The 72,089-nt window shown below is 39.8% G+C and overlaps 4 protein-coding genes across 4 annotated transcripts; 3 read left to right on the top strand and 1 right to left on the bottom strand.

Annotated features, from left to right (window-relative positions):
- The first annotated feature begins 17,762 nt into the window (after positions 1-17,762).
- Positions 17,763-30,426, top strand: smad3b (SMAD family member 3b). The gene is made up of 9 exons (XM_080027769.1): positions 17,763-18,148; positions 22,369-22,562; positions 22,677-22,811; positions 22,934-23,008; positions 23,105-23,155; positions 26,082-26,294; positions 26,408-26,545; positions 26,690-26,834; positions 28,354-30,426. The coding sequence occupies exons 1-9, from the start codon at positions 17,946-17,948 to the stop codon at positions 28,475-28,477; spliced, it is 1,278 nt and encodes a 425-aa protein (XP_079883895.1). The 5' UTR covers positions 17,763-17,945; the 3' UTR covers positions 28,478-30,426.
- A 445-nt stretch (positions 30,427-30,871) lies between these two features.
- aagab (alpha and gamma adaptin binding protein) lies at positions 30,872-33,363 on the bottom strand (the record flags this gene model as incomplete). Its single annotated transcript, XM_080027770.1, has 10 exons — positions 33,176-33,363; positions 32,672-32,862; positions 32,482-32,578; positions 32,292-32,381; positions 32,122-32,205; positions 31,936-32,015; positions 31,655-31,748; positions 31,392-31,496; positions 31,204-31,253; positions 30,872-30,949 (listed from the first exon to the last, which is right to left on the bottom strand). Exons 1-10 carry the CDS (start codon positions 33,270-33,272, stop codon positions 30,872-30,874), a joined length of 966 nt encoding a protein of 321 aa, XP_079883896.1. The 5' UTR covers positions 33,273-33,363.
- Positions 33,364-33,898: 535 nt separating this feature from the next.
- On the top strand, positions 33,899-58,083 carry iqch (IQ motif containing H; the record flags this gene model as incomplete). The annotated part of the gene is made up of 20 exons (XM_080027642.1): positions 33,899-33,949; positions 37,945-38,067; positions 38,177-38,274; positions 38,439-38,523; positions 38,729-38,848; positions 40,409-40,478; positions 41,102-41,289; positions 41,430-41,975; positions 43,794-43,860; positions 44,786-44,869; positions 44,962-45,134; positions 46,017-46,289; positions 46,423-46,611; positions 51,353-51,473; positions 51,723-52,009; positions 55,159-55,317; positions 56,564-56,686; positions 57,196-57,257; positions 57,741-57,849; positions 58,000-58,083. The coding sequence occupies 20 exons, from the start codon at positions 33,899-33,901 to the stop codon at positions 58,081-58,083; spliced, it is 3,012 nt and encodes a 1,003-aa protein (XP_079883768.1).
- A 1,608-nt stretch (positions 58,084-59,691) lies between these two features.
- cUnh15orf61 (chromosome Un C15orf61 homolog) lies at positions 59,692-61,444 on the top strand. The gene is made up of 3 exons (XM_080028163.1): positions 59,692-59,726; positions 60,479-60,858; positions 60,961-61,444. The coding sequence occupies exons 2-3, from the start codon at positions 60,516-60,518 to the stop codon at positions 61,086-61,088; spliced, it is 471 nt and encodes a 156-aa protein (XP_079884289.1). The 5' UTR covers positions 59,692-59,726; positions 60,479-60,515; the 3' UTR covers positions 61,089-61,444.
- The last annotated feature ends 10,645 nt before the right edge of the window (positions 61,445-72,089 follow it).

The raw sequence follows: 72,089 nt of genomic DNA, 5'->3' as shown, positions 1-72,089 counted from the left end.
TGTGCTAAACACATTCCTGTATAAGAAAAATTACGCAAATAAAGATGGGTGAGCCAGTGAGAGTAACACAGGAGAGAAAAGAAGAATCTCAAAGCAACCTTTACACGTTATAGCTGCTATTGTGACGCGGCTTTGAGCATTTGGAAAAGCGCTATATAAAACAGAAGTATTAATCATACTTTATTATTAATATAAAACTGTCTGTTTCACTGCAAACATCTTTCTCTCCAGTCAGTCAGTGCTGCATTTGGCCCACACCCCGTCTTCATGCTGTTTCCTCATACAGATTGAATACCTGAGTGTATGACATGCACTACAGTTTTTCCAGTCGCTTTGGTGCTTTTCTCACATCACTACTAACATTTGCACAGCAGTTAGTGCATTTCTCAAAACAATTAGTGCAAACTGCAAAACCTAGTGGATAACCTGCAAAAGTACGTCACTTGCTCAAAATGGATAGTCTATTCCTCAAAAGCAAGTATTCATGTCAATGAAACTGCCAGTGTCATCAAAATGAGAAGTCTTGACACCATCGTTTATTAACAAGATAGTCAAATGGCTTTGTCATGTTTTCATTATGACAGTTTATTCTCTCAGTGTTTTCCAATGCAAAAAAAGGTCAGAACTCGGTGACACTACCTGAAAATGCTCAAGACAGCACTATACACTACTTGTACAGCCATTTGAAAACTACAGTAAAGTTACACATTGCTCTGTTGTTAGGGGAGTAAGTGAGTACAAGACACTGAATACGTATGTTTCACATTTTTACTGTATGCTCTTTGCAATTCTACAGCATTGTGCAAAAGAAAAATACACTTCAGTCACTTATTTAGAACAAACATAAAAAAACACCCTTTTTGGTAGAGCTGTGCACAAATGTGAACAATATAACAGGACATATTGTAACTGAACATATGTCTGGCACATCCAGACGTTCCTGTCTGTCTGGCCACATATTTTCATCTACATCACAACAGATATTATCCCTTGCAATGCAGCAAGGAAAGTATCTATGATAAAGAAAAGGTATAAAATTTGCTTGACAGAATTTGATAACTAGTTCAACAACTTTGTATGTAATGACTCAAGCAATGAAATGAAGACTATTAGTTTTATTGGGAACGACTATTCAGCATCCATAATAAGTATAGTTAATTTTGACTGACATGACATAAGCAAATGACAATGTTATAAAACAGCAGAGAATTGTATGAAAGCAACTGATACATGTCCAAAAGCATTTGCAATTTGTTCAGAGGAAGGAGAAATTGCTACTATGATGTGCTCAAATGACTAAATGTTGCGGAGGTTGAACTAATAGTTATGAGAATTTTCATTCTGATCTGAGAAAAGCACCAAAGCAACTGAGAAAAACTGTAATTTCCTGATAACTCTGCCCTCTATGCCGCCATCTCTCCGCCTAATAAGCGTGGAGGGGTATGGACAAGCCATCCAAGCCGCTTTGCCTTGTTATCTTTGCTGCTTCTGTCAGCTTGTTGCGGTGCACGATGGCGTGGTTCTCACAGATTCCTCAGCAGATTTATGTGAATGCCCATCCCCTCGCCTCTGGCAGTAGGTACAAGTGGCGGCAGCCTGTCAGAGCTGACGAGCCTGATGATGTTCTTACAGCCATTAACATGGAAAACAATTGCTAATAGGAATGAGCCCAAAGCTACAGAAGCCAGGTCAGCTTCAGTACAGTGGGCCCCGGTGTATCAGACACCTGGGGATCTTATTGTCGTCGGGAGGACGACAATGCCCAACATAAAGCAGCACACAGATCACTGAGCTCATCTCCTCTCTCCACTACATTCCTCTAATTGCACTAGTCTTTTTTTCTTTGGCCTGTATGAACAAAATGAAGCAATCCAAGGGAATTAATATAAATGCTGTAATAACTGCCCTCAGGGCTTCTCAAAATCTGGATAATAGCAGGCGCCTACAAAGCAAGAAAAAGAAAATCCTCATTACACTTACTCCTGCATTCTTCCTGAATGGCCGACATGCTGCAGCTTGTCCTTTCTGCTTGGAAAGGTTACAGACTTTAACCGTGTTGCTGCCGTTCATTCCTCCAGCACCACCAGAACGGGCTGCAAACATGAGGAAGGAGGCCTCAATTTGGTTGAATTATGTGTAACATGAGGGATGTGATGAAATTCACATTTTTTGTGAATGTGTTTCGTGTCCTGTGGGCTCTCCGGTGAGAAACTTCTGTCCTTCACCAGGAATCCAAGATGCAGTCTTGAACTCCCATGCCAAGCTCTCACTATTGGGTGTAGGATGTAGGTTTAAACCAAGGGCATGGATTTTGGTCCTCTGCGTTGGTCTATTTTTGCTGGCACACGCACCTTTTCAGGTACAACCAGGAATCTGCTAATATTTCAGGTCCTTGGCACGGCCTCAGTCGGTGAGGTGAAGTATCAGGGGATTTCTTCCCTCTGGCGATGGCTCAAGTCCAGCCTTCACATCTAAAGAGAGTCCTCCCCTCGTGTCAATGTGATCACTGTGTGAGAATACAAGAGAATAGGCAGGTGGTTGTTATAGCGGGACAAGCTAGAGACACACTAGTGCAGGCTGATCAGACCTACTTGGAGTCAAAGAGCTGTTTTATTTTGTTTTGACTAGACAAATATTTGTGAGTCCATTATGAGGTTACACCTACAGACATGGGCTTAGGAGACAGTAGGAGTTTGTTTTCATCCTTTTCATCTTTCCCTCGCCGCTCCCCCTCTTCCCTCCCTTCTCTAACTCTCCTCCCTCCCCCCTTCAGCAGAGTTTTAATATCAAAGTGTGCTGTCTGACAGGGGTAAGTCTCAAACAAGGGCTCTTTTGTTGGGTCTCCCTCCAACCGGCCAGGAACGACAAGAACTTGTCAACCCTTGTTTGGTTAGAAAGGAAAATGAAGAGAGGGAGAGAGGGTTCAGGATAGAACTGTCTCTTCTTCGACATACAAAAGAGATTATTTAGGTGTCTGGCAATGGGTATGAAACTGAATAACTTAATTTCACCTTATTAAGGAGCAGACATGCTGCAGATATGAAAACACTATTCATTTTTCAGATTCCCCATATATTCAATATCATCTGGGATTTAGGGACACAATCTGCGTCTGTGGGAGTGGGAGAACACTGCTGTGACTTTGCCAGCTAAAAGAATGACAACCACAGCTATGGAAAATATGATATCAGTTTGCTTGGTACTTACACTATAATCTCTTGTCATGGGTTGTCATGGGAAGCTGAGGCTGTATATGTATGTCCAGCCCTGGTGGAAAGCAACCAAGTACATTTACAGAGGTAACATTTGGGGGATATTTTACATGAGCAGTACTATTTTGTGTTACTATATGCTTCTACTTTGCAACATTAAAAAAGAAGAAATTGTGCTTTTTACTTTACTGCATTTATTTACCAGTTACTTTGAGTTTACGTACAAATATACAGTAAAATCAACTTGTGAAATATCATGCCTTGTAAGGAGTTGAAGGCTTTCAAGACATTAATTATGTAATTGATTATGTAATCAAGTGAAAAATCTGAATGTTTTCTTCCACCACTGATATCCAGTGATAGTGGATATTTATCTGCCCAGCGTTGCTTTGGGTGAAAAGGGTAAAGGGTAGGGAAGATGGCCACCATCATCATAAATGGTTTGAATTCTTTCGAAAACATATTCCAGAGAACTGCAGGCTCTTACTCTTTCAATGGAAAAACAAAATGAAATGCCCTCAGCTCTTGTGACATAGAGCGGGACTTTTATGCCTGTGTTTGCGATTTGAGCAACCCTGTGCCGGCTTTGATGTGCCTCTTGTCAAAGATCGTCATGCTGATTCAAAGACTGACATGTAGTTGGTTCCCACGGAAGCCAAGGCTGAAAGGGTTGATGATTTGATCTTGAGTATCGACAATCTACGTTGTGTCTGTGCATTCTTTGAAGTTACTCTGTATCTGATCGGCACGCCACAGGTCACTATTGCCGTGTCGCAGCACCAAAATACATTGAGTTAAATCTCTGTAAAGTATTTGACCATGTTAGTGAGATGATGCCCTATGACTGTCGAGATGTGCTGGATATCGGTGCTATTCTCGCTTGAACCACCTTCAAACAAACCAGGATTTGCGCTGAGACAAGATGTTCTTTCCATGCTATTTGTAAACTTTGTTTGACCTCTGTCCACAAAGAACGTCCCTATGAGTTGTGATTCAGGCTGTAGATATGAAAATGTATGTTTACAGTGAGCTGTAATGTACACCGGGGGGGAGGGAGGGGAGTGCTTGTGGCTGGTGGCCAGCTGAGGCCCCAGATGTGCAGCGCTTGTTTGGGTCTTGTCCTGCATTGTGCAGTAAGTGGGTAGTGCAGAGCTACCGGACACACACTGAGGTATCTGGGCAGCAGATGACGGCTCACTGTTCCCAGCGTGTAAGATAAAGTGTAAGCTATTAAGGATTGACAGCATGAGAATGTTGACTTAAAGAAATCTTTTATTGGTGAGAAAGGAAGATGTGTGTGTTAGGGAAGCATACTGTTAAACCATAATGTGGGGAAATGAACCTGTATTTTGAGTAAGCATTATTATTTGTAAAATGTATGTTTGTTTCTATTTGATTTCGTCAAAGTCTAATGTTGTGTCTCATTTACAGCCTATCTGGGTCATGTTGAATGCCATGGCTATACTTACCCTACAATGTATCCTTAGGAGCAAGCATATGTCCCAGTCTACCTGCATTACTGCATCTGTGTGGCCACTAGTGGGAAGAACAACAACAAGCTTCAAACTCAACATTGGGATCATGTTATGAAGGTTAAACAACAAACCTGTTACAGCCTGAACAGTTACTTTTTTGCAAATCCAGCCGTTACGAGGCAATATTAGCGTTCATTTGGAGTCGTGTTCCTGGCCCCATCATGAAAGTAAATCCAGAATTCACCTACATTTTATCTCTGTTTTTGGTCTCCACCAACTTCTATGTCTAATAGCTGCTAATGCTCAGCCATCTTCCCATGCTCGTTGCTAACCTTGACAGCTCTATGTTGTGAGCAAAAGTAATGCGATGAGTGTTTTGAGAAATTATCAAAATAATAACTCTGTTTGGGCGAATAGGTGTAATATTGTGGGTAATACATTGTTCTATGTGTATACGCTCCTCCAGGTTTCTCTTTCTGTCTCCAAGCATGTGAATATGCGCTCTTGGAGAGTTTTTCCTCCTCTCGCTTAGTTTTTTCCCCTTTTTCCATGCTGTCATGGAGACGGCTACCTTTTCCCACACTGAATTGTGAACGGAGAGTTGAAGCAGCAGAGGTAATGCTTGTCTACCTTCCCACCAACTTTCCACCTTACACTACTCACAAAGAATGAAACCTTACTATTTTCAGACATTTGAGGGGAGGGGGGGGGGCAAGTTATGTAATTTATAAAAACATAATTTTTTTTCGAATTTTCTTTCATGGGCTTTTTACGAATGGCCAACACTCCTCGAGGGCCACGTGTGAAGGGTTTTTTGGACGGGCACGGCGAACACAGCACGGGCAGGGAGTGGAAGTGTTCTGTCATGGTTGAACATGGGCGTCTGGTGGTGATTAGAGACCATTTGTTTCTGTCAGAGCTTCAGCCTTCCCTCTGCGTGATAGATGAATTAGTGGAAGTAAACTGGGTAAAAGGATAAAAGGGGGCACAGTCATCAATGAAACACTTTGACACTGAGACGTTTGGTGATTACCTGCACTGGAATGTTTTCTCAGATCGGCCAGATCAAATTTAAGAAAAATCTCTTGCTCTGTTTTTCCTTTCCTGTGTGTGTGTGTGTCTGTGTGTTCTGTGTTCTCATGGACACAATTTTCCACTTGTATGTCAAGTCCTTGAATCCAAAGTTGTCCTCTTCTCATTCTACCCCCTTGTTGTTTTCTTCTCTCTTTCTCTCACACACACACACACACACACACACACAAACACACACACACACACACACACACACACACACACACACACACACACACACACACACACACACACACACACACACACACACACACACACACACACACACATAATAAACATACTAGTTGATGACCTGGCTAATGCTTGTTCCTTGTCTAAAGAGCAGAGATAAAGACAGAGAGGAAAGTGGCTAGTGGTGCAGTAGACACTCCCCCCCCCCCCCCCCCCCCCTCCTGTCCTCCCCAAGGGGATCGGATGTTCTCAGCCGTTATAAGCAAGCAAAGCTGGCGGCCGGCAGACCGTCTGGCTCCAGAGCAGCCCGGGCACACAGACAATGCCAGACCTTCTGTCATGAGGTTTGCTTTCACTGAGGTCAGCTAAACAAGCCTCGAGGCCCTCAACACAGCCGTGTGTACATGCACTCTTCGGTCCTCGCACACATGTACACATCTGAACACACTCAAGATAACTTGCTTTATTCCCTACCTTAGGCAACAGTGTCAGTCTCTTGTTTGTGTTGTCTATGTCTGTGTTTGCAGTAGCGCTCCGTCCTGCAGTCAATGACCCCTCTCTCCATCTCCTGGGAGAGGCTGTCGTTTGACCTGCTCACGGTGCTAGCATTGAAATATTTTGCATGCTTTAGAATTCTAATTAGAGGATCACTATACATTGTTACACTATATGTGCCACTAGCAATTATCAGGGTGAGTTGCAACATTGCATGTAAAAAGAAAGCGGTTTTCACTCAACACATATTAAGATTTTAAATGCAAAAAAAAAAAATATATGATACCTTGTTATATAATATCAGCTTCAGCTCACCAACAACATGAATAATTTGCTTACACAGCAATCCATCATAATCCAATATACATAATAACATAACATGAAGAGGGCGTCCTCATGCAAAAGAACAAAACAAAACAAAACATGATAAATGGATTGTATAATTTTTCTTCTGTCATTCAGGGTAAATAAGTATAGCGTATGCAAGAAAAATAAGTTAAAAGATGCAGGTCAGCCAAAAATGTATGTGTTGTTTTAGTGTTTAATTGTTTTCCGTGTTTGCCCAGTCTTTCTCAATAGATCCGAAGCATTCAAAGATATACAGACCTCATCTGCTTAAGTATTCAGGCCGTTTAACATGATATATGACTGATCATCCTCTGTCATAATGCATAAATGAACCACAACTTCAAATTAAATACCTGACAAATTAAGATTTTTTATCATCTTGATGCAAATACATAGCAAAATATGAGGTATCCTCCTATTGTCATTTTAAAACATTAACATTCAGTTTTATCTTATTGTTTCCCTGTAAGTAACTTTATGGTTGTTAAAATCTAATTATCTGCAGTATCAAAGATTATTTGTTTCAGCTTGTTCCAGCTCTTCTTTAAAACTATTATATTAACAGTGAGTGAAATATTTAAACCTAGGATTTCATGCTTTTTAATTTTGAATATCTGCACTGTTCCACCACATGGCCATATTAAAGAAGCGTTGGGCATAAATGTATGCATATGCAAGTTGTGCAGGTTTTTCAAACACAGGCTCACTTTCTGTCGGACCGTCTTGGTGCTCTAGAAGCATATTTATGCCTTTTGCTATTCAAATAATGCAACCCTGAAACTGTCCTCCGCTGTATGAGAACATGTTGGTTGCATCTGTGTTACTGTAATACGCTGCTTTCTGTGTGAAGGGAGAGGAGAGGCTGCAGGGATGGATCTGGTCTCCTGTGTTTGGGGATGCGCCAATCTGCCTGCACTGAGGAGAGCCCAGTAACTTGTGTGAGTGAGTTATTCCAGCTGAGGCTCCTTTGTAGCCTGTTGCAGCTGCTTTTGATTTCACAGTCCACCTCAACCCCCCCACCAACCCCCCACCCTCCTCTCTCTCCCAGCCAGCATTTCAGAATGGACCCCCCACCCTCCCTCTGTCCATTACCACCCCTATACTACACACTGATACTCGCTCACATTTACTCTCACATTTTAAAAATAGCAACACTGGACACACACAACAGGTGTTTACACTCGCCTGTCTGTCCACACAGGTTTATGGTGATTTATGAGGGACGAGAGGAAATAAGCATGACAGATTACTTTGTGTTTAAGACACCGGCAAGACCTGCAGAGTGAGCGTGCATGGTTTTCTTTGTGAGAGGCTGGCTTGCCTTTCATACGCAAGTCCTCTGATTCACCATCCATGTACAGTATATACTCATGGTGAGATGCACTTTTATAAAAGGAAGAGGCATAATACAATTGAAACACACCTACACTAAGATGTCTGTGATGTCAAGGGTAACCCTCTGATTAGGAGGAGGTTTTCTATGGAATGTATGGATTTGTCCGGCTTGCATTTCCCTCTCTATAGGTAGCCTTTTGGGGCTTCTAATGCATTAGCAAGGTTTTTCTTAGTCTGTCATAGGTACTTTGGCATCCCAGAGCAATGAAGAAATCTGTAGCACTTGCATTAAAAAAAATCAGCAGTATGTTGAGTACTGTATGGACTTGAGACAAACGATTTGGCCCAGAAGAACAAACAACCCTGCCAATTTATAAATTGAGAAGTCTACAGTGCTGTCTCCAGAGAGGCAAATAACATGCACTAAAATGTTTCCTTTTATCCTCCCTCCCCTTTGGCCTGCTCCCACTCCTTTTTCTAGTCCATCCTTCCCCTCCTTTTTCTCCTTCTCACCCACCCCTGTTTCTTTTTTTTCTAACTCAATCTACCTCTCTCTCTCTCTCTCTCTCTCTCTCTCTCTCTCTCTCTCTCTCTCTCTCTCTCTCTTTCTCTCCCTCTGAATGAGCTGCCCTGGGATTACTGGGGTTTGTGGAGGTCTATCAGAAACATGTGTGGAGGGTTGGATGCGGCTGATGGGAAGTCCTTCGTCAAGCAGCTCAACCTCATTTCTTTCCCAAAGAGCCCGAGCCAGTGGGGAAGAAAAACTCTCAGCGAGTTCAAAGAGAGAAACTTATTGGCTTTTTACAGGATATTATTTTCCAACGAATGGATAAACAGGAAAAAACTTCTCACCCTAAACCACTCTCTGTAAAATACAGGAGCCAGTTGGAAAACTGGATTGTTCCCCCGCCCTCTCTCTCTCTCTCTCTCTCTCTCTCTCTCTCTCTCTCTCTCTCTCTCTGTCTCTCTCTCTGCACTGCGATCTGTCATCACCGCTCCGGCTTTTAGCCTGTGATTCTTCTGCCCTCTGTCTTAATTCTGTATGTGTTTGACTCCATATAATCAGAGACATGACACGTCGGGATGTTTTGTATTAGCATACACGGTCATGCATGAACACAACAAAACATGCCAGTAAATGATGGAAAAAAAGCAACATAATCAAAATGTCCTCATAGCTTGTGAAGTATGTTGTTGGAAAATGCCTCTTGAAAACAAAGTCAATATGAAACAAAAGTACAAGCAGCCACTGATTTTAGCTGGGAGATCATTCTAACACGTGTTATACTACCACCTTGTGGACTCTGGTTGTATTGTTCTGACATATACTTGCAAAAAGATCTAGTTTGCTCTTTTAAAAATGTCATTTATGTATTTGATTCTAAAATGACATAATGTGTCAAAATATAGTGAGCAACATAACGTGGTCAATAAACAAGTCCCAACAAGCACACAGGAATGTTTAGAGATGTTGTAAAGTTTATATTTTGATTTGTTCCCAATAGTGTTATGCTAACCTGGATGAGCAACCTTTGCCCATTTCTATATAAAAAATGCAAGCACTGTTACAGGAACAGTTTCTGTCGCCTTTTCTTGAGCCGGAGAGTTAGGCAAAAAGCTAAAAATTCTAAATGTTGAACTATTCCTTTAAGTCTGCTGATATGGCACTGCATATTAAACATGTATAACTCAGCATAATTGCACGTGTATTTCTTTCTGGTGCAAACAAGGAGGGGGCTTTGCAATGAAGAGCAAAGGTATTCAGCATATCACTCCATCACTTCCAGTCTACGTGGTGTAAATTCACCAGTTACTGTAGTAAGGGCATTACAAAGCTTGAAAATCAAGTATTTCTGCCCATTAAGAAGCAATCACTGCAGAGGAATGCTGCTGAAACGAGAAAATGTCTTCCCGGTCTCTCTTTCAAGCAGAGACGCCTCCTGAGAATGGGTCAGAGAGGGAATGGAAAAATCCACGGCATTTAGGTAAAGCCATGTCATAAAGGCAACACTAATGAGCCGGAGGTTTTAAGAGGGGGAGAGTAGGAGGAGGCGGAGGAAATGGTTTACATATGGATTTGAAAGAGCACAGGCATCACAGCTATGTTGTGTAATTAATGAAGCAAAGTAGTCCTGGTGCACATGTCTCTCCCCAACTGCTGCTGCAGTTCTACCACTCCTCTTTCACACTCACTTTTTGTTTGGCCTTTTGTAACACTTTTATACACATTCATTTGTGGCAAAAGAGTAGATTACTTAATGTAACAGGATGGTAATACACTTTGAAGAGGATTGTATCAAGGTAAAGTATCACTATGGTTGCGGTTTTGTCATTTTGTTAGCACTAAAAATGTTTGTCTTTCTAACCCCCAATCTTTTATTAACTGTATGTATGTGTCGTGAAAATGCTTCTTCGTACGGATTGACCAGGGGCTGTGAAAATGCTAAATATCTCAATGAAGCTGGATTGCTTTCCTCACAAGAAGCCACATTAAATCATGTTCAAAGCCACAATGAACTCCATTCCCATTATAAAAAAAAAGATAATTTGATTGTAGTTTTAATTAGCAATAGTTGGCATCTGGAAGAGGACCAAACCTCACAACAGATGTCTCAGGCTCCATCTGAATATACAATAAAGCAAACTTAATGGGGAAAAGGGAAAATCAAGATCATGTTGGTGACATTGATAATCTCCTAAAATCAGAAATTACGTTCATTATATTCATCGTTCAGCCCATTTATGACAAGTCCTATGAACTTTAAATCACAGCAAAACCTGTTACATTTCAGATTTTTAGATATACTTTTGTCACCGTTCCAGGCAGCCATTGTTTTTTTCATTAATTTAGTCATTTTGTTTCTATCACAGTGAACATCAAGTCCATATAAAAGTTGTCAGTGTGGGGGTGCTCATGATGTAGTGGTCGCAGCAGACACAGTTCAAATCTGACCAGTGGTCGATCTCTGCATGTCCTCCCCTCTTTGCCCCTGTTCAACTCTGTCTCTCCAAATCTGTCTAATAAAGGTGAAAAACGCCAAAAAAATAGTACATGTACATTCTTCACTTCAACCACTGAATTAAAAGAGCAGAGGTGATTTATTAGTTGTGTGTGTGTGTGTGTGTGTGTGTGTGTGTGTGTGTGTGTGTGTAAGTATTTTAAAGAGATTATGCAATGTGCCACATAGTGAAAAAAGGGATAGTTTGGAATTTTGGACGTAGGGCCTGATTCCCAAATTAGCCTTGTTTTTATTTCTAACATTATTATATCAACACAGACATTTACATCTGTAGCCTGGCGTTATTATTGATTAGCCTCGGGTGTACTGTGGAGTGGGTAAGACTGTTTTAGTAGCAGCTCTGCTTGACCCCAATCCCGTGCGCTTGCCTAGCACGAGCAAACTCTGCAACTAGAAGGACTGAATGAAATGTGTTGAAAACTGTCTCCAATGATAAATAACACTCAGGCTAACTTGGGAATCAGGTCCTATGTCCAAAATTCCAAACTATCCCTTTAACATCATATATTTGATAAAGATCTTAAGTAATACATTCAACTAAAGCAAAAGCACAAACATGCCACTGTTACCTAAACACAGTGTCTTATGCTACAACACATCGGCTGCTGCTCTTGAACACACTCTCCCTAATGAACAGTGTGACTGTCTCTTACATTGCAACATGTCGCTCAAGGCCCAATGGTCCAAGCTTGCAGGTATACACTGTCATGTTCTTGCATTATTAACCCCCTGTGGATTCATTGGATGATGGGTACACACTATAGGGGATGGCTGCAGCGAGAGAATAACGTTTAAACACAACAGCTGAGGGGGCGGACCGATGTGTCCTGTCATCGCCCAAGCCTGAGGAATGTGTTTATTTACTTGCCTGAAACATGCCCTCCTGCAGCTGATGCAGGTCATTCAGCTCAGAATTGACTGCCTGAAGGTCTGTCACAATAACAGGACTATGGGGTGGAAGGGTAAAATACATATCTGCGACACAGCTATTAATGCATTATTATAATTACATTTATGTCTTAATATGCATTTTATTTCTAAAAATATCAAAAATCCGTATGTGACGCTATAAAAAGATACATAATGTGTCACAAATAGTTCTTGCACTATTGGGATCTTAATAAATCAATCCTTTTATCTGAGGTTTCCAACTACGTATATTGGTGAATGATTATGAAATGTATATTTTAAAAAAAAGTTTACGAAGATTATCATTGTTAATGTACTCTAATGAAACCCAATTTTCACTTCACAGTATAGGAGAGAATGAAAAGTTTACACTTGCTGACATACTGATACTAATGAGAACACATTATAGGGAAGCACCAAAAATAGTGATGAGTCTCCACTGCCTGTGGCTCTCTGAAATAAGCAAGTTTTAATGTTCAAGTGTAATGCTTAATTATCCATACATGGCCATTTACAAGCATATTGCCACAGGGCTTCAGCTTCACAACAGTCCCCAATCTAATAGAAGATAGCATTATTGCATGCAGTCAGAATTATTCACTGCATTACCCACGATTCATAGCTTGTATTAACACAAGCAATTTCATGCATATGGATACAGTGGGTCTTAGCGGGGGAGCTCCTGATTGCTCTGAAACTAATTTCACAATCATTAGTTTTGGTGGTGGTGTGAGTGACAGAGTGTATTTACCAGATCTCAGAAAATGACAAGTTCCACATGCTTCTGTGGAGGATGTTGTGACAAGGAAAGTCTATTCCGCATGAAGCTCTGTGTTTTGGACAATGACTGCACCGTTATCAGTAAGAGAAAATCTGCTTTGTAAATCTACAAAATCATTTTTATAATCATCTCTGAGTCCTGGATATATCAATGTCCACTCCATAAAATGGAGTCACAGGAGATTGTTTGTAAATACAGGGCTCAAGTCCTTGAGGTGCAGGCCAAACAGGAAGCCATTTCAGCCTGGAGGTGAAATTAATGAATCATGGCCAAGTGCTCCATTCCATCCATATGTAAGATGAGGAGATATTTTTCAAAAGCCTCTGAATCAACTTAATGCTGTTATGGGCCATTGTTCCCAATAAACATGTAAATTGTGTTTATGGAATAGCATATAAATCAATGGCACTGATTCACAAATAGATTATAATCACAGTGAATCGTGAGCGTGGTTGGGCATAGGCAAAAAAGAAATAAAAACATACACACTCAAGGGGAATGTCCTATTGTACATAGATCCAAACTAACACAATATATTTTCAAATGTTGACTTGTCATAGTATAAAAAATGGCTCTGTTCTATTCCCTTCTATATGTGCATATGCTCAGATAGGGTCATTTTAAGGAACTTGTACTTTACTATAGGGGAAAATTCACAAGCTACTCTGCAGCATGTATGGTCAATTAGCCTTTTTTGTTTTGTTTTTATTATAATGCTTTTGTACTTTTACTTATTTTTTTAATTCTGGCCTTTAAACTGTGGTATTACTACTTCTACTAAAATATCTGAGTATTTACCATTCCTACTTCTGCATTATGGCATGACAGCGTGACACTGAGGCATTATCCAAGACCCTGAAACTGAAGCAGCTAAATTAAACCAGTGATTTTATAATTCAAATCTGTACTTTTTCTACTGTCACATACATATCTAAATGTGTTCAGAGATTATTTTCCTTTGGCTATTTAAAATGAGATTTAAGATTTAAGTTGAGAGCTAAATGGGATAGAACATTTTGCACCATTTCAACAAAATATCCGCTTGTATTAATGAACAATATACAATGCTGTAGTAATAGTTCAAAGCCACTAGGTGGTGATATGTTATCTATATTGTTAACCAGTTTATCAACTTGTGAATGTCATCATTATATGTGATAAATTCAAACCTTGAAAAATATGTCAAGATATTAATTTAGATAATAATGTAATGTATCAGTGCAGAGGGCATGACTCACTCTTTGTACCTCACATTAGTGTTAATGGCCAGTTGGACTCTGTACCCCTTCCTAAAAAATTTAATAAACAGTTTTAAGTCACAACTAATTACATTGTTATTGATTAACAAATAATTTGCATGTGTTTTATAGATCCCTTAGAAAACAATGTTTTGTGTTGTCAATTATTTCTAGTAATAGATTCAAGATTCAAGATTCAAGATGGTTTATTTTGTCATTGTACCAAAACAACGATAATCTGTTTACAGTTATACAAGAGACATAGAGTGACAATAACTAAACATGGGAGACAGGAGGGGTACACTGATACCCCTCCTGATAATAATAATAACATCTAAATTATTAAGAGATTTTCACTAATAATCTATCATGTCCTCACATGTAAATGTTGCTGCTTATGTTATAATGTAAATAAACGTGTGTTTTTTGTTCCAGATGTGGTCTAACAGCCGTTGTAATTGAAAACTCACTAAACTAGCCAAAGAAAGTGTCTTGCTGGATGAGGACAGGTAATATTGGCAACCTATAAGCTGTTCTAATGGTGTTATAACTGATACAAATAACATGTGAAGTAGTTATTTACAAGATATAAAGCCATGGAAAACCCTCTATGAAGGATGCCTTATTAGAAAGTGGTAGCGCAAAATATGCACACATAAAGGCACCTGTGAGACAAACACAAGGGGAAAAAATAAATGTATAAAAAGAGAAAATAATTATAGTGAGGAGGAGTAGAGACAGAGAGGAGAGTGTGACAGTGTGTCACCTCTGTAGGTCTGATGAGGATTTAAGGGGGGGACTACGGTCCCCCCCTTAAATTGCGGGATGTCACCATACTGCCCCAGATTTGGAGGTGCAACTGTCTGGAGAGAGATTGATGGCTGCAAGCAACAGATAAAAGCTTGTAGTGTGAAAGGAGATTAAAAAAAGGGCAGAGATTGTAGGCAGAACTGGACCCCACCCGTTTGGGTATGTGCTGAACAGCCAGATCTGATTCAAACACACTGCTATTAGCTGCTGGGGCAATTGCAGGTTTGTGGAGGGTAAACCTGAGATGTGATACAATATGCTGGAGGCTATCATTCATCTTAAAGCATTTTTATTTATAGCACAACTGTCATTGCAAATAGAAAAAAATTGTTTTAAAAGTAATTTATTTTAAAGCTTTACAATAATTCAATGGCATTTAGGGTACCTCAAATGTCACTACAATTTCTTCATGGACACACAAAAGGCAAATTTACTCTAATTGCTACTCCAATTGCTTGTCCAAGTATTGTTGTGACAGCCGCCCAGCTGATCAGACCCCTACAACACATCCTGCATTTTTCCCACGTAGCCCACGAGTGCTCCATCACAATGCCATTGTTATCCATCAGATTGTCTGCAGTCATTACTTATTCAACCAGCCGTCGTGCCTTTTGTCCCAAATCACCCTTCACTCCGTCCCTAAGACCTTCTCCTGCCTGCGGTCCATCTGCCCCCCTGTTCTACACGAGCCCCTCATTTCTCTCTTTCCCGCCCCCAACACACACACACACACACACACACACACACACACACACACACACACACACACACACACACACACACACACACACACACACACACACACACACACACACACACACACACACACACACACACACACACACAACTCTCCACACCAGCTGTCCAGCTTGTGTCCCCTGCAGTACAAGGTGCCGGCCTTGAAGCAGACCATAGAGTACACAAGAAAGCAGCGCTCACTGCTCTCCAGCCTGTTTACTCTAGCCGATTACAATGACGTTTCCAACATTGAGAAGACCATGATATTGTTATGCTCAGGGCTTCTGATCTGCACTGTTTGTAAGAGAGTTTAAATACCATATCGCCTATGATGCATCAATTTAGATCCTTCACTGTCAGGAGACTGACAACACTAACACAGCATTTATTTCTTTTTAACTTCTTTTTATTGAGTTTTTACATAAAAAATTACAAAATCAACATTGAAATATATTCCCACCCCACCCCCCTCCTCATGTACAATTTAATGCATAAATAACACACACGCACACACACACACAAAGTACAATAGTATTAGTTGTAATAGTACAGGAATAAATAAATATAACAAAAGTAATAATACAATAAGTAAATAATAAAATACAATAAATACATAAAAAAAATTAAATTGAAAACACTCTTTCTGACAAGGGATAAACACTCATGGCACTACTCTATACATTACGAATCAAGTGGGTTATGTTGTCAAAATACGTGAGAAAAGGCATCCACACTTTTTCAAATTTATTTGCAGCTCCTCTCAATGGGAATTTGATCTTTTCAAGCTTTAAATAGAACATGATCTTGACTAACACAGCATTTTAATACCCTTCATGTATCAGTGTGACAGTGTAGGCAAGCACTATTATATCCCGAATAAGCAGAATAATAAGATAGCGCTGACACATGTTGATTCGTGTATAATGCCAAGAAAGCACATTCAGTCCAATTAAATTGAGTTATAGGCTGACAGCAGAAAGGAGTGGAGGACTAACCGATTAATAGATTGACAGCAAAATAATTAGCAACAATTTTAATAATCGATTGACCATAGAAGTTATTTCCCTACTTATAAATCCCTAATTCCTTCTTTTTGTTGGGAGGATTTGTTTCTTTGCTCAGTCTTATGTGATAATAAATGGAATATATTTGGACAAAACAAGATTTAAAGCCATAACAAGGACAGGGTGTTAAGATACACCAGGATAGCTTACAGTACATATTTAAGTAGAAGGAAGTAAGAAGCCATGCCAAATACTTGCATACAAATAGAAATAAGTCATTGATGGGGGGTTATAAATAGGCCTAAGGAAAAGGAGGCTGGTGCCGCACGGGGATATTTATAGCAAAGGCTGTCTGCTGTTTACTGGAGAAAGCAGCCAGGGGTGCACTTATCAACAACACCATAAAACCCCAAATACCACTGGATGCACTGTCCGCCACCTTCCTCGACCATTTTTGGAAAGATGCATTTGAGGTGAAATGAAATCACTTTTATGAGGGGATCAAAGGGATTACTCCTTGGGGTCTTCTATTCATGGACACACTAAATGTAAAAGTTGGATCCCTTTTCACTCTCGACATAGCCTATCTCTGATTACAACATTTCTTGCCTCTGAAGTTGTAATGTTTATTGAATAGATGCATAGGCAACTCCGGGGCTGGAATGAGGGCACCATATCATAGGCCTATATAAGAGTTGAGAGGACATCTTTTTTTAACACATAGACCTATGGTTCCTCAATCTGAGCTTGCAGTAAAAGCATATTTAAAAAATATATATAAAAATGTTGTGTGAACTCACAACCCAAACCCAATAGTTTATCAGGGTGGATGTTATTTTATCACAGCAATTTCCTATTGCAGTTGAGATTGAATCAGCTGTTTCATTTTATTTCCCATGTGTAGCAGTGTTTAATTTGGTAGTAAGCCTACTGTAGGCTAATGTGTAAAAGGAAAGGAATTAAATAGTTGAACTTGGTTTAACGGCACATGTCAAGACACACTTGCTCGGTGCAGGCGTGCAGGTGGAGGACTGACCAGCTGACTGAGGAGCAGGAGGCGGGGCAGGCAGACAGTCCGGCTGGTGGTGGAGCTGCTCCACTCCGATAGACGGCCAACTTCATCGGAGTGAACCTGCGACGCAAGCCGCTGCCGCTGATGCTGCGTCCCCGGCAGCAGAGACCCGTCTGTCTGGGAGTCCGGCGAGCTAGGCTAACTAGCTGACTTAGTTTTTGTAACAAGCACGACAAACAGTGCACATAATTGCGATTCTGGACGGCAAAGTTAAACCAGAGCACTTTTAAATTGCTATTTTAAAAATGTCTATATTGCCGTTCACTCCTCCAATCGTAAAGAGGCTACTCGGCTGGAAGAAAGGAGAGCAGAACGGGCAGGAGGAGAAATGGTGCGAAAAGGCTGTCAAAAGTCTTGTGAAGAAGTTGAAAAAGACGGCACAGTTGGACGAGTTGGAAAAAGCCATCACCACACAGAATATCAACACGAAATGCATAACCATACCCAGGTAACGACACAAACTCAGAGCTAACGAGTAGTTAGCCAAGCTGGCGAGCTAGGGTCGATGACAGCTAACGTTAGCCTAGTAGCCTGCTAGGTAGCTCGAGCTAATATTAGAAGCCCGGTGCTGCTAGTCAACTTTTTTACCATGAACCCTTTACAGTTTATTTATCAAATACGCTAAGTAGGAGACAGACAGTTTGATTTGAAGCACTAATAAGCAGTGGGGTTTGATTGCATGGATAGTTAGCTTCACCTAACAAAGTAACAACAATCCTACAAAGCTAACATTAGCTCATTAATGCAATGCAAACCTTCTTTTCATCTTACATTTGTCAATAACGGTAAACTATTTAATCGTACGCCTCTTCATGTGTTATTAAGCTAGTGTTATGAATGCCAATGTCATCTGCCCCCGTCAAAACAAACTGTTCAGTTCAAGACACCAACGAACTAAAAAATCATAATTGGGTAGGAATGTGACGTTCAGCAGTAATAACTAGTAGGTGTTTCCCAATTGCCTAGGTAAGTCTTAAAAACACTTCTAAAGTCAGTTTCACCTGCTCACATGGTAGCTGCAATACTTCTAGAGCAGCATAAACAAAAGTGTGTGTCCACGGTTCACACGTGTGATGAACAGAAGGGGTGGTTTGGCGAAGCAGGGCTCTGACTCACACAGAGGATGTTTAGACTGGAGTGTGTACTGTTATCCCTGGGAAAGTTGGAAAAAGGGCTCGGTTTTGGGATTCCCAATATGGGATACCCATCTGTCTTAAGATTAGTAACTGATAGTTTGCAATGCTGACATAGGAGGCAATTTACTTGGGGGCGGGAGGTGTGTGATGCAGGTCTGTACATTCATGAGTTGTTTTCACTTTGATCTTTAACCAAAATAGTGTGCAGTTGATTCAGTTAACATTCTGTTTCCCATCTGTTGTCCCAGCCAGATGTGCAAATATAATCTTGAATTAAATGAAAATTGTCATCAAAAACTACAATGAAATCTCAGTCAGGATGACATTAAGAGACATAACAAAAAAAAAGTAGAATGTAAACACGATTCTTAAGTGTGTGTACTACTGCTGGTGATGGCACCATTTTTTAAATAGTTTATGTCTTTCATCCCTTTTCCTACATAACATAAATAAGGCAAATAGCCAGATACACATATTGCCCCTGCTGGTAATAGGCAGTGCAAACAGCTCTAGAACACACACCCTTTTTTTTCTAATTGTTAAGCATCATTCAAAGTTGTTCTTGTCTTCTAAGGAATATTCAATCAGACAGCTTGTCGACCTAATTGCTGATGAAACCGTGAGTTCGTCATTATGGTGTGTGTGTGTGTCTGTGTGTGTTTGTACAGAAGTCAGAGCATGGGTGTTAACCTACATTTAAAACCTTTTCCTCAGTTCTTGGGAATGTGCTCTAGGCTCTTGGGAGGGCGTAGGCCACTGTTTGGATTGTGGTTCAATCCCAGTGGATCCAGAGACTGCAGGTTTACAGTAGAACAGCTGTCTTGATCTCTGCTGGGGGATACAGGGATTCAGTGTTTCTGTACTACAGGTGGAGACCTATTTTTTCTGCTTTACTTTCTTCACCTCCTGTATTGTGGTTTAGGGAGTAAAAGTGGTTGTCAGGAATAAAAGGTCAAGTGTTCGCAACTTGATGGGACTCATTAGGAAATAGTTTTGAACTAAAACATCTTCAAGATAGCCTGGTACTACCAGACCATCATACTTCATTTCATTTGTACAGAAGGTCTGGAACTGCTGTAATTGGCAAACGTTCACTCACTTGAAGTTGTACAGGGAACTCGGAAATTTCCGACTTCACTACATATTGTAGTCCATCGATCTACCGGTACCTGGCAACGGTAACTTGCTAGAGCCTAACGTTTAGTTATTTGGATGAGAAAGGTTGTAGGCGTCCATACTTTCCCGAGCAGATGCACTGGAACACAGACAGGTCGGAGCTCGGAACTACCAAGTTGGAAATTTCCGATTTTGGAGTATAAAGGAACGCAGCATTCAACTGAAATTGGAGCGCGACTTCGACGTCATCGTTCTCAGCCACTTCCTCTGTTCGCTGATTGGACACTCAGAAATTTGTTCGAGCAAAATCCCACTAATACACACCATCCCCAGACTGACTACTGAAGGGAAAATGACATTTGGGCGGAAGTAGGTGGGCGGGCGGAGCCAGGCTATCTTCAAGGTGTACTACACCAATAACCTTAATGGTTTTAACTTGTTTAGTGGAAAAGCAAACATGCATATTTTGTTATTTCTTTTATACCACTGAAATACATTTTTACAGAATTGAATCAAACCTTTTGCTCAGAGCTTCCATAATTACCTATTTTGGATCCATGGTAAACTGCATCATATTATACAGTGCGTTCCAAATAATTATGCATTGATATTTTTCTCAGATTTTCCTAAATAGTCGATGCAAATGACAGTCAGTATAATTTAAGTCATCAACCGTTAAAGTATGATTCACAATTTATTGAACAAACCTCCCAATGATAACAGTATTTTTTATATTTTAAGTATTGCATTGCCTCAAACATAACTGTAACTGTGTGTCTGTCTCTGCCCCACTTCGCTTCTCCGCTGGCTTTAAAGGTGAAGTAAGCAATTTATTTTTGTTAATATAAGTATTAAATCGCTCTTTATTCATACAGTGATCACTCATAGTGTGCGCATTTCATAAAGCCGATCTCTCAGTCACCCGCTCTGCATGTAATCGTCAAATAAACTTTTTGGGGATCCCGAAACTGATATCCAATCACAAGAGAGAACGCTACTAAACTGCACCCGTCTCACTGCCGGTGCACACGCAGAGCGACAGATGGGTGAATGTTTATGTGCCTACAATGGCGGAGCAGGTAAAAATCCTTCCCAATGTCTGTTTTGATGGTTTTTATAATGTTTTATCACACTTACTTATCTGAGATGATGCTAGATAACTCGCTGTTTGAAGACCGCAGTGCATTAATGTGGTGATGTGGGGACGAGGGAGGGGACTGCTAACTGCAGTCAGTTACAGGAAGTTAGCTAAACTGACCATTCCGCTTACTGAACCTTTAACTAGATGCCTTTTTTTAATTCTGGTGAAAATAATTGTTTAAAAGTTAAGAGCTTATCCAATTGCTTGATTTGGCTTTGGAATTTGTTTTTAAGCTTTTAACTTCTGATTTAGGAGATCCTATTTCGTCTTAGACCATTTGACCACTTCTTTATCTGCTTGAACTGTTAATCATGAAATGGCAGTGGGAATTTGTTATTGCAGTTGTGTCTTTTCATTGAGATGATGTGGTCCTCACTGCTCATTTAAGGATATGCTTCTGATGCTTCTGAGTCGTAATTTTAGCATTCAACATAATACGTCGCTTCATTTGTGATTGGCCTATTTTAAATGGTAAAGAATCAAGATGTATACCTTTTTTGCTTCTGTCCATAAATCTTTGCTCATTTAGATCTAAATCACAGCTGTGACAGAGACAGTGGCCATTTCCTCTTGCTCTCACTGCTTTTTATCCTCCCAAAAATGCATGATAGAAGTCTGCACCAAAAATATTATTTCAATGAGATTGCGAATCGATGCACCTCTATGAAAGTAAAAAAATAAAAAATAAATAATAAATTATCCAAATGTTCCCTGAATTTTTTCAGATTTGTCATTTTATGTCATCGCAAGCCTATCGTCAAAGTTTATATCAATAGTAATTATAATATTTGGGATTGATACTCTAAGTTGCTTCGTTGATCATCTTGAAATTGGCACCAAAATAGCTCCAACTTGTTTGTCTGAAAGTCCTTTCTGACTTCACAGGAGGCCAAGCAATGGTAAAAAAAAAAAAATCATATGTGTTTTGTCTGACAGCTCCACAATGAGCTGAACTGTTGTTGAGTTTGGCTATTAAAAAAAGCCACCCCAACATGGAACTCTTTTTGAGGGAAAGATGATCTGTTATAGTCATTCCTTTCTTTTTTGTAATCTGAATTTCATGGCAATATTTATGGTCCCATATATTAAAAAAGGGTTGATATTAGTTTCATCACTTTTTGTGCAGGTCAAGCTACTTATTCTAAAACAGTATTCTATACGGTGTTCTGCCCTGTTGATCTATTCTAAACAAGTAAAATATATTAAACCTTTTTATAAATCAAAAGTATGTTTCCAGTATTAGCCAGATACAGTATTTTTGGTGGTCTCTTTCAGATCGTTAGATGGGCGTCTTCAGGTCTCCCACAGAAAAGGTCTTCCTCATGTGATATACTGTCGCTTATGGCGCTGGCCAGACCTGCAGTCCCACCATGAGCTGAGGGCTGTGGACCACTGTGAATTTGCCTTCCACACCAAGAAGGACGAAGTCTGCGTCAATGTTTACCACTACCAGAGGGTGGAGACGCCAAGTGAGAGCAGTTAATTGCTACTTGTTCCAAATGACTGTATTTAAGATAATGCTTTTAGCTATACAGTATACAGAACTGAATTGGTCCTTAATGAATGTGTCTGTGTGTCTCCAGTTTTGCCTCCTGTCCTAGTACCGCGACATACAGACATCCCTGCAGAGTTTCCACCGTTGGATGACTACAGCCCATCCATACCTGAGAACACCAACTTTCCCGCCGGCATTGAGCCCCAGAGTAACTATATTCCTGGTGAGAAAAGTGGTGCCATTATTTCTATACACAGAATTCCAAATAGTTATTGTGGGAAAATGAAACACAAAACGGGATGTTTACCTCTTTTGGTAAATGCTGATTGCATTGTTATGTTACAGAAACTCCTCCACCAGGGTATCTGAGTGAGGATGGGGAGACAAATGATCACCAGCTCAATCACAGCATGGACACAGGTGAGTCACATGAAAGTGCACACAGTTCAAGCTCATACCGTTCTAATTATGCCTTATCTGTATCATGACCAGGTCCTCTTTGCTGCTCTATTTCAGGTTCACCCAGCCTGTCTCCCAACCCTGTATCACCCGCAAACAGTAATCTTGGTAAGCAAAACCAAAGCGTAAGATTTACTTACGCAGCATATCACTCATTATGTGCACTTATCTCGTTGGTAGCAATTGTATTAGGTAAGGTAATACAACAGTATGTACATCTTCTCACGCAAATAAAATGGCAGACAGTAAATGTTGTGCACACTCTAGTAAATAGGGAGTGATCATTTCTTGCCGCTTGTGTTGCTAGACAACATGTTGCTAGAACACACCAAACAGCTGACAGTACAGAAGTACAGTACCAAGCTGGGCTGACTGATTGCTATAAAATCATGACAAAATCTTAACAACACATCTAGAGAATAATAGTTTTGCAGCATTGTTTTCCAGCACAGTTAGGCAATCGTCAACAAGCACACTAAAACATTCACAATAGCTCTCCTCAGCTTCACTGTATCTATTTCAGAATTTCTCTTTTTTTTTTGCTCTTCTCAATATAAATTGAATTGGACTTTCAGACCTTTGTAAGTAAAATGTGCACTGTTCTCATTAGGATATTTATTTAACTTTGTAATTTTTACACAAACACAAACTCCAAAACATACACTGCCATAACCGTTAGTCAACTGCTGATGCATTCATTTGAAATGTCAAAGAAACATCTGTGCCAGAGAGGTGTCTAGTTATAATGCCCCCGGACTCCCCTTCGAGGGGCAGGATCTCGGCTGGCTACTATTTTCACCCAGCTGGACATTGGACGCAAAAGCAGAAAACACTGGGTGTATCAATGGCATTTAACAAGAGGGGGAATGTATCTGTTTAATGTGCAAGTAAAGTGTTGCCGTGAAGAAGGATTACAATTTACGAAGACACTATGAAACTAAACATCAGGGGCCGTATTCACAAAACATTTTATCTTAGCGCTAAGAGTACTCCTAAGGAGCACTAAAAGTTCTTAGTAAGGAGTCATTTCTTAAAACCTATTCACAAAGCTGATAAGACCAACTTTTACTAAGGAATGGGAGGGACTACTAAGCTAAGATAAGGGGGCGGGGTTGACCCTGTTGCTATGGATGACGTCATGTTCATACCTTCTATGCCCACAGTGATTGGCTGAAAGAGAATGAGAGCTAAGAGTGAATTTATGATAGAAACACTGTGGGAGATATCCATATCGTGTCGCTGTATTAAAGTTAAGAGTTTTTAATACAATTAATGACAAGTGACACTGATTTAACATGAAACCAAGATACTGCAGGGTTTCCCACACTTTCGTTCACTATTAACCTATAGGCTACAATAGCGCCACATAGGTCTATTCATTTTACATTTTACAATGATTTGAATCGGGACAAATATCCTCATTGAACAGCTGCACGCCATGCACTCACTGTATTTCTCTCAACGGCGACTATGCAGCAATAGTCAGACAGCGACAAACCAGGAAATTCACAATTTGGAAACAACAGCCGGCGAAATCGTAAAGTGCATGCGGAAGGAAAAAGGCGAGACGCGCACCTATACAGACAGCGGACCTGTGGAACGGAGGAGATGCTGCGAAGCGCCACATAGGCTATAGGCCTACTCTAGTACGAAATTAAACCCAAACGTGACACCAACAGTAACTTTCAGCGCATCGTAAACCCAAAGCAACTGCAGGAAAAGGAACTTAATAAATATATATATGAATTATATGAATATAATACATATAAATGTGTCTATACTTTCTAAATATAACTTCACTAAGATCATTAAACCCTCACAGTTATTAAAGGTACCTTTTGTTAAGCTCACTATCATTAAATCTCTCCAAAATGCCATCAAATGGTTGTCTGTGAATTACTCTTAGTGACTTAGGAGTCCTCTCGAGGACTCTTAGCTTTTCATAGATTTAGGAGCTAGTTTTAGCGCTAAAATGCTTTGTGAATTAAACTTATCTTAAAAAGTTAGGAGTCCTAAAATTAGGAGTGAAACACCCCTTATTTTTGAGAGTTACTCCTAAATCAGCACGTTAGGACCTACTCTTAGCCTTAAAATGTTTTGTGAATACGGCCCCAGAGCAGCTACATGTCCTGATAAATGTGTTATTTTTGCAAAGTGGCCCGGCCCTTTGTAGATTTTTCTGTATGTGGCCCTCAGTGAAAAAAGTTTGGACACCCCTGCTGTAAATCAATGGACAACTAATAACTTATAACTATTCTGAATAGTGAATTGTCAGTGGTGGCTCAGCGCGCTAACGCACATGCATTAAACCATGCATGCTTTATAGTCAGTGACAGTAAGCCCGTACATGTAGGACCAGTTATAGAGTTCTTTTAATCTGAATCATCCTGAAACAATGGACCCATCCACACCTGACTGTACCTTATGACCCGATGATTGTTCAACACTCAGCACAAGTCAAAACAAGTTGATAAACCAAACATTGCTGATGTCTGATCGACGGTGCTGTAGACATGAAGCCCAAAGACTATCACATTAGAATGTCTTTGGATGGTTGAGTGTGCTTGTGTATATGGCAGACGGGCAATATACAGGAGAGGTGGACTACGTCTGGGAGGCTTAGCCTCAGGGTAGGAACAGAGTAAGTATGAATTGAGTCTTTGTCTATGGTCTGTCCTCTGCTGTGGAAAGGCCAGGGACAGAAAGCTCAAGGTAATGCAATAATAATAATATCCGGTTACCAGGTTATTCTATCTATGTGGAAAGCCACCAGGAGGTCATTGTTAAAAAAATAAATACTTACGTCATGTCTTGGCCATTTCTGGCTGGGGCCATGAAGGTCGTGGGAAATAACTTTAGAAGAGAAATCAATTGTATCAGCAGCGTGCATTTTCACAATCAAATCATTATTTGACTCTGAAGCATTTTTCCTGTTCTCATGAACTTCCGAAAGCTTTTTTTAATGGACCTAACTGGAACTTGTATTTCTGCTATTACCTTACCCATCTTACCCTAACCCTCTCTGCTCACACAGACTTACAACCTGTGACGTATTGCGAGTCTGCCTTCTGGTGCTCCATCTCGTACTATGAGCTGAACCAGCGGGTAGGAGAGACCTTCCATGCCTCCCAGCCTTCCCTCACAGTAGACGGATTCACAGACCCCTCCAACTCTGAACGCTTCTGTCTGGGCCTGCTGTCCAACGTCAACCGCAACTCAGCAGTAGAGCTCACACGCAGGCACATAGGTACTCATTTTATTTCACAGGGACGATGATCCAATTTCCCATTTATATTTGCACTTGACATACTTCGCAGGTAGCTGTGCCCTGAGCGACAGTCTTCTCTCTTCCCTTTTCAGGACGGGGCGTAAGGTTGTACTACATCGGGGGAGAGGTGTTTGCAGAGTGTCTCAGTGACAGTGCCATCTTTGTCCAGAGTCCCAACTGTAACCAGCGGTATGGCTGGCATCCTGCCACTGTCTGCAAAATACCTCCAGGTAGGCATCAGAGAATTCACACAAATGCATAAAGCCATGATCAGAAGGAAAAAAAAACAGTTTAACTGCAATTTAATGAACCATTCAATTTTTTTTGTTTTCAGTGCTATTGAACCTATTAATAAAACAATTGTTTTCCTTCAGGGTGCAACCTTAAGATCTTCAACAACCAAGAGTTTGCTGCTCTGCTTGCCCAGTCAGTCAACCAGGGCTTTGAGGCCGTCTACCAACTCACAAGGATGTGTACCATTCGCATGAGTTTTGTCAAGGGTTGGGGAGCTGAGTACAGGTAAAAAAATATATTTCAAACAAATTAAGATGATTAATACAATTATATGAATGCATTGTTTCTGATATTTACATGTTATTGGCTGAGTATTTTTTTATTCAGAGTTCAATCTGTTCATGTTCAGTTGACGAGGTGCAAGCATAAGTTGCGAAGAAAGATATATATTTTATATACTGTTTTTTAACGAAAAAAAGTCAAGCCCATCTCCAGTGAAAATTTGTTTAATTTTTTTAGTATTATCAAGTTTATTTTTTTACAATTTAGTACTGGAATTTTCACCAATATTGCCAACATTTAGAATTTTAGTTGACTAGCAAAAGACTCAAACATTTACTTTTAATTGACTCAACAAGTGCCCACAGCCTTCTTCTGTCCCGTTGCTTTTTTCATTTCATTCTCTCATACGGTACTATTGTATACTTTGATAAACACAGAATGGATGTTGAGGAAGGCTGTCGGGTCCGAGTAATCCCCAGGGTGTAGAAGGGAGACAGAGAATTGAAGGGGTTCTCCCCTCTTGATAGAAGACGTCATTCTGCAGACAGAACAGCACATCAAGCCATTTACAAACAAGACTAGACACACAGTATACCTTAACCTTCTCATGGCTACACCTTAACTTTTTACTTCAGTTTTTTTCTAATTCTCTACTAAAAAAACATCCACAATCATGTCTCAAAATACGCTGTGCTTATTCCAGCTCTCCAAGGAAAGTAAAACTAGGGTTATGGGGGGAGGGTGCAGCTGTGAGTCAGCAGGAGAGGGTTGAGTAACAGAGGAAGAATGCAGCAGGCATGAGGTGGTGAAGGGGACATGGAGTGGGACGTGAACACATTTCAGACACCCTGTGTAAAGGCCTTTGCACACCGGGCGCGTTTTATTCGTGCAATTAATTTGTTAATTAATGAACGTATACAGAGTCAATACAAGCTTCTACACCAGTGCCGTAATTTTGCATCGCGAATTTGCGTTTTTTATTTTTTCAAACTGAGTTCGATTTTTCTGGGACGTCGCTTCTTAAAGTGAGACGCGATAAAATTCACATTTCAAAACATTCGCTTTTACGTGCCGTTTATTCGCGTTGCGCCCGGTGTGCAAAGGCCTTAAGGGGGATTCCCACTGGACTGAGTGGTGCGTGTTAGATTTCTGGCACCAAACACCTTGGAGAAAAACATGTCAAGATGATAGAAACTTGAATGACTCCAGGAATAGCCTGTAAAGTTGGCTTTAGTGTTGTTGCATGTTCGACTAAGTCAAGAAATGCTTAGTATTCAGTATCTTTGCATTGACAATGATGTTTGTTTTAATACTTTGCATTGTTTTGTTCGACTCGATGTCATTGGAAATAAGAGTCACCCCTCAATGATCTCGAGGATGAATAAAGATTGAATGAATAACGTTGCATCAACGATGAAATGTCTCACACAGATTTGAAATGTATGGTTTCATGATGTAATTAGGAAAAGCTGTCAGTAATGACAAACTTATGTCGACCCCCTTCCTTCTCTGTGCCCTGCAGACGTCAGACAGTGACCAGCACCCCCTGCTGGATAGAGCTGCATCTCAACGGCCCTCTGCAGTGGCTGGACAAAGTTCTCACACAAATGGGCTCTCCCAGTATCCACTGCTCCAGTGTGTCGTAGGAGCATGCTCATGCTTTCCAAAAACCCTTCTTCCCATTGACACACTTATACACAAACCACATAGGAAAACGTAGGTGTCTGTGATGACGCCATTCGTCAAATCAACCAATCACTCCTCCCTCGTCGTCTCGAACATTTCACCTCATACCGATAGCACTTTCCTCAATACCATTTAGTGTCCCCAATTTATGGTTATTTCAGGACTTGTACATTGTTTTGTTTTCAAAGGGTATTTGCAATAGGTTTCTAAAGACTAACCACTTCGTCTTTATTATTAATTCAGACATCATGTCTATGCCCAGTGTGGTACATGTTTTGTATGAAAGCGATTGAAATGTTTGTTTCCCAAGTTGAAGTTATCGTACAGTTTCAGCTTGGTCACCTTTAACATGTTTCAAAACATTTTTGATTCTATGAATTAGCTAAAATTATGAATACACTATCATCACTGGTGTTAAAGTGTCCCAGTACCACTCTTTGTAATTACTGAATTGGGAGTCCTTTTTTATCATTGAAACCATACATTTACATGGGAAATGTAATTCTGAGTATTGATTAAATAGAATATATTTAATATTTTAAGTTCAAGATATTTTTCCCATATGGATTTATCTATTAATGTGTCAATTATCAGATTGATCATGTAATTGCTATTTTAAACAAAATATTTATATTAGCTAGCCTGGTCCTACTTCATTTGTACAGAAGGTCTGGAATCACTCGATTGACAAACGTTAACTCACTTGAAGGCGGGTGTCTGGCCGTGACATTTGTCATTCGCCAGCTTCTGACTGGCGAACGACCTCGACCACATTGTTCTCAGCCACACCCTCCGTTTGCTGATTGGACCGCCAAAAATCTGGCGGAGAAAACCCACTAATATACCGCAGGCCCAGACTGACTACTGAAGGGAAATTAAAATTGAGCGGAAGTATGTGCCAGGCTAGACATTAGCAGCAATGTTTCTTGAAAATAACCCTTGTATGAAAACTATTTTGCTCGGTGAAAAATACATTTTATAAGTTATTTTTGCATACTGTCCTGCATGGGAATATATTTTTTGTATTGCCTCAATATAATTGTACATACATATTTATAGCTTGTGATTTCTGGTAGTCATACGTTGCTTGAAACAGTAGACCTGACTCACCTCTGGCATGAGTAGATTCAAAATGACACAAAACTTGGCCTGCTTTAATTTGGGCTTTTCTGACCCGATTCAACTGGATCTTAAGTGTGACACATAGGATTACTGTACCAGCTGTTACTGTCATAATAGGGACATAGCGTATGAGAGATCATAGTGAACTGGTTAAAATTAGGCACCATGTGACTCCAGCGTGAAGGGTATACACTAGCAGAAACCATGGCTTTAGTTCACCCATTAATGGCACGTTGAGTACAAACAAACAGGTCTTTTCATATATGACCAACTGTTAGCCAATAGTACACAATGCTCCTTGTGGGTAAATGACGCACTTGCTATTTACTGTGTAGGTCCGTGTAAAGTTCAAGTGGTAGTTTACTTGTCCAGTAAATGCTGTACATTGCTACAATATAAAAGCATGTGTAATATGCTTGCGATCCTTGTTTATGAAGCCACTCTGTTAATTCTACACTTACTTACAGTGCATAAGGCTGCGTCACCTTGTAGTATGTTTAAAACAGTTACATGGTGCTAAACTGAAATACTGTGTACTACAGTGCGTGTGGTAGTCATTAGATCTGTATCAGTACCGGTACTTCTGTTCCTTGATATTCTTAGTTGGTGGTTTTCTGTTCCAAGTCTTATGTACATGTTTTTTGTTTCATGTGGCCTAATATTTGTTCTCAAATGACCATTGTTTTGTTATTTGTGAAAATTAAATACGTTGCAACTAAGTAAAAATAACTGTTAGTCAATGTTTTCTTTTTAAATCATGGCTCGCTAATAGACAACTAGAAAAAATTAACATGTCTTTGTTGATTCAACAGAACGTGACTTAATTGTCTTACAACTCTTCTAAGGATAAGGCACATTATGTCACTTGCAAATATGTGTGACAACTGCACCAAAAAGACGTATACTTACATAAATCAAAGACAACATAATTTAGTCTTGTTTTTCCACCTGCACCACAATATGTGTCGAGGTTCACTCAGGACCCACGGGAGAGGACTTAGGGTCAGGGCCATCTATTTGCTCTCTGCTCTCTCAAATAAATATATTCACTGCTTCTTACTATACACCATCAGTATTGCAATCGTTTAATTCTAAGAATCAAAAGTTTCTAAACATGACACTGCCTACAGTACTGTTTGTAAGCAATTCCACCTTTGAGGTGCAAGATATTTTGGGAGCCCTAGTAAAGGAGGAGGATCAAGAGAAAAGATACAGTCACGAGTAGCTAGTTATTAGCTTTCCTCACCCGATGATAGCCCGTCTATCTCATCATCATCACCACCGATGGCCATCCAAAACGCTTTTGCTACCTGTAGAGCAGACTTAGTGTAAATATTCAATGTCAATTAAAAACATGTTTGCTTAAACAAATGATCCAGTTGCCAATCCAACTGAAACATGCTACTGCCCCAACAATACACATTTCTATTTTTCACATCATTAAGTCATGGACTGACTTGTTTGCCAATGGTGTGAGGTTGTGAGGATACTACAATCAGTTTGTTCAGAACAATTTTACAGAAGATGCTAATTGTTTTTGAACAGGTCTTTGTTTCCTGCTTACCTTCTCTGCATGAACCTTTCTCTGCTCATGAGGCAATGAAGAAGCTTTGTCTGCAGGTTTAAAAAATCAGAGAAAACCAAACATCAGCAGTACAATTATTTGACCTCTTTCCGCAACCACAAAATAACCCTCAAGTTATGGCTTTTTTCCCCACGCTGTTATGCTTTTTTTTATCCACTTCAAATTACCTTTCATCTCTTTTAATTTGGTAAAAAGACGTTCAAAGTTATCCACGTCTGGATCTCCAGCCGTGAGATTAGCGAGCTCCTGAATGTCCAAATCAGTCATTGCATCTGAGAGAATTAACAGAAGTGAATATTAATAACTTATCATGTAATGTCAGATCACATTTGTTTTAGGTCAACGTGCCAGTAAAATGACGAACCAGTTTAGGGGGAAAATTACTTTAGGTGTTAGCATTTACCGATTTCATCAGAAGTTGTTCACTTACCAACTACTGTGTCTCCCTGTGTGTCTGTGTTTGTACTACTTTCTGTGTGGTTAGCTTCCTCAACGACAAGTGAGCCCTCTGGCAAGTTGGACGACTGCAACAGAAAAGGAGACACGGTTAGCATGTCTCCTCAAAAACGGACAGATTAATACAATTCAATTGAAATACATTAGAATAGATAGTAGAACACAAAAGTAAGTACACATTGAAAGATAATTACAAATCAAAATGAGATTAGGATCAAAGTCAATGAAAGGCGTAACAAAAAAATTGCCACATACTGGTGGATCTTGACAGCTGCGTGGGTTGTTGTGTCTGGAGGCCACCAAACTACTCATCAGACCGAAGCCCTGATTGTGCCCTATCAAACAGAGGTAAACAACTGTCACATGCCATGCATACACAGAGATACTACTAATAGTTAGGAGAAAGTGTGATACGTAATTGCATTGGTCATGTCATCTCACCATCCTTCATTTCCACACTGGACCAGACGTTGGCATTGAGAGCCTGGACAATCCTCTTTACCCCTGTGGATTCTGGGAAGTCATCTGATAAAGACAACAAAGACAGTGGGAATGACAGTAAATACATAAACAACACAAGAAGAATGAGAATAAATGACTGCCAAACTCACCATCCTCATCTGGCACCTCCAGCGGATTGAGCTCCACCAGCTCAAAGGCATGAGACAAACACCACTGGTGTGCTTCGTGTCTGGTGACCCCTAGAACAAAAATCCACTTTTAAATGCCATTCAGCACCCTAAAATGCATTTCCATACTTCCTGCACACTAACCCACACCAAAGAGAGCTGGAGAACTAACCAGTTTCACAGACCCTGTCACACACCAGAATGAGCACCTCTGGAGCAAGATCTTCCACCACTGATATCCAAGGATGTAGCTTTTCCAGACCATCCTTCTGCAAACACCATGCATGCACACACTCATCAACACGTAACACAAAACGCACTGTTCAGATTTTCAAACTATACCTCATTATTAAGTCACGTACCACTGTACTGTCAAAATAAGCGATGAAAGCCTGCATGGATTGGGCAATTTCCGACGACATTTGAAAGGTGCTTGGTACAACACATAGCCTGACATCTGCTGTGTAATATTTGTTGTTGATGGTCCATGGATACCAGGCTACCGACTCTTCTGTCTTGGTCGGCTCGGGCAAAGAGTTCGAAACGATGATCTCTGAGGTAAAAACACAGTTGTCATATATCACACATACAAACAGAGAGAGATTAGGTAAAGCTAAGTTTCTCAGCCTGCTTCCACTGTGTGACCATGTATAAATAGGATTTACTTAAACTACTTCAGCCTGACCATTTCCGTTTTTATATCAGTCCCAAGAAAATACACTCCTAAGCTTGACAACATCAGATAAAATGGTTAATAACCGTGTTAGCAACATGCAAGCGTTACAAAATATTACCTATTGTGCTAAGAGTATGTTAGCTTTGTTTAGCTTTAGCCCAAATCATGCAACCTCATTTGCTAAACTTACGTTTTATCAGCTCCTCTTCTTTAAAACCACTGTCACAGCTTGTGATGACTACACATGGAATTGTAATTTCCGTGTTTTCTTCTTCGTCTGCTGACATGTTTCTATATTATTTAGGTCAAGCAGCTGTTAGCCTAGCGCGACGTAAACCAACATTAATGACCTTTCAACTCTGACTGAGCCACTGCGACGTTCTCTTCCGGTGCAGCATTACTGTTTTACTATTTTTAATAACGCATTTTGATACATATATGTGCATTAAAATGACATGATTTATGATATCGTATAAGATAGGTACTATACTAACACTTTAAATATAATGGTGCTAAAATGTTTACGTCGAAATGTGCGTCTTCCGGTTTTGAGCATTAAAGTATTTGATGCCCTGAGAGTAACTTACAGGCAAAGCAAGCCACGAAGCTCCACAAATAAATTCATAATGTATCTTTAGGTCAAAGGCTGAAATAAAATGAAATGAAAGTCAGGCCATGGTTGACATTTTTATCTGCCAACTGTAACAAAAGTTGGTTTGTGTTTTGTACGAAGGCGGAGGGGCTGTCTGACAGTCTTTACTCGGGGCAGACATTTCTCAAATATTGGTGGGCTTCGTTGTCATATCGCTGTCATGGTAACACCTTTATAGTTTGGTCAAAGTTAGCTAAGTTAGATTATGATTATGATGTTGTGATACATGTTAGTGGCATTTTATCAAACCCTATACAAAAAATGTCGAACACACTTGAAAAGGAAGATCATTTGGGAGCAGTTTTGTGTCAGGTAATGTGAATGGTGAATATTTCGTGGAAAACGTTGGCTATATCCATAGACTATATTAAAGAGGCTATTTCTTAATATGTATAAAAGTGTAAAATTGTTTTGACGTTTGAACTAAGTTTTTACATTGAAGTATGTTGATGTAATTATTTAGGTACCTACAATAAAGTGATGTAATAGTAAAAATGTCTTGTAGAAGATCTTTATAGGTGAGTCAATCTAGGGAAAAAAAGGGCTTAACCCCAAAAAAATTGATACAAAAGGTTTTTCAATGGATTCCAGTAGTATTTGGTGTGCTGAATAACATACTAAAAGTCTACCAAAATCTACCCCCCAGAAAGCCCTCATTTCCAAGATGGCGGCCGAAATGGCGGCGGGGAGCTTGAAATGGCTATATCTCAAATTGAAAAAATGTTGCAAAGGAATTTTCAACTGATTTTGGTACCTCTGGACATGCTTACAAACATACTAAAAATCTAGGAAAATACACCTTCCGGAAAGGCTTCATTTTCAAGATGGCGTCCAAAATGGTGGCTGGCCAAGCTTAAAATGGCTATACATCTCAATAGAAAAATATTATTCAAATGATTTTTCACTTGATTCTGGTACCTGCAAATATGCTTATGACCATACTAACAATCTAGGAAAATATACCTCCCAGAAAGGCTTCATTTTCATAATGGTGTCCAAAATGGCGGCCGGGAGCGTAGAATGGCTATATCTCAAATGGAAAATGTTACAAAAGAATGTTTCAACTGATTCTGGTACCTCTATACATTAAGAAAGTGCGACAAATCTAGGTAAATATAACTGCTAGAAAGGCGTCATTTTCAAAATGACTGCCTGATGGTATAGGGGAGGGCTGGGCGATTAATTGAAATTCAATTTCGATTACGATTTTGGCGTCCCTCGATCATGAAAACAAGATAATCGTAATAAATTGATTATTGTGTCGCACGCCGTGTCTTGTGTGGTAAATGCAGCGAACCCTTCTGTGCCCCCACCCAAACACTTTCGCTTTCAGCGATTGCAATGCAATGGTTTATTCAGCATAAAGTTAAAGTACTCGCCCAAGACTGATGTTAAATCGAAACACAAAAGCCTTGCGTGAGCGAAATAGCGAGTTGCCAGTTGAAACTCCGTGACGGTGGGTAACGGTGTCATTCACAGTGACACCTCGCCAGTGTGAGCCGCCGCACAGAAAAGCCCTGTGGCTTTACGGCTAGAATGAACCGGGGATATCCTGCCCGTTAACGTTGTTGATGTGGAAGGCTTCAGCTCAGATCTTGTCATCGAGACGACATTGATGAGGTCATTGAAGACGCATGGAAGTGGAATGACTGACAATCAGAGAGCCCTTTGGACCATGTCAAAGTGCATAACATCACAGTACAACACCGCAATGCAGGAGTTCACAAACCAGACATACACAACATCAGAACAGCACAAGGACTCAACAGAGGCAAGGATGAAAAGGGATGCTGCTGACCTGGAGAAGATCACTTCAAAACTTGCTATATGGTCACCTTTCTCTCCAGACTCTTCTTTAAGGAATGTTGTTACAGGTGTTGTTGCTGAGGACGGAGTGAACGTGCATGATTATGACTCTGTTGGACGCAATATCATGCACAAAATGATTGGACAGCCTGCATTCACGTTCTCATTTAGTAGAAAGGATAAAGCCATAACCCTTGGACAAAAATCGTCTATCAAGGTTGCTCCTGATCGAACAATTGATTTTGCACTTCTTTTTCAACGTTTCCTGATTGTCTCCCAAACTGGAGAGCTATCATTGGAGGAGGTTATGCGTTACGAACTCAGTCCTTTCCCTCCTGCCCTCTTTGAAGCTGGAAACATCTTCCGCAAGGCTGATAAACCACAACTTGCGCACGCAATCTGTGATCATGCAAGTGATGCAATCCTAGATTCTGTACCAGAAACAGATCATTATGTTCTTGATGGAGGTTCACTCCTTCACCGAATACCATGGAAGCACGGACAAAGCTATAGTAAAATTGTGCAGTCATATGCAGACTTCACCATCCAACATTATGGCTCAGCTACAACCATTGTGTTCGATGGCTATGGTGATGGGCCATCCATTAAAGACAACACACATCAAAGAAGAGGAAACAATATTCATCCCATTGTCAACTTCACTGCTGAGACAGAGTTCTCAGGTAAGAAGGAGGAGTTCATGTCAAGAGATCTGAATAAACAAAGGCTGATCCAAATGATAAGCGATGAACTGAAAGAAAGTGGTTGCACTGTGGTCAATTCAATTGGAGATGCTGATGTAGACATCGTAAGGGCCGCAGTGGAATCATCTCTTCTTCACACCACTACGCTGATTGGAGAAGATACAGATCTCCTTGTCTTACTACTTCACTATGCACAGAGAGATAGTAAGGGCGTATATTTCAGATCAGACAAGTCAAAAGCTGATGGCAGTTTTAAAGTGTATGCCGTAAACCATTTAAAAGAAGTACTTGGACATGATGTGTGTTCTCAGTTGATGTTCATCCATGCTCTCACTGGCTGTGACACAACTTCTCGGATCTTCGGGGTTTGCAAAAAGACTGCTTTCCAGAAGCTTGTAAAAGGGGATCCCGTCCTTCGATCTTGTGCCAATGCATTCATTGTCCCAAACCAGACCACAGAGGTGATTGATGACCTTGGGTGCCAAGTAATGGCTGTCCTCTTTGGTGGAAAGTGCACAGATTCCCTTGCAGCAATGCGATATAACATTTTCAGCAAGAAGGTTGTCTCAGCTTCATCAACTGTAACGCCTGAACGTCTGCCACCAACTGAATCGTAGAGCGTACTACCAGGTCATGGTCTGGATGGGAACAGAAGATGGTATGGATGCCCTGAACTGGGGGTGGAGCCTGCAGGACAATAGATTTGTCCCACTCATGTCAACAACGAATGTTGCTCCAGACAGTCTCTTGAAGGTCATTCATTGTAACTGTACCACTGCCTGCAAGACACTCCGCTGTTCTTGCAGAAAATATGGACTACCTTGTACTACTGTCTGTGGACCATGTCAACTTAAGGAATGTGACAATCCACTTAACAAGTTTCTTCCAGAGGAGCCCGAAGATGATGATGAATAAAGACCACAATAAGTGTGGCATTTATGTTATTCAACAACAACACCACCTTTCTAGTTTGAATAGTAACCAATTTGAACCATTTAACCAATGTAAGCTTACAGGCAGTCATTTTGAAAATGATGCCTTTCTAGCAGTTATATTTACCTAGATTTGTCGCACTTTATTAATGTATAGAGGTACCAGAATCAGTTGACATTCTTTTGTAACATTTTCCATTTGAGATATAGCCATTCTACGCTCCCGGCCGCCATTTTGGACGCCATTATGAAAATGAAGCCTTTCTGGGAGGTATATTTTCCTAGATTGTTAGTATGTTCATAAGCATATTTTGCAGGTACCAGAATCAAGTTAAAAATCATTCGAATAATCTTTTTCTATTGAGATATATAGCCATTTTAAGCTTGGCCGGCCACCATTTTGGACGCCATCTTGAAAATTAAGCCTTTCCGGAAGGTGTATTTTCCTAGATTTTTAGTATGTTTGTAAGCATGTCCAGAGGTACCAAAATCAGTTGAAAATTCCTTTGCAACAGTTTTTCAATTTGAGATATAGCCATTTCAAGCTCCCTGCCGCCATTTCGGCCGCCATCTTGGAAATGAGGGCTTTCTGGGGGGTAGATTTTGGTAGACTTTTAGTATGTTATTCAGCACACCAAATACTACTGGAATCCATTGAAAAACCTTTTGTATCAATTTTTTTGGGGTTAAGCCCTTTTTTTTCCTAGATTGACTCACCTAGCATTACCCCAATAAGGTAAACTGTATGCCTTGTGAAAGTCTGTGAGATCTCGGCCATGTAGCCTATAGGGCTTGGTTGTTGTCTGTTAATATGCCAGTTATATCCACAGTATTTAAACCAAATAAATAACTGTGTTTATTACAGGTTCAAGATGACTTGAGACAACTCAAATGTGGCCTTGGGAAAATCACAAAAAATGATAGGGGGGAAGCACTGGACGTTCAAGCTTTGGACACTGCCATCTGCAAGACAGAGAGTAGCATCAGGGTAAGGATGCTTCATGCATAATTAGCACTGATGACACTAATATTACATTTACATCAGACAAAGGCAGGCAGCTTAATTATAAACAGATATATGTTCTTCAAATAAATAGAAACATGCGGAGGATTATCTGAAAACAGTCACTAAGGAGCTGCTGGTTCTTCCAAGCATTGAAGACTTACAAAAAGACACAGTGCAGATCCCAAATTGGTAAGTAAAGAGAAGCTTACATGTGTGAGTCCTAAATAAATCTCTTAAATGGGGACACTTTCATTCGCCATCTCAGATAGTTAGAACTTCAAAGAAATATGTTTAGAATTGCATACGTTTTGGTGAATGGCATTATGAACCTGATTAACAGACACATTAAACAGGAAACCTACTCTGGAGAGTCTCCCAGACGTTCGTCCTCAAAGGAAAGAATTTGAATATCTTCAAGAGTTTTCACCTGGGGAAAAGGTAGTTTATTATTGATGTTAATAAATCAATTATTTCGTTTTTCCATTATAATATTAAGTACAAGCTCCAAATAATAGAGGAGACAAAAGAGAACATAGTGATACTTTTCTGATTAGCAAAAATGTGCATACATTTACATATTTAATTTTGCTGCTACTGTTTCTACATTACATCTTTACACTTTTCCTCTATGTGTCTCGTTCAGCAACGGTCAGCATTAGCCATGCGTTTGCTGTATAATCCCACTCACCCAAACAACAGAACCATTATGCACCAGAGATTTGGGATTTCACTCCCTGACATCCACCAGAGGAGCACATCTACAGTAAGTTATCTGGCTAAAAATGTAGATTATATAAATGTATCTGTAGATTGGGAGTATTATTATGGTTCTGCCCTCGAACCTTTCAAATGGAGTCGACATGATGGTTAATTCTTCCTCCGATGATTATGTACTGTTGTCAGATTGAGTAAAACACATGACAATCATGGAGTGGTTTACAGTTAATTCAATTTTGGCTTTGTGAAACAGTACACCCAGTAAAATTTGAAGTTTTTATTTGTTTTGGAAATGTGGTATTTTGGCTTTCCTTACTGAGCAGATTTTCTCATCATACTTCAGTCTCACTGCTGGAAAAGACTTATATAACTTTAATAATAAACTATAACCAGAATAATATAATGTCCTCTAATTATTTGCATCGTACAGTGAGAATTGTATTCCTGTGTCCTTAGTCTGATTGTAACATACAGCACATGCCACGGGAAACATTACTAAGGGTTTCTGCAACAACTGAGATGAATTGGATATTATTGTTCCTTTCTCTGATACTAACTCCCTTAATGTAGCCCAACACTTTACGGTGGAGTGAAGAGTGATGGAACACATCTGCATTAATAGATGCTTCGAGTTCCGTGCTTCGAGAGACAGTGACATACTGTAAAGGTCACTTGGCTCGGTGATGACAGCCAGCACTTGTCACAGCAAACAGATTAATCTTTGCAAAGGTCGGCATTAGTTTAAGGTGTATTTTATACGCCTACTTTTTCCAATATGGTTTTGGAAACATATATACCTGACAAGAGAAATAGTGGCCAAGACTGTCACTCTGATATAGGAGAGACTGAGGTGCTGGCTGCAGAATGCGGAAAGCAGCAGATTGCAGCACATCAGCATTCTTCTAAAGAAACAGGCGCCTGATTGCTGCGCTATGGGCTACTGGTTTACAGCTGTCTCAGGACAGAAGTGGGTACCTGGTCCAGCATGCCAATAAGACAGCCGTAGCTTCCCCAACTGCTAACCAATGGCTCCCTGCCTGCTGCCTCCTCCTGAAACTCAGGCCAGCTCTTCTCCACTCCATACCCATGCCAGGAAACAAGCTTTTTTGCATTTTCGCAATTTTACAAAAGGTGCCACCTTTTTCCCAACCCCATCTGAAACAGATGTGTGCCTTTGAGGGTTGGTTCTCCCAGCACCTGGCTACTACCTGTGGTCTGTCAGAGAGCTCAGTGGTCTGAGGAAAACGAAAGAGAAGACATAAGGTGACAAGTCTGTAGGATCAGCAGCACAAACGTTGTGTTTGCTGAGTTATGAGACACTTGAATCTGCTTATATTAAACTGGGCAATTAAGTATACTTTGATTATAGTGTATATTAAAAAAGTATATATATATATAGCAGAACAGAATTGCTTTTTACTTTTAAGATTGATCTTTACTTTGACTCTAAATAAATACAGAAATTCTTATCCCAGGACTGATGAAGCTAGGGCTTGGCTATTCTTACTGTGGGCAACCAGAAAATACTGGACCAGGTTCTAGTGTTGCTTTGATTTTATCTGTGCTGGATCTAGGAACTCTAATCTCATTAACATGTTCTGTTTAGGCAAAACATCACAGAATAATCACCGGGCCTGTGGTAAACATGGCAGTGCAAGAAGAAGACATCAGCACGGGTAAACCTACTCTTCAATACCCACCGCCATTATACTCCAGACAAACAATGATTGTGTGTCAGTTGGTGTTTGTTAGATCTTTCTGCCACTTTGATCAGACCACTGTTTTATATTCAGTGGAAACTAATTATAATTTAGTTACATTACATTATTTTGAATTTTTATACTTTGTTAACTTAACATTCGGTTTCCCTACTTGTTTTTTATTTTGCCTAGTCTGACATTTTTATGCATGACTTATTATAATTTATATTTAATTTTCCTTAGTGCACAACAGAAGTTTGCTTCGTATGTTGATCAAGCACAAGGCTGTTTCTCTTCACCCAAGAGAGGATGCGTTGAAAATATGTCAGTGCTTTTCCATTACATTTTATTAATTTAACAACATTTATTATTTCCAATGGAAAAAGTACATTATGATATTGTAACATTTCCTGTGTGGTCTTTAATGCTTTGGTAGACAACCTTATGCTACAATAATATAAATTATGCATTTTGTATTCTCCCATTGTTTTCATTGCCTTCCATGACTGTTATTGTGGAGCCAGCTGCCACTTGATTTGACAGTGATAACTGGTTGCCACCGATTATTAATCACTTAAAGCGTCTATTTGTATCTTTAGGCTCAAAGTGCAGGTGTCACAAGCAGGTCAAATTTGAAACAGAACCTGAATCCGACTGTGAAAGAATAGACACAGAATGCACACCCCTTTTGACCACCAAGGCACCGCCGCCATCCGCAAATTCCAAGAGCATGGACCACAGCTGTGATATACAAGGCACCAATGAACTTACCTTTAACAACCCTCAGGTAAAAATAGTGTTATAGTTTAAAACATTTATTACGATAATTTGAAAAAAAGACAGTGATCAAAGACAATATTTCAATTCCTTAATGAGTATTGTTAAGGTCTAGTTTAATCCCATTATTTGTTTGCCTGCGTTCCGTAGAATCTACCTGTGCAGGCTCCTGTAAACACCAGTAAATACCCCTTTACCATCATAAAGGGACGGATCAACCCAATGGCGACAGATTTCTGTCACTTCAAGCAGAGCTTCGGCTTGTGCTGGAGCAATGTGGTGGATGTTCTGGATCCCCTGGAGAAGCTGCTCAGAGACTTTGCTGTGCCTCTGGCCAAAGTGAGCGGGGAACGGCTGGTGGATTTTGTCCATGAGTTGGATAATGGTTTGAGGCAGGCTCCTCCAGTGATCAGCCTCCTCTCAGTGCTTGAGAACCAGGAGGAGGTATTGAGTCTGGTCTCACGCGCAGGTCAGCGCTACAAGGGAGTGGGGGGCGTGGAGGCGGCTGCCATCCACATCCAGTCCTACTGGAGGCGCTACATAGCCCGGACAGCCTACCTGCGCCACTGTCGGCGCAAGTGGGCGGCAGGAACCATCGCCATCTCATGGTTGATGCACTCTCAGATGCGTCGTGTCCGGAACGCCCTGCAGGCCAGGCGTTTCAGACAGCTGGAGAATTACCGCAGCAGAGCCCAGGTGATGTTGCTTATACTGTGTGCTTTCTCTCTTGTTCTCCCTCTCTCTTACTCTCTTATTTGATTATTTAACATAGCTCTCACATTTTCAGAAATTTCCTTTGTATCCCTCTCTTCCTGATTTCTCAAAATTAGAGTAAGACTTTTACTATGTTTATTCAGTGCTTTTAAATTAAATTGCATAAGACAAATTCCATATTTGGATGTTCATTGTTCCATCTGAGTGTTTATTTTATTTTATTATTATAACATTTTTATTATTCCTCCTAATTTTTTATTATACTTCATAATCCAAATATAACCGCTTTACTGGATTCAAATAAGAAATTTTTATTTTTACGTATATTATTAATGTGTATTTTTCCCTAAAAGGAAAATGATGTTCATACACGTCAACTAATTAATTTCCCATCCAGTCATAAGCTTCTGTGTTTTACAGAGAGCCATTAAATATCTGTGTTTGAACAACATCCTTTCAGAGGGGCCAAGAGTCTCTACTCCTCTGAGTACATTTTTATAAAAGTTATGATGATTCCATGTCAATAAGAATGCGGGCTAATTTATCATGGTATGTCACTTTAACTAAATTGCCCTGCTTTAGTACTTGTGGTTTGAGATGAGCAGAAACACAGAACAGCAGAGAGGAGCAGTGAGACGGATGAGCAGGGTAGAACGACAAAGAGAAGCAAAGGAGTGAGATGAAGAGAGGGGAACGAGAAAGAGAGAGTGAGACAGATGAACTAAGTTAAACTTAAGCCACATAACAGCAAAAGATGACAGATGGAGAAACAGTGATTATGAGGGTGAGATATCGAGGGGGGAGGGTAAAGGTACCCTATCCATTTAGATCTGACCATCTAAATGGATCATGAGGAACATGTTACATGTAACATGTAATGATGCCTTATTAAAAAGGTGTTGTTGCGATATTAATTATTTTTAATGAAGATTTAATGAAGATTGTAAAGGGAAAATTCTTGTTTTGCACCTGAAATGACTGTAAAGGCAGTGACATTTTTTAAATACAAATCATGCCAAAACAGATTTAATGCAATGGAATTAAATCTCACTTTAAAATGGAAATGATACTTATCTTATGGATTCAAGATTTTTTTCTTTGCGTTATAGAAGACCAATTCACTGCATTACCTGATATTTCATTTTATGCTCAATGACTCAAATATTTTAAAACTTCTTTCTGCCATAGAAGAACCTAAAGAAAATAAATAAAAAGTATTTCTATTTAGCTCTTCAAGAGAGCAGCATGACAGCACAATTTACCAAGATGTATAATGCTCTGTACATGTTTATCCCATTCAGCATAGATGTCATGTCTGGGCTGTCATCTGGGCTGAACATCTTTTAGAGCACTGACACAATATTAATTAGTGCCGACAAGTTCATTTAGTTTTAACATCGCTGTGTGTGTATACATGCACTAAGTATATGTTCTCACTCTTTAGACATTCTTTGAACATTCATACCCTGTTAATTAAGCTTGCAAATCTTCCCCTGGCAGTAGCATCATGTACCTTGCTGATTGAATTAATTGTGAGAAGATGTTTCTAAAGTAAACGCTTAATTTAATTAAGGTGGCGTTTTATGCTTGGCTTGCTTCTGTTAGCCCAGAGAGATATTGGCTTGATGTGTTTTTAGAGCTATGCAGTGATGTGATGATTTGTGTGTGTGTGTGTGTGTGTGTGTGTGTGTGTGTGTGTGTGTGTGTGTGTGTGTGTGTGTGTGTGTGTGTGTGTGTGTGTGTGCGCGCGCACACTCTTTAGCAGTCACCTCTCTGATAACTCCTTTTCTCCATCCCCAGCATCTGGCAGCCAACTGGACACACATCCAGACCTCCAAGAGGACCATTATCCACATCCCTTCATTAGGTAGCTTTCTCTGCCTGCTGCGCATGCGCACACACACACACACACACACACACACACACACACACACACACACACACACACACACACACACACACACACACACACACGTCAGTCTCACCACTGCCTCAGTCTCTGGCCCTGGTGGAGGCACTCTGTCTCGTTTAAATGACTCTCTGCAGGAAAGCACTCACAGGATGATGACAGTCCCTATGCCGGGGAACTGAACAATTTAGTCTCAATCGCCATTTAATTTGCAGATTAAGCAAGTGAAAAGCCATTATGTTGAATATTTGCGATTGACACAAAGGTCTTATTTTGTTGCTCTGCTAAAAAGAAAGAAAAAAAACACTTAAAAGAGGAGGAATCTGCTATGTTTTTGCAATAGACAGAGTGCGGGCTGTGATCCGTTCTTGTTCCAATTTCACCGTGGCACTCACATTAGACTGTAATCAGGCATGTGCATTATAAATCATTGAGCGATTGTCTAAAATTATTAAGCCTAATTACTAGCAGATGGAATGCTTTATTTGCACTTGGGGTGGCTACAGAGAGTGCTGTGTGAGCAAGGATAATTAGAAAGTTGAACCCCATTGTTGTTAATTAGCATGAATCCAATCATTTAATTACCTTGATTCAGTTGAGGATTCTCTCTCAGGCAGAAATCCAGACAGACATTGAGTAAAATCCTGGAGGGTACCGATGGATGTGGCTCAGTGGTAGCTGGACATGGTGCAACAGGACTCCCAGACACTGCACCTGCTAGTTATTAGGCTAAATGAATCATCAGATTGCACCACTGTGTGCTTAGACTTACCTACCCCACCATCTGAGAGTATTTGTACAGAGATACAGATTTGTAATAAAGCCAATTAAAGATGATACGAAGTCTTTTGAAAGTCATATTTTTGTGACCCTGCTCTGACAGGATACTCTCACAGCCAGCGACAGAACTTGAGGGGATTTGACATCCTCCAGAACGTCCAAATAAGCAGACTGTGTGATATAAGAGGTAGGAGCTATTCACTGGCTCAGCGCCACATAAATACACATTGACTTTCTGTTTATGCTTTAGAAGTACAAGTCCTATTTGTATATTTTTAGACAAAAATGTGGAGGTTATCTACATATGTCCACGGCATCTGGGGTATGACGTCTTGGACTACTACACCAGCCTCCTGGGGACTGATGAAGCCACAGACGAAGATGATACCCATGCCTCATCTTTCCTCAGACGATGTATAATCCTCACACCGGAGGCTGTTGATTATTTCCCAGTAAGGTCAATCGCATTCATATTTTATCAAAAAAATTAACTTTAAAGAAAAAAAAATAGCAATGCATCAACAGGATCTCATAATTGACTGAGAAATCATTTGTTTCGTATTGTAAGGATGCAACAAGCATATGTAGTTTGTGAATTCTCCTCTAGAGGGTACCAGAGGAGATTATTACTCTACTGTTGTATTGAGAGAGCTTCACTCTGTTTAATAATTTTAATTTTTTTAGTAAACACATTTGAACTATATTCAATTATGCATAATTCAAAAACATTTAGAGTTCCTAGCTAGTGTTCAGTAAATTATAAAATTCCATATTGGTGGGTTTTATTCAACTGATCATTCCATCTAAATGCTTCACTTTCAAGAAACATAATCTGATTTTAATTTTTTTTTCATCAAGGCATTCAATCTATCTTTTACATCCCCCTTCAGTAGATTGAAAGTGCAACATGACATGGTCTTCTTCATTTATTTTATTTCTATTGATTTTCCTGCTGTTTTGTTGTTAAACTGTGCCAGGCGTGTTGCCGAGATGAATCACTGCTACCCATGGCTGGCAGCACATTCTGCCTGTGACAGAAGGGATAATTCCATGTGGATCAAATAAATACAGATGTGAAGTAATTAGTTATATTCCCAAGGAGCTCATTGCTAGCACACATTAAAGATGTGAAGGATTGGGGAGGCCTCCCACAGGCAGCTTTTTATCAATTCAACCTGCTGAAATACTGGAGAGGTCAAAACCCTGCTGGCTATTACAATAATAGATCTGTTGTGTGTACACAGTGATAAATCAGGTCAAGGAAGACACGCGTAGAGCTCTTTGCTCTTAGCTCCGTCTTAATACTCCCCCCCCCCCCCCCTCTTCTCTTCCAGAACCGAAACATGTGCCTGTCCACGCTGCTGAAGTACAGTCCCCGTACCCTGAAGCGCGTCAGGAACCTGATCCAGGGGAAGCAGACCTATATTGTGGGTGGAGTTGCCCATGTGGACGACCTGGCAGTGGCCGATGAGCTAGGAGTGCCAATCCTGGCTCCAGAACCAGCTATCGCGCAGCTTTACAGCACCAAGTCTGGAGGGAGGAGGATCTTTGCCGGGGCAGACGTAGAAGTACCACCTGGTCAAGGAGACATCTACTCGCTAAATCAGGTCAGAAATCTAAAACACAAATACCAAGATTCCATTATTAAAGCATCAGTTATCATTGCCTCATTTTCACTTGTACTTGTTATTATTTATATTATTTAGATTGTCATTCACACATGTGTCTCTCTTGCTGTAGCTCCATGAAACACTGGCTGAGCTCATGACTCAAAACCTTGATGTTCAGCGCTGGCTCTTCAAGCTGGACTCTGAGAATGGTGGCCGCGGCACAGCCTACTGTGATGCGTGCCATCTGCGCTGCTTTAACTGGGCCCTGCAGGAACACGTTCACTATGGTCCGGTCCTATGGAACACAGCATGGATTCAGGTATTGAGATGTTACTTAGAGGATTACGTCATAAACTATAGGACCACTTATTAAAGTCCCTTTTTTTTACACTATTTTATGCAACGTTTCAATAGATTTGCTTGAATTTTAGCTTTGTATTTCAATCTGTATTTATTTATTTTTCCTTATTACTTTGCCCTAAATTGATGTGTTTTACTATTATGTCTTGTTTTTATGGCTCTCTCTAAAACACTGGTTTTAGCAAAGTGCAATAATAATATAAATTATTAGCTGCTATTATTGCACTCATACTAATGAGGAATCGGCCATTTAAAGTTAACACAGTATCAACTTAACAGATAGCTTTACAGTAACAGCTAGATATTATAAAGGAGATTATGGACCTCGTTGAGAGGACACGGCTCGAAAAAGGTTGAGATTCACTTATTTCATTGATGGAACAAAAGCATAGGTCACAGTGGGGTCAGAGAGATGCCATCATTTAACCAGTGCCTTAAAGTAATAGTCCCAATGTTGGTCCCTGTAGTACAGTATTTTGAGCATCGTCCCAAGAGCCACAAAACATTAAATCAATATATAAGATATCTGTTTATGCCCACAACCACTATTGTTTCTCTGAAGCAAACAAATCAACCAGTGACACTGATTTAGGCTTGTCTAATAGTAGTTATTCATTAACTTTACCTGGCAGTGACAATTAAACCATAGTACAGAGATTATTTATTTTGCTGTTCACGCGTTTACATTTTCATAAAACTATTGTGCAGATTAATGTCGAACAGATTTAAAGTTGATTTAAATTGTATTGCAAATGTCTTAAAAATGTTTTGAAGTACAAATTACACTAAACACCACTATTCTTAATTGCAGCTGATGTTGATGGCTTGATCTCCTACTTTAAAATCACACCATTGAGCGATCTCTGTCTGTTCATAGCATCCATTGGATGGGTCTGAGCCATTTGTAAAGACAACATTTTTGTACGTTTGAAGTTAAAAATGTGTAATTGTAATTATAATATAGATGTTTCTTTTTCAGCAACAAATGTATTCAGATTCACTCTCAGACCTTTTCATAACAAATACAATTTATTTAATCATTGGTAAACCATTAATTTAGTAGATGTAATCCGTACACAGCTTCTGACACCCTTGGCCCTCATTTCTCATATGCTTACAAAGTAGCCTTTGATTTTCTGTCATGTGTTAATTACCGTATTTTGCCATTTAACTGGGAGCTTTGTGTAAACTAATTACTTGCTAATGATTGTGGGCTTGGAGCACAACGATTTTACTTTTTATTCCGTTCGAAAGAACAGCAGTCATCTAAAGCTTCTTATGGCTCGCTCTGTTTTGTTCCCATTAGCTCGTTCTTTGAATCATAGTGTTCATAGTCTGATTCATGTGCTATGCGGGCTGTAATTGTTGTGGCATCGGTGCTGTTAATTATGGCAGAGAGAGGCTGAGCCACAGCCAAGGTCCATAATGGTGGCTGAGGCAGTGCAGCAAAGTAAATGGGGTTTGTTTCACCAGCTGGGGTCCCATGGAGAGGGAAGAGTGCCGAGGCCCCCAGTGTAGGCCCACAGCCTCAGGGCTTCTGGGCCATATGGACACAACACTTTAACTGGCCTTTATTCTACACCTTGCTCTTTTAATCAAAGCAAAGCCCACATCCTGTGCTCCTCATTGCATGTTTTTTTTGTTGTGACATTGCTTCCCCCTATAATGTATTAGCCCCTTAAATGTATTACATCATCCTTCTGCTGTTGTACTTGTGTATATTGAAGATAGCAATTTGGCTCTATATGCTGAGAGATTACAGAACAATGCTGTTGATTAGATGGAAACAAATGAATATTTAATATCAGTGTATCTCCTCGCTATCCTCTCCTAACAGCAGAAACTGCAGATGGATATTTAAACATGGCAGTATATTTTGAGATATCACACTCATTAACGTAGCACTTTACTGAAATTATTGCAATGGGAGTGACAGCTAGTGAATAGGATACATACATACTCACATTCTGAAAATATGCATTCGGCATTTCAACAATAGATGTTTAAAGCTATGTTTATGAGAAAAACGTACTAAAAAAGTAGCAATTCAATGCATTATTAATGAAGGACAAATGATCAAATGAAGCATTTTAAATATGAATTCATAATTTAACAGTTCTTCACCAAGATTATTGTCTACCAAAAAATAACAAATAAGCAATGATGGAAATTTATATTGTACAATTATGTTTTACAACTTAATGTCTCATACCCTTTCTAATCGCTTTGAAAGAAGAGAGGGATTAGAGAGGATTCTTGGCCTAAGTGTACACAGACATTGTGCATGTTTTTTTAATTATTGCTTGTTCTGAAGGGCACAGCATGAAGAAGCCTGATTCACAAAAATGCCATGTGGTCTTTGAGAACAATACCAACAATCAGATCCCCTCTGGCTATGCAAAGAAAAGCCTGAAAGCATACAACTAGAAGGAGGGGGGGGGGTGGTATAGATAGAGGTTTAGCAGATAGTATGTGTTTCTTTGAATATTGTGCGGCCCACAGCCTCCAGTACATTATCCCAGCCCTCCAGGCATCTCTTAACATTTACACAGAGAGAGGTTAAAGACATGTAGATCTGCACCCATGCAATGCCTGAAGGGGGCCACACACACACACACACACACACACACACACACACACACACACACACACACACACACACACACACACACACACACACACACACACACACACACATACACACACACGTACGCACACATAAAGCGCTCACACAGCTTGCATATGGATCATTAGGCACAAGAGGGTAAAAATTACACCTAATAGCGTCAACAGATGGATTATTCCTTTTTGGCATGCTGTGTACAAACAGATCTTGAGCAACACCTTATTTAGGTTAAGTTTGTCATTGAAATGGGTCATTTGATAGTCACTACCACAGAAGAGGTACAGTGACATTTTATACAGATGTTTTCTGTATACATATTGTGCAGTCTGTGATAACACGGAGGAGTTGTTTAATGTTTAATGTTCTGCCCTAACATAGTTAACCTGAATTACAGTAATGAGACTTGAAAACACAACTTTCTGTTGTTCACCTTTTATAAGTGCCTTTTTTGTGTGTTCAATGATTTATATGAAGGTTATCGGTCCTCTTTTGTGTGTTGTCTGTAAGTGGGGAAGATGTTGCTGCCCTTGTACTAAGAGGCTAAATTCAACCAGGGATGAAAATACTGTGAGAGAGTAACTTCATGTGTCATTGATGGTCACACATGAAATGAATAATGGGCTGTAGTAGTTTCAGGTTAAAACTACGGTGGAACACCATTTCTGCAAATTAATATTCATAGCAAAATGTATGACTTGTCAGATTATATCACCCTTTACCCCAGACCTACTGTAGCCTTTCATTTGTTTCACTATGTAATGGACAGATGAAATAGCAATCAAAGAGGCAGGGCAACGTCTATTTTATTCATGGCCAGATTGCTCGGCTTTATGTGGACACCAAGCAAAGCTGGAATCCTATCACAGGGTACTGTACGCAGTTTAAATCCAAATAATTTATTGCAAAATACCTCTCTTTCTTTTCTCCTTGTCCTGCTGTTTCTGTGAACTGCATAGGCAAAGTCCTGGGGTGAGCTTGCTCTTCCGTTGAAAATGACAACCGTTCCCTTACACTTTTTGCCGCACCATTGTGTGCTTTATGGTTTGTGTAGGGGGAATCACTGTGTAGCATTTGACCTCGCCTCTTACAGTACTTGAATATGATGATGGCTGTTACATGACTTGAATACCAACAGCATAATCTCCGGTGCTGTCTCCAGTGAAGCCAGACAGCACATTCTCAAAACAAAGTAACCCTCTGGATAGAAGGAAACAAAGACATTATTTCCATTTAGAATTGTTCTCATCTTTCAGACAGATTTCACATAAATTATTGGGTATCATCAAATGAAATTCCTGCGTTATTGTCATACATGTTTTTATATTACGGACCCTGTATTTAAAAGAGAACTTGAACTCTTGATACTCGTCAAAATAAGCATTCAATTTTAGTTATGTAATACAGTATATACGTATGGTATAAAAGGGACATTTAGTAATCGCATTTGGTACTTTAATTATATCAGTGACTGTATATATATATACCGTATATGTCAGAAAAAATGGTGTACACAAGTTGCCAAACTGTTTAAGAGACAACTTAAAACAAAAATTAGAAATTAACAGCATAATTAAGTGGTGAAACCATTATGGCATTTCCTAGTTACAGAAACAAGAGTGATATCGACCCCTCAGTCAAGCCCTGATTGATCCCCAGATAGATGGGGTTAGCGTAGACATTCATCAGCTGCCCGGTGGAGAGAGTTGTTATTGAGGGCAGGTGCCGTCTCTGTGGCTGTGAGTTAAAGCCATTAGACTCCTGAGGCCTTCTGATAATAGGCTGTCACTCACAGACAGACCCTCCCGCGGTATCCGTCAGACACTCACACAGAAATTGAAGCAGCCACCAAAGGTCTCAAGGATAACAAGCAGCCACTGGAGTCATCCGGATAACACAAGGGCATTTACAAATAATGTAGTCGACCTGCGGAATTTTTTTTTGATAAAGTGACAGAAGTGAAAAAAACAGCCAGGACATGTAATGGATAATTGTAAATAAATGTTGCCCTCAGATCTGTCAGCAACTTGTTTTCAGTAGATCCCTCATTTATGCACCTTAACTTTTTTTTTTGCAGGAGTCTGTGCTGCTCAGATATTTAGATGAGATCCCAGAGTGGCTTGCCCGTTACGCCCGGCCTGCTAAAACCTCCTACTATCCCACCTGGGCCTGCTTCCTGAAGACCTTCCTCAGGCAAGGTCAGATACCGATTGTGAGGCACTGAATGTTATTCACCTGCAAATACAGCCATTTGGAATATTCAAACAGTCATTTCCTATGTCAGTCCCAGGTCCCAGATGTTGCTTACTTGAACTGACAAAATTAAATAATGTTCATGTTACTCTTGTTAAACAGCTGCTGGGAGCGTTTTCAGGTGCTGTACTATTGGTAACTTTTTGTTGATTTTTGAACTGTAACCCTTCTATATACTCTGACTTTGTGTCCAGGCGGTGTGGTGGAGGCCTACCCCCCTTCAGACAGTGTCACGTGTCTGACTGTAGATCTGCTGCTGGAGCCCGGGGGTGAGGTCACCATGTTGTCCTGGGGAGACCAGCTTCACGGCTCCTGTCAACTGCAAGCTATAGGCTACACTGTTCCTCAGACCTCTGTGAACCCACAGACCTTGCACGCCATCTGCATGCGTGTGGGCCAGGCCTGTTTACAGCGCCTCATCCTTGGTTACGTCTCTGTGGACCTAGCTACCTTCCTGGACCACAACACCAGGGAGCAGAAGGTGAGAGACACAGCAGGGCAAATGAAGGCCTTAGCTCATTCTGCCACGATTATTACGGTCCACGCTCCTTCAAGGCGGGGTGTCAAAGCTTTCTATTTCACCACATAGGTGAAAGAGATAAATTTTTAGGCTGAATCAGGGATCCATATGAGCAGATAGGTGTCTCCCCTATTGCTCCCCTGGGATCTGGAAAACAGGCAGGGCAAACAGTGGGCATAGGGACCAAATGTGTCACAAGGCCATCTAATAAACTGTCAGGTCTTATTGTGTCGATACACTGATTCAACCATTTAAGGCTTGCCCTTTAACCTTACGATGCCGAGAAATTCAGAGGCACCTATCTTTCAGACAATAGGTCACTCTAAAGTGATTTGGCAGCTTCACAGGGAGGGCCCTGTCAGTGTTTAACCCCTAGCTGTTTACCTGCAGCGGTCTGCTGAAATCTGTCCGTCGTTGTTACAGCGAAGCCTCATAGAAGCATTAACTCATTTGTCAGGATTAAGTTTTCTTGAAAGCTCCTTGATTTATGATATTGGAAATGGGCTGGTTTATGATGGTTTAACCTCTGCTCCTAACATGTGGCTTCATTGACTGCGTATTGATCCAGAGCTGTAAAATGAAATTCCTTGTTTATAATATGGTCTATTAAATACAAAAACCTTCATTCTAAAGCACAACTTTGCGGTTTTTACAAATTGTACAAGCAAAGACACAGAATGGGTTCAGATGTGGTTTCTTTTTCCTTCATAAAAAAATCATCAGATAACAATACATTTTCCTCTTATACAATACATTTCCCTTTTTTCCTCTCTTTTCTTCATTGTTGAAGCTTTATTTATGTTTGCATGCATAATGGATTTTCAGTACAAAAAAAAATGCTTTTGGATCAGACACTAGCCAAGGGCATGATAGCCACTAGAGGGTAGTATCTTATGGATATGATGTGAACTCACAATATGAGCAAAGCCGTTTTCAGACAATGCAATTTGTATCTCTAAATATTTTTAATTTTAATTTAATTTTAATTTTAGTAGATTCTTCTTCTTGGTTCCCTTTTTAAAATACAGAGATCTTTTTTTTGTCAGCTGTGTTTTTATCAAGACGTGTACTGATTTGCATCCATTTTAGGGTAAAATAGGGTCAAACTGTTTTTTCTAAATTTTAATTTAGAAATCAGGAATTTTTTATTCTAAAATTTATCATATGGACCGAAGCTTCCTCCTTTTTTTAACGGTATGGAATGATATAATGATAGCTTTAGAATTGATTTTCATCTGGTTTTGACCCTAAATTGAATCGGATGCGCTGATAGCATAATTAAGGGTAGACTATAAGGGTAGACTGTGCTTGAATAGAGGCAGGAACATTAAAGACAGATTCTTAACCATCTCCCCACACACACACAGATCTCAGACAGAGGAGAGCCACATGGGCAAACCTGTCTGGATTTAAACATCAATTTAGATTCAAACCTGTTGCTAAAAGCTGCCTACTTTATTTGATGGGAAGAAGTGGGTCACATATGTGTGCCCTTGCAGTCTTTCCTCACATTGTGGAACGGCGGGGCCCCAGCTGCAGCATCAGGGTTTTTAATGAAAATGCAAGGCAATAGAAAACAGGTACAATCCAGGCTTGAATTTCCCACAGCTTTGTTAAGAGCAACAATGAGACATTGGAGTATGATTTTTTTAGTGAGTCGGGTGAATGGCGTGGCGGGGGGTGTCCATCCCTCCAGCCCATGTACTTACCTGATGCATAAAGACTGGCATCTATCCAGTGTTAACAACTGTAACTCTGACAGTAAGGGTGGCCAAGTGCAGCCACTACATACTAGTTAACTGTCACTAAACAGGACTTTACAGAGCTTGCGATTGTTTTGAAGTCCCGTTATAACACTAGATGCATATACTGTATATCCTCTTTTTCTACGTTGGTCTCATGTAGCTTTTATGCAATTTGCAAATTTTTTGCTTATGAATTGGATCACAAGTTACCTCAAAACATTGTAAAAAATGTCTCTCTACATATTTAAATATATTATTTGGGGTATTTCTTCTGGTAATTCATTTGAAGTGTCGTAGTAAGTTTTGTATGACAGACCCCTTTTAAAACGATGTCCTGACCTTTCCTCTCCTGAGCTTAATTATCTGAACTTTTGAGTTGAAAACACAGTATTTAACTGGCAAAAAAATTATCGGCCACATTTATGATAACTGATGAATTATTTTTTAAACAAAAAATAAGATCTGCAAATTTAATTTCATCTTACATCATTTAAAGCTTCATATCTTTGCATTTCGGACTGTGAGGTGGACATATCGAAGACATTTAATGACTATATGGAAAATGGGATATGTACTTTTTACAATTTTCTGACATTTCATTAAAAAAAATGTTTGTCAGATGAATCGATAATAAAATATATTGTTAGTTGTTGCCCCATGAGACCCATGTTTCATATTATAGTTGAATTTAATACGACTAAAACATAGCCTATGAGAGAACTACTGTACATGCTCAGATATCCATGTGTTAGTGGAGATAAAGTGCTCAGGTTACAGAGACTGTGGGGTTCAGACAGGCAGCGATTTGCATTCAGTGGCAGGAGCGTTTACTTTGACAAATAGGAACAGCAAAAGGAGGCAGCCGACTGCCACTTAGTTATTAACAACTCCTTCACTGGTGATTTATTTGCCACTTTTGAAGAGAGGGCATAGCTATTACGTTCTTATTGGGAAAATTAGCCCTGTTTAAGCAGAAGGCTACGACCATACCTGACCCCTTAATATACTTATAATGATGCCATTTACCATACATATCTGAACTTAGCTTCTCATCAAACCTGAGCCAAACAAACTAGCCCAGGGCAAATGCAACCAAAATACACATGGACGGACTTTGTGCATGTCTCTCAAAACTGAATTACTTAAATCTGTGGAGGGCACACGATTAACCGTGTTTTTCCTTTTCCCCTGCCTCTCAACATGGATAACATTGTAGGGATTAAAAGGTACTGACCCTTCTCTTTATAAGAAACGGTGGGTGAAATACTTTGATGTGTAATTTTTGTGTTTAAAATTGGGGTAATTAAGTTCATAGTGTCTGTTTTTCTCTGCTGTGACACAGAGTTCTGGATGTCTTATTTGCAGGTGTGGGCTATTGATCTGGACCTCACATACAGTAACCAACTGGCCATGACCCAGATGTTTCTGATGATGACTGGTGGAATCCTAAATTGCCGTACAGGCTGTTTAGAAGTGCCAATGTCAATCAAAGAGAGATGCTGTGAACACCAAAATGCAGCCAAAGTACCTTTCTATATTTTCTTATAATAACTGTTCAAATGTAAATTTAATTTGATTATATTATGCTGTATTTGAAATTCATACTGTGTTTTTCCCTAAATTATGTAGTTAATTTAATTCCTCAATCGCCAGCTCTAAATCAAGATGAGACATTAGAGGATATTCTTATAGCTCTACAGTAATCACAAAGATAGATCAATGTTTTGCTCTTCATATTTGTTAAATACAACTAAATGCTGTAATTACGCACTGAGCTCAATTGGTGTTTAAGTGCTGAATTCATTATCATTTTGATAGATGAGCCTAAATAATCAACACATTAATAATTCATACCGTTTTCATTATGCATGTCTATGCATGCTTGAACACCTCATCAACCTGGTGCCAGGCATTAAACAATAGAGTTCTTTTATTAGCAGTATGCCCGAGTTTACGCTTGTTAATCTGCGAATTGTGTTATTTTATCAAACATTCATTTAGTCGGTGGCCTGGTGCTTCAGTACAGCAGTTGAGCCACCACGGTGGTTAATGGCTTTTGCAGTGGCCATCATTAGGGGCTTGCATATTACAAACACAATTAAATCCCTCTTGGACACTTTTATTGTTGTGTGAGGGCCCTGTGTTTGACAATTGCAAACACACAGGCATCGCAGCGAGTTATGGGCTCTCTCCTGAGCACACAGGGGCTTAGGCCTGCTCTTTTTCTGTCCCAAAGGTACCTGAGCACCAGAAACATTTTTATCCTCTTGAGCCCTGCCACTTTTAAGTAATCAACCTTTCTACTGTTGCTTATGACGCTCCCATGCTCAGAAACCCCTCTATAATGGTCATATGTATTATGCGTTGAGTGGTGCTAACATTCAGTCCCAAAACTGTATTTTCTTTGATTGGCATCGTACAATTAAGCTCATCTTGTTTTTGGCATGTCTTCTAAACATTAATTGTTCCTCCCCGCAGTTAATTAAGGAAGGCCCAACAGTTTACCACATGTGCACAGTGCCCCACACTCATCATGTTTACTAATCACGCACACTCCCCAAACTAAACAGTGACCCTAAGGACATGTGTATGGGGTTCAGCCTTCTCTACGCTACCCATTTCAAACACACACCACCACCTATTATTCCTAAGCCCCAAATAGAATAGAGTGTATTATTTTGTCGTGTTTCAGACTAATAGAAAGACTAATGCCAACAATCATACACTTACATTATTTGTCTTTGTTTTGCTTCCTTGCTCTTCTTCTCAGCCTCCTGTGGTTAATCGTTGTGCAGTCATTGGTAGCCACTTGTTTCACTCCAACCTCTCCATGTTATACCATGCCGTGTTCTTTAAGATGTGCAAGACTCATGGCATAGGATTTAACATGAAGGTAAAACACTCAAAATTCACTCTTTTGCCTTGATATTATCAGTACGTCTTTTTTCAGTCCATGGATTTTACTCATCAGAGTCTGTTTACAGCTCTTGTAGAGGACTACTACTAGATTAAAAAAAAAACATTGCATTATGGCTCCTCTAAGGCATTAACACCGAAATCTCCTACTGGGAAGTGTTGTCGCCATATTTTGACAAGGGAGAAGAATGCATAGGTTAGAAAATATGATTTTAGTTATTTCTGTTCTTACTATTTCTAACTTATTTTTTTATCAAACTACACCAAATCAAGTCAATTTTATATATCCAAGTATTGCAATAGCAATTTGCTTTAGCGGCCTGGGCTTAAACATCTGTACAGCACACAAAACCCTTTTGTATTAGACTCTCAAGAATCCTAAATGTTTTAACAGTTTCATATTGCTAAGGAGTTGACGTACTCTTTGAATATACACAAAGTGATGATGGAGCTATCCACTGTGTGTTTGTTTCTTTTCATTTTCAGAAAAGGAAAGGCACTGTTTTCGCTCTTTACGACAGCAGTGAGCGATGCAGCCTTGGAATGATGTAGGTATTTTCTAATTGCGTCAAGTTTATATATGCAGACAGTGTGAATGAAATTCAGGGTTCAATGCCATGGAGAAAGAATCCAAGCATATTCAGCTTTTCCTTACTTCCCTCTCTTCCAATAAACAAACACATGGAAAATCAGTAGAGGATTAGGTGGATGAAAGACTCTCTCCAGACTGAGAGTAAAGTCAATTATTTTAGAGGATTAAGATGCCACCTCTGGCTTTGTTAATGTTGTTACAAACTCTAGAAGTTGTTAAGCAGAGGGTTATTTAACATATTTATCACTTGAATCCTTTAGCTTGCTCAGTGCTGTAACAGTTAAATCACGCTGTGCTCATCTCCCTAAAGACTAAACATGTCTTCTGCTGAAAGTTTCATTTAACCGCTGCGCCGCCATCAGATGAACAAGGTGATTGTTTCTGAGCCGGCAACGCGGGGAACATTAGTAAACTCGTTTGTTCGGGGTGTCGTTAATAGAACCATCTCAGAGGATCTCCAGGGAGCTCTCGTGACCTTTGCTCAGAATCTGTCAGTCATTCATCAGGACATATCAGCCTCACAGACGCAAGGAGAAACCAATTTTAAGGTACCATGTTAATGACCTAACGATCTCTCCTCATCTATATAATGAATCTTGCCTATTCTGTGACTCTCTGGTCATCCACAAATGCTTTTGAAACTTGCGGACATGAAAAAAAGGGAAGTCATTTATTTATTTTAATTTCTTTTTTTGAAGGAGCTGATCAAGGATATAGACGATGTACTGCAGATGACTGTTCAGCACAGAATGAGAGCGGTGGAGCATAAACCTGCTACGTAAAGAAGGGCTTCACTGATAAACTTGCCTCACTCTCGTTAGATCTCCCTGTCTTTGCCAGCTTTAATATCAAGTTACGCTGTCAATTCATGAACCCTGGAGATGAATCAATGGTGGTCAACCAGAGATATAGCCCGAATAAAGGCCTGAAATTACTTTGTCAGAATCAGTCATGAACCATTTATAATAAATGGTTTTGTGATCTGTTTGAACTGCTTGAATATAATTAAATATTGGAAAATAACAAGCTATTAAAGACACACAAACTCTGCATGAATACATTCCACTGTGAATCACAAGGCTTAATTCATGAATGTATAAAGTATTTATTAATTTATGTTGAATACACATTTGATTTTGTGCTGGATTAATTAAATAAACTACAAGTGTGACATAAAATGAATGTGTGGTGTGTATGCATACTTACTTGACTTGTGCCCAGTTGTATAAACTATAGATGAGTATGAGTATATATTGAGTATATTGTATGGAGATATATTCCATAATAAACCTGTGGCCACACATTACATTGACTGGTTGGTGAGAGAGTGATGGCACTGGCTGTAATTTGGTTGTCATAGGGCTCCGCTCTGTGTATGGACAATATTTATTTCTTTATCATACAGAATGTTTGTATAAATACATTATATTGAAATACATTATAGATATTGAAATGTATGAATGGGATTTACCAACATAGCAGTGTTTTATATGGTTCATAAATATTGCGATTTGTGTTTTCTTTTGTGATTCCAAGCTTCACATACTGTATAGAATTGCAAAATATTTACTAAGATCAATATTACAAAATACAATAAATTGACACATTTTCACAAAATATTTATTTATGTGTTTATAAATATAGTATATCGTTTTTAGAAGTATTTAGAGTTTAATTGGATACATTTCTTCATTCACAAACATTTGCTTTAACATTTGTAAAAAAAATTAGCTGATGTTTGGTTTGAAGAGTTATTCAAATATCACACAAACCACCCATGTTTCTCTATATACAGTACACTATATACATATATACAGTTTATATCTTTTTTTTTTTTGCCCACATCTGACATAAAGAGAGTTGCTGTCCATGGTGCTGATCTAAAGCGGACCACTAAGTGTTGACTGGAAATATGTTTGTCATTCAATATATCTAGTTTATTCTGGTGTTAACGTGGTCAGGATCCCAAACAAAAACACTTTGATCAGTGCTGGTAAAAGTTGAAAAGGGATTTATTTGCAGCAATGGTTATAGCAGCAGCAGCTCATATGCAAGTTAATCATGAAAAAATATGGTAGATATGAACATTAAATGGATGATGAATAACAGCAGTGAAACGTAAAAAGGGAATAATTTAAAAAAAAAACTGTCAATCATTAAATTATATAGGCTAGAAGCAGTTTGTGAATTATTTATAGTCCTACTACTATTAATGAGAAGAAACTTATTTGGATTTTAACTTTTTTCTATGAGAATAGTGCAAGCTAGTCTCCTTTCAAAGGACACGTGACTAATATCTGGTGAACAGGTGATTAGATGTATGTATTATCAGCTTATTCTGTAAGGAGGAACAAACGATCCAGCGCTGCGTTTCCAACCGGACTCCTTCAGCAGGAGAACTACAACAGAGCGAACACTGCAGCACGTAAGCGCGCACACAGAGCTGCACTTTCCACATGTATATCACTTAATCTACTCTATACTGTATATCAATTTCTTTATAGGTCCATGGTATATCAGCTATTAAAACCGACTGTTCTTGTGTGTTCAGCATTTGTATCCCATAACGTGTAGCGGAATGTCTCCAGCAGTGTAGCTTGTTAGCAAACATTAGCTGACATTACTTGCAAATGTAAGTCGCCCTGTGTGCAGAGTCGTCCTCCTCCTTCCCCCATTGCTATGGAGGACGTGTATGTACAGCATGTGTTTAAAATGCATACACACTTCATCAATGTCCACTCCAGTCAGAGCCCCGTATGTGAGTAGTTAACATACACAGATGGTAGACGACAGCATTACAGGTGATATTCATGTTATTAGAATATCATGGAAAATGAATTGGAATTGATTGAGGCAAGAATTCATGCAAAATGGGCCCAAACCAAGTACTGAATACATATGCATGATTGTACTTTATAGAGGGCCGACATTTCTGTATTCAAAATCTCGTTTTTATTAATTTCATGTAATATTTGAATTTTCTGAGATTTTTAATTTGGGTTTTGTTATAAACTGTAAGCCATAATAATCAAAATTATAACAAATAAAGGCTTGAAATATCTCACTTTGCATGTAATGAGTTTAATATATTAGTTTTACCTTTTAAGTTGAATTACTGAAATAAATGAACTTTTGCATGATATTCTAATTTTTCTAGTTTCACCTGTATATCTGCAGATAGGGGAGTCATTCTATTCCTTGCACAGGCTAAGTCATGAAGGAGTTTCTAAGGAAGGCACACAGCCTCTTTCTAAGGATCGCCCTGTTCCCGAGCTCACTGGGCAGGACAGGGCCGCGACCCGCTGCTTCGGAGGTGTTGACCTGCCACCTGCAGCAGCGTAAACTCCCGCCGTGGACATCCTTCTGTGTACGCTATAACTCTGTCCACAACGACCAGTTCGGACTGTCCAACTTTAACTGGCATGTCCAGGATTCCAACTACCAAATACTGAGAACCGGCTGCTTCCCCTTTATAAAATATCACTGCTCCAAAGCGCCTCAGCAGAACCTGGCCTTTGAGGACAAGTTTTTCACTTGGTTGAAAGTAATTAATCTAGGTCAGTAAATGCATTTTATTCTCTTCCATATTCATATAAAACATATAATAATGCTTAGAAACACTGCAGACACCACATAATCACAGTGTGCTTTTATTGCAGGCATCCCTTGTTTGGCCTACGGCATTGGTTGCTGGATGGTGGTGGGAGCTACAGAGACGGTGCAGACAAGTGTTGGTCCCGTCACAGTCTATTTTGCCTACAAAGAAGACGAAGGCGCACAGTACTAAAGCATGGAGAAAATACATTCAATTTTGAATGTGTTTTCAAGAAACTCTGCTCCGCCAAGCCGCTGTCTTTACAACAGTTCCCGAGGTGATGTCCTGGTGGAGCTATTGACAAAAGTGCCATCTTGTGTCATTAGTGCTCCTGTTGTGTGACTGCACAGGATCATTTGTGTTTTAATTATTTAAGATTTAAAGGTTGCAAAGGAGGAGTCAGTTGTGCACGTTTTTACACTGACATGCAATAGGCTACTGACGGTGTTTATTCGAAAAGCTAACTTTCCATTAAAATTGAATGGAAAGTTTAAGATTTCACGAAGACTGTTTGACACTCACAGTGGCGTTTCTAATGGCATCTTATCCTTGAGTGCATATCTCTGCAAAGTCAATAAATTGTAAAAGTATATTTTTGCAGCGAATATTGATGTGTATGAAATCATTTTTGTCTAATGGTTTTCATGCATTGCTACTTAGATTCAGATAGATCCTCATGATGATTTGATGATCAGATAGATCCTCATGATGAATTGTGATGGGAAATATGGCAGACAACATTTCCTTCAGTGCCCAAATCTTAAGAGTTATAAATAAATCATATATGCCTTTCAGTGGCAAAATTAATTTGAACCCACTGTGTCTTTTGCTTAATTTTGTGTGTGACTAATAGAGGAATTTAAATAACTCTGGCTCATTTATTTAAAGGTGAATTAGTGATTACTCTCCATGCAACAGATAGTCAATAGTGTTAGAGGGGGGGGGGGGGCAGTGACAAGACAGGTCTGATAAAACAGGTTTTAATTACCAAAGTGTGGCCTTTGTGCAGACACATCTACATCCCTTCCTTCAGGCTTTGTCCGGCCTTTGATTTCTGGTAATGTGCTTTGCTGACGGGGCACACTTACCTCTGCTGCAGAGTCCTGCTCCCTCTGAGACGAAGGGTTGACAAACTGCCATATTGATTTCTTCACCCCTCAGCATCTCCTACTAATAGCATTTATCAGCGACCTCAATTTTCTGGCCTTGGCCTCTTCATTTTTAGCAACAAAGAAACCGGATGAATAATTTCTTGCAGTGCATGTAAATCAATGCACCTTTCGACCTTCGCCGCACTTAAAGGCTACAATATCGGCCTATACATGTTGTTAATTATGTAACGCCTCTTTATGAGTGTCTTGCTTTGTAAAACTTGCTCGTCCTATACAGAAGGACATTCAACCAGGTAATTGAATTTAATATAAAAGAATATCCAAAATGATTTAATGTTCCTTCCTTGTGGTCTTCAGACTGCATTCTTTTCTAGACCTGAACCAACACCTCCACCATCACCTTTTTAATTCCAAAAAAAGGAAAGAAAAACTGCCTTGCTTTGCTGAAGCAAGATCACTGAATACTGAATGAGATATATATTTAAGGTTCTGTCATGTCTAGTAATTTGCACAACACCCCAACTGCATTCCAAAGAAGACTGTCTTAAATAGGTTTTTATAAGAAGCGTTATAACTTTCTTCATGTATAACATATCTAAACCTGACGCAGAACCCATGCAAACTCCTCTTAAACGGCGTGGTGACACTGCACTATGTTAATCATACTAATTGCTTCAAACGAGGAACATTTAGACACACTTATGGAAATCTGATACACAGTATCAGGCTGCACTTAAATCCCCCTCCTTTCATTTCGAGACCTTTCATCAGTACTGAAAGTGTGCATGGGGAATGCTCAGGCAACCATGTCTTAATTACTCATTGACCCTTTGACCCGTGAGCTGCATTGATACCGCGCGTACAGCCAGACACTGTCGCATCGGGCTTGCGACTGACTGCAGCTTTGTGTGTGTGGCTATTAACGGGATGATGTGAGCCAGTGAAATCCAAACTGAGGAGTATTCACTTTCAGGGCTTCACCTTTGAGTCACTCTAAACTGCAGGGGAGGGCACCCCTACAGCTCGGCCAGAGGCTTAGCGTTACACTTGGAATCTTTATACACCACCAGTGCAGGTCTAGGGTATCTGGGCTGCAAATGAGCTGCTGTAAATGAACAAAATATATCAGCGTTTGGTGCCAGATTGATGCCTTTTAATAGCCGCGGTAGCCTTGCCCTTTATATAGACGTCGCTAAATTAACCCAAACACACATCTAATGTGGTAATGAACAAAGAATAAATGCCTGTATGGCAAGTTTAATTGCATGCTGAAGCTGGTAATAACTTTTGTCAAGGTGAAATCTTTAAATACTTGTGCTGTTTAGAATTTAGGTAAGTAAAGCAAAACAATTGCTGAAATTGAGTGTAGTCTTGCTGTAAATTGTTAATGTTCAACAGTGAAATTGCTAATCAACTTGCAGAGACTTGTAATTATCTTCTAATTAGCTAATAAGTTCTCAGTTTCTTGGGTGCAAAAACAAATGAAAAAATGTGTGCAAAACCACGTTCATCTCCTTGAAATAGTTGATGCAGCCATTTCTTAAATCAATTATTTAGCAGGAAAGAAAATCACACAATTTTTTTTCTCTCTGTCATATAGATATATGGCTTGGCAGAAACAATTATTGTGTGAACGACCCCTGCAGCTATACTGGAGAGGTTATCATTATTATGCCTCTGGATCGGCCACCAGCACAGTCTCTGTGCTTGCTCCTTGAGCAGCAGGGGTACCAGAGCCATCACTCTGATCACTTTAAGGATCGCACTGGAATTACATCCTAATGCAGAGGTGTCACCCAAACATTGTCACCATGTTCCCAGTGATATGGCGCTCTTTAAATTATAATTTGACGGCTGAAACATGCAGCTCATTCTTATTTTGTCAACTGGAAACATCTCCAGTCGCAGACATAAACGCTCTGGTCGGCCTTGAAAGAGGACCTCTTACACTTAAGCAGAGTAAGAGTTTGCTGCTTCAAAGAATGCAAGTTTTTGTTACTGTTAAAAAATATTTTCAGTTTTTAATCATTGTTGACCTCTTGTCATTGACATTTGAAGTGCTACTTCTCCTTTTTCTTTTGAAGGGGAGATGGCAAACTGAAGCCATTAAAAATCTATTATGGTGCATTTCTTCACCCAAGGGATGACAAGGAGAACCATCATTATTTTCTTTACATCCTCCCCCCTTTTCTTCTTTATCGTGTGTGTGTGTGTGTGTGTTTGTGTGTGTGTGTGTAAGGAAGGGGGAGTTTTGAAACACTATGCCTGCTGTGCCAATCAGTGTTCCCAAAGCTACTGACAGTGGGTGGCTGAAATGTCTGTCAGTCATCTATTCTAGCTTTTCGTGGTAAAAAACCACTCCCAGCTGACATTATAGGACTAAGTTGCAGTAAATATAACAATCAGACAATTTGATCAAGGCTCCTCGCTTTCTACTTCACATTTTACGCACGATAACCACTGCTAATTTGGTATTCTTAGAAGGGATCCACATTTATGTTGTTTAATATACTGTCGTCATTGCTTTTACTGTGTTTAGTTGATGCCCTTAAGCTTGTTTATGCCCAAATTCTTTTTTCCTCCTTTTAGTACAAGTTGATTATTGTTTTGTTTTTACTTTCTTCTCGACAATGTGCCATCTCTATCCCATTCATTCATACTTAATGCTTACTCTGTTGACATTAGGAGAGTAATGGATTTTAATAGCTTTTTTTGCGACTTATCGGGAGAGTTAAATGAACTATCCATTTTTATTATATATTATGCAGTATTTAAAGTTTCAGCTCATTAAAAAACAGACGCCTTTCCACACCCCCCAGGCTGTCTTTTACCCCCCACCAGCATGCAGTCAGGCTCCTCTAGCCACAGGCTCTGCTTGATCTGTTTTTCCTAAGTCAAAATTGAAATATTCAGAAATATTTATTTATTTGCTTATGCCTTTTTATTTCACTAAAGAACAGCCCTAATGTCTTTGTAGCTTAAACAAGCTGCATCAGTGGATTTGAAAAAGGGCATAACGCAAGGCTTTGTTTGATTGATATAATTTGTCACATTTCATATATATGTTTTAACGTTCAGTTCAAGGGACAATATCTTCAATAAAAAATACTGCATGTACCTTTTATTTTTCCCATCAGAACAGGCCCCTGGTGTTATTTGATAGCCCTGCTTCTTACTTGTACAATAAGCAGCAACCTACACAGCAACTCTGGATGCTGGGCTTGGGATTTACATTAAATACTCTGATACTGATGCTGCATACAAACATAGAAATGGCACAGAAATGGAATAAATCAATTTTGTCCTCAGAAATGCTTCACATACTTTTCGATGCAGCGTGATCTCCAATCTTTCTGCAAATGAGCTGCAGTCCCTTGTAATGGGTTCTGCTCCTCGTGGGAGGCAGGAGTCTCAGAAAAGCTGCTGATTGAGGGAGAAATGTAATACAGGTGTAAAGCAGACTTGATGGGGGTCTTACACGAGGGTTATGCATTTTAACAGTGATATACATACTGTTACATATTTATCAAATAATGTGAACATTTGCTGGGTGGACTCTTTCTGGCCTGCAGAGACTTGTATGTTTCTGCTGGAGTGTTGTTAATTCTGGCCAGGCGGGTGGCTATTATGTTGAATTAATAGGAATTAAGGGTTTAAATTGGTTAAGTAAGCACTTCATTAATCGTGAGTGGATTGCTGTGTGTGAGAGGTTTATAGGTGGTGTGGAGCACAAGTACTTAAGAGAGGGAGGGAGTTCTGAATTAAAAAGCTAGTTGGTGCTCGGTGGATAAGAAATCCCAAATAAACGGTATAATGTATAGAGCTAAAACGATATGTCGATAGACAGAAAAAGAATATGCAACTATTTTGGTAAGCGATTTATCATGAAAGTCATTTATTAAGCAAAAAGAGTCAGAAGAAATTGCAAAATAATATTCAGTCATGCCCTGTAAATGTAGTAGCTAATTTGCATTTAGGCATCTGTTTTATCATAACTTTGATTTGCATTTCATTCATTTAAGCCAATGTCAAAATAAAAACTCCTTTTGTAAAGGTCCTTCATACACAGTGTAACATGCTGATGGTGCATTGTGCTGTACTTACCGAGGCTGCAGTTGTGTATGCCTACCTGAGGGTCATTTGTATACACATACTTTTTCTCCCCTTTACTGCAAGACTAAAATGTATAGGGATATCATTTAATTAAAGGCTCCCACTGAATGCTGACACATTTTTAAACAACGTGTGAATGTACAGTAATGTAATAATGGCCCTCAGTGTGGACAACATGGCACGAGGTGCTGTAAGTGAAGTTATGGTGCGGGTCAGTTGGAAGCGTCTTCTTTTACTTGATATGGCTCCCCCAGCAGAGGTGGACTAATTGAGGTGTGTTTTTATCTGGGCCTGCTAATGATGATGAGGGTGCAGGAGAAGTAGACTGTCCCCTTAGGCTGAGGAATAGCATGACTTGGCCAACCTTCTGTACTTATTGTCCAACAAAGGGGGAATTCACTTAATGCAGTGCTTCAGAAAAGTGGATAATTGTGGCTGCAATCAATAAAGTAACAGAGCGGAAAATGAACGGCGTGTGCGGTGTAGCTGGTGTTGTAGATGTTTGAGGGAAATCGAAAGGAAAGGTTTTTTAGTTTTTTTAGTTTGTTTCAGCCAAGTCATCAAAAGAGAGGTCGATTCCAGTTTGTGCACACAATGTACACATGCAACCGGGGCAAAGCGGTACTTATTTACTTTGTGTATGTGTGGCTGGGACCATAAGCGTGTGTTTGTGTATGTGTGATGGAGGGGGTAGGTTTGGTTGGATGAGCCACATTGTTCCTGTGCGGCCTACTGACATCGCTGGAGGGCAGAGAGGGATGGAACCTGAGAGGGGTGACAGTGATAAATAGCCCTTTTAATAACAGCTGCCCCACTTGGCCAGCTAGTCCCAGTCAGTGTCCTCTGTGTATTTATGCCTATGTTTATTTATGCATCCATAGCATGCAAGAAATCAGCACCGCAGGGGTACAATCATTCTTTTTTTTTGTGGTGGGGGGATTGCGCCGGTTAAACTTTGGGAAGAGGTAAAGCTAGCTCATCTTAAACCGAGCGGATATTAATTTAACCCCTCCGGTTGATCTGTTGCCATGTCTATTATGTAAAGTACATTGATGCATATGGTGAAGGGACTCTCACTAGAATACTTGAAGCCAAAACAAAAGTCCTGAAAGTACTAAGAAAGAAAGTGTTACGCTTCAGTGTGCATGTCGCAACCTTGGGATCTCACCAGAGCAGTAGGAATGGCATTGACCCAAGTAGAGCTGAAGACAGAAATGTAATTTCTATGTATGCAACAAATCCTGCATTTAATATTTTCCCATTTCTAAGGATAGTTTTGTTCTTAATACCCCGTACATTTTCTCAAGAATTTGCATATGCTATGACTTTGTAATCTAATGGGTTTTCTGATGTGCTGTACAGCCTTCAATCTGCATGGCTTTAACATGTTTGGTTCATTCTTGCTGTGAGACTGAAGTCAAAAACCTTTTGTCTGCTGAAATATGACCTCAGGCCCAGGTCTGTGAATAGGGAGAGGGGAGGCTGTAGATCAGAAGTGTCATAGCTTCTTCCCGGAGGGCGACGCCAGCGCTGTTTCCACTCAAACCACTTCCCTCCCTTTAATTGGTTCAATTAGTTAAGTATCCATATACATTATCGGGCATGCATTTTTCATGACTTCTTAACGCTCCGTTTGAACAGAACAACTTCCGGCTATGATTTGCCATTTGGATGAATGTCAAGGAGACTAAATGATGGCGCTAATTGAGTAATTAAAAGCAGATGTTGAAGCAGGAGCCAACAGCATACACTTTAAACACTTTGCCCTCCAGAAAACTTACAGTGTTTTTGACACCCCTGTTATGTATGGTTATCCCAGAGGTGCCTCTGTAATAGTTACAGTTTCACCCTTGTGATTATTCAGTTGAAGTCTTTGCTATTGAACCAAAATGATGTTTTTATGCTATTTTGACCATGGGAAATGGCCTGGAAAAGAAAAGCCCATCATGTAGCCTAATGGCCAGACTCGGTGGTGCACAGATTCAACACAAGCTCTAAACTGGCAAAGCACGATATCACCACACTCGCCCTATCACTCTTACCTCCTGCTGGCTTCTGCCGGGACACTAGTGGCCTGAACAAGACTCTTTTGAGGGAGATGATGTTATGTTGAAGGTAATTAACATTGGAAATGTGCCAGTAATGGGAATGAGTCTGGCATCAAATCACAAAGGAGCAGAGTGTATTTTCATGGTTTTGACAGCTGTGTTGATTGGAGCATTGCTGGAAGGCTTTACAAAGTGCAGATCAATAAGTAACAATTTTCCTATTAAAGAAAAATTACTTGGACATTGCACTAAGATAGCTTGTGGCTCTTTTGCTTTGCAGCAGCGATGGAGGAAACGTTTCTTGTTGAATGACAGCCTGTGCAATTTCGTCTTTCCTGAGATGTTATTTGCTTCCCTTTCATTCTGGTATTTGTCAAAAAATATAAATATTTGTTGTATTTTATGTTTTGTTTTTGAGATGGAGCTGATATTAAGATTGTTGACCACCAGCAGTATAATTCTAATGGGAGAAAGAAACTGTAACTTGGATCTCATGGTATTTATCAATATTAAGTGTTTCTAAAGGTTTTTTAAATACCAAGCAATAATATTGGAACAGGTCGAAGATCAGCACAGTTCATGGTATACTGTAGGTATGTAGAGCCTGTATTGAATTCCCTTCTCCTACCTTTAGTAAGACCCATTGTAAAGATTCTGACGTAGAGTGGTTTAATGTGACAAATATTGTATATGGTTGTCATTTTTATTAGACATTTTTTTATATGCTCCAAAATCAAAACCACACATCTTCAGTCTATGTGGCAGGCTGCAGCTGGTGGCTGTATGAGAGAGAATGTTATTTTCACATTGAAATGTGCTGGACATCTCATCTGATATGATCTATATCCATTCTACTGTTCACATAAGTGATGGTCAGAAGCTGAGTGGAATATTTGTGTATCTAATGAGCCACCATACATGTTCTCTATATGAGTGACTGAAGCAAAGTGTTTCATTATTACATTGTTGTATTGATTGCAGCTGAAACAATTGATTAATTCATAAGTTGATAACAAGGAAAGTTTAAATGAGGATTTTGATGAACTGATCACTAAAATAGTTGTTTGTTACAGTCCTTAATTATTAATTCAATGCTCATTTTGTGACAAAATAATGCCTAATAAACACATTTTCCCCAGAAACCTGGTAACTTTGAGTATCATCAGGAAACTCTGAAACTGGACAATCCATCAGAGTGGTATAAGCAGTTTAACCTTTGCCATTATTTTCACCTGTAAAGAGTATATCATACAGAGAAGGTAAGAATTGCTTATTTAAATACACAATGTAGGCAGGATTTTCAAAAGCAGTGGAGAGAGTTTATGTCAAATCCTGTTTTAATACATCTCTAGACCACTAGTGTGGCTAATGAACTTAGTAATTAGTCATCACAGGTTGGAAGAGTTTAGCCCGGGTGCAATGAAAGCAGTGGGCTGCTTGGAGCCACAGGAACGGCACAACAGGCAACAATCAACAGTGTCTGCATAACAATCAATCAAAGCTGTCAGGCCCTAAACAGTCATAATCATTTGCTGGTGTTTTTAAGAAATGAGTACACCTTGTAAAATGTAGCAAAGATCACTTTCACCTTAGAGCAAAATATTTGAAACCAATGAGATTTGTGTAGTATGATTTATCACACCGCTCTTACCAAAATAATATTTTTAGCTGAGGACCTTTTTCATGAGCTCAAACAACAAGCCTGAAGTCACTTTCTCTTAAAATACAATGTACTGTACGTTTGAATATTGTTTGGCTCAATGTTACAGCTCTGCCGTTTCTGTTATTTATTTTTCACTTTAATGTCAGTTACTACATACATATATAGTACATACATACTAACATACTTAAAAGTGTGTGTGTACCTACGTACATACATGTGTGTGAGTATATATATATATATATTAGCTATATCTATGTATCTCGCTCTATTGTATAAATGGTCATACATTTAAATATGAACTGTGGTGTTTTGCTGAACATCTGTTAAACCCCAGTGATATTTAAATACGAGTCAGAGCAGGGTGGTGAGTAACACTGGACTATTCACAGATGCTCCTTTTTGCAGAGCTCTAAATCATGTTTCTTAATTCCCAGAGCCACATCTCAATCATACTCCTTGCTAATTTGAGAGTCACCCTCATTTCATTTTAAACGATTCATTTTTGGCAAATTTGTAAATGGCCCCGATGTGTTCTACAATTTAGTCAATTACTGTTTCAGCCAGCAGGACTCTGGGGACCAGGAACACACATCGCCTGGAGGTACCATCTCAATAATTGTTTCAGAAAAGTTGGGAATGGATTGCTAACGCTCTGTTCCACTTATTGAAATGTCAATTGGAGCCAAGACCCTTTTACTTCTCTTCTCACTCTTTCTCAGTACAGTATGGCTGCCTCGCCTCTCCTTCCCTGTCTGAGTCCTAACAATTACTAAAAGGATAAAACTGAATCCAAAACTGTATTTACTCTTGTGATGATTGTTCTCACAGATTTGTTTCAGTAGGAACTTAACGGAGTAGAAATGTTTTAGACGAGGTTCTTAATGTTTCTTTGAAATGAATCCACGACTCACAGGATTCCTGTAATTTTGTAAAATATAATGTAGCAGATGATTTGAACTCTACTGTACACAGGAATTGTAATTAATTGTTAATTAGCTGGATAGAATTAAGAGATTACAACAATCCAAATTAGGTCTTTAATGGGTACTAATTAAGAGGAGAATCCTTCTTTTGTGGAACCAAACGGCGTGACCTGCAGACCCCAATTAATGAAGTTATTATAAGCCATTTCCTTGTGTTTGGCAGATCTGTATCTCATTCATTTGAACGCAAAATATGTTACACAACTCAAAGAAATGTGCCTGTGTTTGTTTTGTCCCTCACCGATCCTCTGAGCCAATTAACCTGTGATGAGCCTTTTGATACAGCGCTGATTAATTAGAGTGGGGGAAAGGGTGCTGCAGAGAAGCCCTCAAGTTAGTATTTAGCCTTTAGATTTTGCATTTGTCCTCCTAGTGTGGACCTCTGCTGAATTCTTCATGTGAAGTCGTCTTCCACACGGAATGATGTAAGTCATGCTTTATTATCATCAATCAGATCATCAGCTTTAAACAAACTTTCTTCCATTGTGTATATAAGAGTCATTCCTAATAATAGAGAATGAACGTGTGTGGGTGTGGGTGTACACTGTGGGTCAGCTGCATGTGTCTGTTCTGATTAACGGATGGGTAATTTTGTACTTCTGTGTAAGACCTTCTGCTCTGTTCTATAATTAACTTTTGCCTGCGCCCATCAGGTTCCATTCCTTACTTGATGTGTCCACAGTGACTGTTACATGCAACCGACTTGCCATTCAGTATGTATTAAGCTGTCAGAGTGGGCTGCTCTCCCAAGCCGCCTGTCTTCGCTGAACAACCCAGCCTATTAACTCCTATTGACTGTGACACACATGTCCCTCCAAAATGAGCGGTTCCGTATTGATTTTTCCCGAGAGCTGCTCACTTCCCCCTTTCATGCCGCCAAGGGTGAGATCTTTATCCTGACTGATTGTATATGTTCATCGTATCAGAGCTCTGTTGTGCAATTGCCATTTCAGACCCATAAAACCCTCCCCCCCCTCCTAAGTATCCTGGCTACTTGTATGCGGCCATGTCTCAATGAGACAATTACGAGGACTCCCCCGTGTCCCCTGTTACACTGCGGTCAAATGGAGTCGCAGACTTTCCACATAGTCCCAACTCCCCCCCTACCTCCAGCACACAACATAAGACATAACACATGACAGCCAGCACCTCTCCCCCCACTAACACACTACCTCCCAATCAATGGACCTGAATAGAAGGGTGCCATACCCTCTCAGCGACGCTCCTTCTAACTGCTTCAGCCAAAATGAACTCTGACAGCAGGTATCGACGTC

This window comes from Ammodytes marinus (assembly GCF_949987685.1).
Source record: "Ammodytes marinus genome assembly, chromosome: 5".
In the NCBI taxonomy this organism is placed as follows: Eukaryota; Metazoa; Chordata; class Actinopteri; order Uranoscopiformes; family Ammodytidae; genus Ammodytes; species Ammodytes marinus.
The sequence above is the reverse complement of the archived record's forward strand: the minus strand, read 5'-3'. Positions and strand labels throughout refer to the sequence as shown.

What these genes read in the sequence shown, in the direction of transcription:
- smad3b (XM_080027769.1), top strand. Translation starts at nt 17,946, where the DNA reads ATGTCTATATTGCCGTTCACTCCTCCAATCGTAAAGAGGCTACTCGGC. An exon ending in CAATCACAGCATGGACACAG is followed by an intron (nt 23,009 to 23,104) that starts GTGAGTCACATG and finishes GCTCTATTTCAG; the next exon opens with GTTCACCCAGCCTGTCTCCC. An exon ending in TGTCTGCAAAATACCTCCAG is followed by an intron (nt 26,546 to 26,689) that starts GTAGGCATCAGA and finishes GTTTTCCTTCAG; the next exon opens with GGTGCAACCTTAAGATCTTC.
- cUnh15orf61 (XM_080028163.1), top strand. Translation starts at nt 60,516, where the DNA reads ATGAAGGAGTTTCTAAGGAAGGCACACAGCCTCTTTCTAAGGATCGCC. An exon ending in GTTGAAAGTAATTAATCTAG is followed by an intron (nt 60,859 to 60,960) that starts GTCAGTAAATGC and finishes CTTTTATTGCAG; the next exon opens with GCATCCCTTGTTTGGCCTAC.